The sequence below is a fragment of the Argentina silus genome (genome assembly GCF_951799395.1).
Source record: "Argentina silus genome assembly, chromosome: 2".
Lineage (NCBI taxonomy): Eukaryota > Metazoa > Chordata > Actinopteri > Argentiniformes > Argentinidae > Argentina > Argentina silus.
The window spans coordinates 7,541,133-7,612,332 of record NC_139656.1 but is presented as its reverse complement, the minus strand read 5'-3'; the positions used below and the strand labels follow the sequence as shown (position 1 = coordinate 7,612,332).

General features: G+C 43.3%; 6 protein-coding genes across 6 annotated transcripts; 1 reads left to right on the top strand and 5 right to left on the bottom strand.

Annotated features, from left to right (window-relative positions):
• Positions 1–9,360: 9,360 nt before the first annotated feature.
• On the bottom strand, positions 9,361–12,809 carry st6gal1 (ST6 beta-galactosamide alpha-2,6-sialyltranferase 1; the record flags this gene model as incomplete). The annotated part of the gene is made up of 7 exons (XM_083695073.1): positions 12,594–12,809; positions 12,011–12,340; positions 11,569–11,833; positions 10,976–11,073; positions 10,328–10,429; positions 9,804–9,978; positions 9,361–9,632 (listed from the first exon to the last, which is right to left on the bottom strand). Exons 1-7 carry the CDS (start codon positions 12,783–12,785, stop codon positions 9,361–9,363), a joined length of 1,434 nt encoding a protein of 477 aa, XP_083551199.1. The 5' UTR covers positions 12,786–12,809.
• Positions 12,810–31,330: 18,521 nt separating this feature from the next.
• Positions 31,331–36,882, bottom strand: tpst1l (tyrosylprotein sulfotransferase 1, like). The gene is made up of 6 exons (XM_083691435.1): positions 36,690–36,882; positions 34,139–34,920; positions 33,815–33,973; positions 33,329–33,582; positions 32,213–32,414; positions 31,331–31,920 (listed from the first exon to the last, which is right to left on the bottom strand). The coding sequence occupies exons 2-6, from the start codon at positions 34,550–34,552 to the stop codon at positions 31,885–31,887; spliced, it is 1,065 nt and encodes a 354-aa protein (XP_083547561.1). The 5' UTR covers positions 34,553–34,920; positions 36,690–36,882; the 3' UTR covers positions 31,331–31,884.
• A 1,056-nt stretch (positions 36,883–37,938) lies between these two features.
• crcp (calcitonin gene-related peptide-receptor component protein) lies at positions 37,939–40,169 on the bottom strand. Its single transcript, XM_083696322.1, has 6 exons — positions 40,099–40,169; positions 39,677–39,713; positions 39,445–39,546; positions 39,140–39,234; positions 38,764–38,821; positions 37,939–38,535 (listed from the first exon to the last, which is right to left on the bottom strand). The coding sequence occupies exons 1-6, from the start codon at positions 40,104–40,106 to the stop codon at positions 38,389–38,391; spliced, it is 447 nt and encodes a 148-aa protein (XP_083552448.1). The 5' UTR covers positions 40,107–40,169; the 3' UTR covers positions 37,939–38,388.
• A 22-nt stretch (positions 40,170–40,191) lies between these two features.
• On the top strand, positions 40,192–45,478 carry asl (argininosuccinate lyase). The gene is made up of 16 exons (XM_083696313.1): positions 40,192–40,322; positions 40,660–40,854; positions 41,662–41,745; positions 42,119–42,175; positions 42,426–42,523; positions 42,624–42,701; positions 42,791–42,868; positions 42,999–43,051; positions 43,201–43,263; positions 43,441–43,555; positions 43,757–43,841; positions 43,966–44,025; positions 44,136–44,219; positions 44,348–44,428; positions 44,738–44,844; positions 45,002–45,478. The coding sequence occupies exons 1-16, from the start codon at positions 40,308–40,310 to the stop codon at positions 45,144–45,146; spliced, it is 1,398 nt and encodes a 465-aa protein (XP_083552439.1). The 5' UTR covers positions 40,192–40,307; the 3' UTR covers positions 45,147–45,478.
• Positions 45,479–45,904: 426 nt separating this feature from the next.
• Positions 45,905–48,569, bottom strand: ca4c (carbonic anhydrase IV c; the record flags this gene model as incomplete). The annotated part of the gene is made up of 8 exons (XM_083695056.1): positions 45,905–46,090; positions 46,198–46,361; positions 46,531–46,597; positions 46,757–46,849; positions 47,380–47,510; positions 47,862–48,026; positions 48,368–48,415; positions 48,566–48,569. 8 exons carry the CDS (start codon positions 48,567–48,569, stop codon positions 45,905–45,907), a joined length of 858 nt encoding a protein of 285 aa, XP_083551182.1.
• Positions 48,570–51,333: 2,764 nt separating this feature from the next.
• aldh3a2b (aldehyde dehydrogenase 3 family, member A2b) lies at positions 51,334–58,634 on the bottom strand. Its single transcript, XM_083690775.1, has 11 exons — positions 58,427–58,634; positions 57,679–57,841; positions 57,179–57,410; positions 55,642–55,727; positions 55,188–55,396; positions 54,866–54,983; positions 54,143–54,284; positions 53,767–53,933; positions 53,492–53,591; positions 53,136–53,374; positions 51,334–52,696 (listed from the first exon to the last, which is right to left on the bottom strand). The coding sequence occupies exons 2-11, from the start codon at positions 57,838–57,840 to the stop codon at positions 52,682–52,684; spliced, it is 1,470 nt and encodes a 489-aa protein (XP_083546901.1). The 5' UTR covers position 57,841; positions 58,427–58,634; the 3' UTR covers positions 51,334–52,681.
• Positions 58,635–71,200: the final 12,566 nt, after the last annotated feature.

The window sequence follows — 71,200 nt, the reverse complement described above, 5'->3', positions numbered from 1 at the left end:
CATTGTTTTAGCATATGTGAGGAGACAAGGGTGGGATCCCACTCCCCTTTCACTTGTGAGTTAGAAGTCCATCCCTCTCTCTCTCTCTCTCCCCCCATCCTCCTGTCAATGGAAAATAGAGTCAAGTACAGTATGAATCAAAACTGCAATATTCTTGCTCAAAGGCCAAGGCCATTTGCCACAGACCATTTCTTAGGAAGAATGATTAACTATTTTCTCCTCAAAATGGTTCTAAAGCCCTCTGCTCCTAAGAGATTGAATGCCTCTCATTTGAGATATGAACTCATTAAGATGCAGATATAAGTAAAAGGGACTGCAATTTCAAATTAACACTTTCTAATCAGCCATGCATTGAGTGTGTGCATGGCAAGATAAGTCATTAAAACCACCATGACACATTAGGGACTGAAACAGAGTGCATGAAAATACTCTCTTTAATTCAAGTTGCTGCTGCTAAATTAATTAATTCCCCCAGCTGCTGCCTTGGACCAGTTCTCTCTTGAAAACAAGTTAAATAAAGTTGTATATTTCATGTTGGCCTAGACTAGAATTGTTCTGTAACAACAGTAAAATCCCATATATAAGTGGTCAAAACAAATCCATCCAAAAAGTCCATAAATCACTTAGTGGCACTGGCCTGCACAAGTGACCCTCCCAAAGCAGACTTTACAGAGTCCTGAGGCAGGTGTGAGAGACTGTCCAGCAGAGGGCCTGTCAGCACTGTAGTTAAAGATGGTCTATCTGTGTGATTGGTCTTTGGCCCAGAGTATATGTTTGCTGCCCGGGAGACCATCTCTCTCTCTCCCCCCCCCCCCCCTCTCTCTCTCTCTCACTCTTTCTCTCTCTATCTCTCTCTATCTCTTTCTCTCTCTATCTCTCTCGATCTCTTTCTCTCTCTCTCTATCTCTCTCTATCTCTTTCTCTCTCTATCTCTCTATCTCTCTATCTCTTTCTCTCTCTCTCTATCTCTTTCTCTCTCTATCTCTCTATCTCTCTATCTCTTTCTCTCTCTATCTCTCTCTATCTCTTTCTCTCTCTATCTCTCTCTATCTCTTTCTCTCTATCTCTCTCGATCTCTTTCTCTCTCTCTCTATCTCTCTCTATCTCTTTCTCTCTCTATCTCTCTATCTCTCTATCTCTTTCTCTCTCTCTCTATCTCTTTCTCTCTCTATCTCTCTATCTCTCTATCTCTTTCTCTCTCTATCTCTCTCTATCTCTTTCTCTCTCTATCTCTCTCGATCTCTTTCTCTCTCTCTCTATCTCTCTCTATCTCTCTATCTCTCTATCTCTTTCTCTCTCTATCTCTCTCTATCTCTTTCTCTCTCTCTCTCTCTCTCTCGCTCTCTCTAATATGTTATACGTTGCCCTTAGAATGCATGAAATTCACCATGAACAAAGCTGTAGACAATAATGGGATATAATGTTCTTATTCTATAATGACCCCAATGCTAACTGATGATAAGCAGCTTGTAATTGTATAGAGAGAGATGTAAGGGGATGAGAAAAAAACATTATTATACGTAATATAGCCCTTCATTTGCTTAATGTTGAATTTTAGAGTTTACCATCATCTAAGAAATCAGTTAGGTAGGTTCCACGGGTAGCCCCCTCCAGGGAACAAACAGTCCTCTGGTTCTAGTTGAGACACAAGCTTCTATTATTATGGTTGCAAGCTGCTTCTGAGGGCTTTTCTGTCTTTCTCCTGAAGCAAAACCTCACCCACAGCTACAGCGGGCTGTCAACTCTTGTTGTTTGTGCCTTAGTAGTACACAGACACATGTGGTGATTTATTGTTTACACTTCATCTTGGTGCTGCTATAGGAGAGTCCAGGGACGGACTGGGACCACAACAAAGTCCAGGGACATTTTGTGATGGGTTAGGGTAGCCAGTCCGCTAATGGGAACCACAGGAATTAAGAGTCACAGAATATGGTATAGGTGGATATTCTGGGAACAGGGGAGTCTGACTTTGACAACATTTTTCTCAATCTTATTTTAGGTATGTAGTGATACTACACAATAAATACAACATTTGAAAATATGCAGATATATTTGATCCATTTTTCATTACTTTTGCATTTCATCATATGCAGGTTTGGGTGTCTGTGGTTTCCCAATGAGATTCTTTCTGCCCTTAGAACAAAGTTGACTACATTTTAGCCGCATCAATGATGATGACTAGGCTAATTGAATCCGTTGGGAAATGATTTCGTTTCTCCATTGGTGATATTTTATTACAATAGTCAATGGCTATTACCATAACTTTATGATCCTGAATACAGTAGACTTATTGCCTATTCTCCCTTTGAAAATTACTCCCTGCACAGAACGAACCTCCTAATAGGCTGTAAATTTCGCGCCTACCCCTGTCAAAATATCGCTAAATATCTTCCCCTGCATTTTTTCTACGCGATCGCGTCTAAGTTGCTATCTCGTGCTGTCGCGTGTCGTTGAATTTGACTTATTTTAGGTTGTAACCAGAGACGTTGTTGTAACTAAAAAAGCTCATAGACTCGGGTGTGTGTGTGAGTGTCTCCTTTTTCCAATATTGAAATCACAACATTACTTCCCCTTTTCAAGTGTGTGTGTCTGTGTGTGACTGCACAGTCACTTCCTCTTCTCCAGCATCTATCTCTGCTTTTCAGTCTCATAGAAGGCACTGTTGGATCTCCATCAAGGTCATCTCTCTCACCATGCCCTGTGCCTGGTACAGAGAAAACACTTTGGCAGGGCAGTAGATATATTTTCCTGATTAGATAGTGATATAGTACAAATAGATAAAAACATAATAGGCAATGTAATAAAACAGATACACATGATACACATGTACTGTACACATAGAGAGTGGCTTTACACTTTAATTGTCCTATTATGGAAATTAAATATGTTGGGGGTTTATTGAATGACAACATTGTGGGCACTGCTAGGCAGCAGTCATTGGACATATATTGTAAAGAATTCTCCAGCAGTGCCTACTGGAACGTGATGTGTAGCTGTCACATATGATGATGTACACGACTGTGTAGTAGGGCCAGGCTAGCATAATCCAGAACTTTGTAGACTATCATTACAGTAGTATCTAAAACACTATGAACACTATGAATAGCTTGCAACAGCTAGGTACATGTATAGCCACATGTCCCTAGTTGTAGGAAATCAATGTCAAATGTGCTTGTCTATGTATTTGTCTATAGCTGTAGAATCTTTTGTCTCCAGGATTGGTTGAGTAGGGTTAAGGTTACTTCACTACACACTGTACTACCCTGTTGATGTAGTATCAACTCTAGATAGATGATTACATATACAGCATTAGATACATTTGTGAAATTGACTTACATTCATTGACGCTGCCGGTGAATTGAATGTTGGAACAGCGCCACAAAACCAACCAGCCCAAAATATATTACACTATAGGTTTACCATAGTTAAAAAAAAGTTACGCTTAAGAATAACCTTTCACGGAGACCGGGGTTCAATTCTCCAACAGAGAGACAGATTTTTACCCTTGTCAAAATGAATGTTGTTTTGTCAATTTTGCCTCAGACATCCCTTATAAATCGAAGTACTTGGCTATGCTTCATAAACTGCAGTTGGCACAGCCATTTGAATGTGTTCTGATTGAACCCGCTTCTGATATGTAAATCCTCGTTAGTATAGTGGTCAGTATCCCCGCCTGTCACGCGGGAGACCGGGGTTCAATTCCCCGACGGGGAGGACATCACTTTTCTTTGTACTAATCTTTCCCTTCTGTTCCCACCTAATAATAATAATAATATGTGTACAACAAAAAAGTTAGGAAGTAGTAACTTGTAATAACTGCTCTAATGAGCTACATTTACGCACGCACTATATGACTGTTCATCATGATGTTCCCTCCAACATGCTTAATCATTTCATTAAGTATTATGTTGTGATCAGCTGCATTCAGCCATACAAGAGTGAATGACCAGGACACAGATCTTCGCCCATTTATTCTGCATAGATTGATAACACTTTGATATGTCAAACGACAGGTGTGAAACAGCGACAACTAGCGGCTGCAACTGAGGCTGAGAGTAAAAAAATAATAATAACTCTGTAGTTCAGAATCGGAAGTGGCTGTCATACAGTAAAGAAAGTCAGGCTTTGTATTGTTCAGTTTGTATGGCATTTGGGAAGCCCACAGGCAGCAGTATTTTCATCACTGGTGTGAAAAATGGGAAGCATGTCCACCAACATGTCGAGGAGCACCAAAAGAGTATTGTGCACAGAAATTGTGCTGAAGCATAGTTTTTGAGGGCCTCAAAAGCAGACATACAGTTTACTGAGTGGCAGTCAGATGTCTGCTCACAGAGAGCAGGTCCACAAGAGATGTCAGGTGCTGTAGCGTGTAGTAGTTAAAATCATTGGCAAGGGGGGACTTAGCTACAGGGGGATGCAGTCAGCATCTACTTTAGAGGACACCTGTCTTGATCATGGTAACTTTTTGGAGCTCATCATTCTACTTGGAAAGTATAATGTCCGCTTGAAAGAGCATCTCACTGATTGCATTGAAAAAAGCAAGAAACTTCCATCAGTCTGGGGGAAGAGGAGGCAGAGGTTCTCTCATCACTTTGGAGCATCTGCTGTGCTTTTTTCACTTACTTTCATTTGTCTCTAGTGAGAACCTTGTCTCCTTGTATATGACAATGCACTCTGATATTAGGCCTTAAAAACACTACACCTAAATGATCGACTCCGTGATGTGTCATTCCTCGTTAGTATAGTGGTCAGTATCCCCGCCTGTCACGCGGGAGACCGGGGTTCAATTCCCCGACGGGGAGGCAACTTTTTCTCTTGCCCTCTCATCTTTCTTTCTATTTCCATGACTGTTTGCCTTTGGGGAAATGAAACCGTAATAAATTAATGAAATCTATTGTATCAAAAGAGATTTAACTGTTACACACTATCCTTATCTGTGACGTTGATTGTATATCACAGTATATCAGTTTCCCCTTCGAGGGAAACCCATGGTGTTTTGAAGTCGACTTTGACTGTAAGCTTCATCATATGTTTTGCTTGGTGGACTTATAATAAATGTTCTTATATTTACATGAGGTGAGAATAAATACACACAGTCTGTTGTTTGATAATAATTTGCATTTTCTCTTCAGCAATGCATAAGATCCTTGTAGAATTTACCGTCTATGCGGAGGACTGGTAACTCTTTCAAGCCTACTGATCTTCTCTCTGATAGGTCATTCCTCGTTAGTATAGTGGTCAGTATCCCCGCCTGTCACGCGGGAGACCGGGGTTCAATTCCCCGACGGGGAGGCAATGTTTTTCTCTATGACTGCTTGCCCTTGAGAAAAATGAAACCGTGATAAATTAATGAAATCTATTGTATCAAATCCAATTTTACAGTTACACACTGTCTCTCTGTGTGGTAGATTTTATCAATGTTCAAGAGCTGAAATTGTTGCCAGTATAAATTTGATGTTATTAAGTTTATTTTCTCTGTTTCTGTCCTCAGTTTCGCCTGCAAGTGAAACTCGGGTAGTGTTTTGAAGTCGACTTTGACTGTAAGCTTCATAACATGTTTTGCATGGTGGACATTAAAAATATATGGTATTCTATTCACATTATGTGAGAACACACACACTTTCTGATGTTTGATACGTTTTTTCTCTTTATGAGTATTGAAGAATCCTGTATCTTTAGCTTCAATTGTTATTCCTCGTTAGTATAGTGGTCAGTATCCCCGCCTGTCACGCGGGAGACCGGGGTTCAATTCCCCGACGGGGAGGCATCTTTTTGCTCATGAATTATTCAGTTTTTGTTTTTATTTGTATTACCAAATGAAAATTACAATACTGTATATAGTAGTGGCAAGCCATCCAGTGATACTGTTTAGACACGACTATCGTAGGTTTTGGAATTTGACACTACAAAAGTATGTTAATGTAATGAAGCTGAGTATCCACATTTCTGCAGTAATAGCATTTTACTGTGTACTTTTTACTGCAGTTTGTTATGAGATCTTTCATTAAACAGTGAAGTATATCCAGTTTGGTAGAAATTGAAGAACAATGTAGTTAACCTATGCCTTATATAACAGAAGAATTTGGCGTTGTGTGTAAATTATGCTATTTCAAGATCACTATTAAATCCCGGTACAAAACCGTATGCATAAAGTTTTTTGTTCTGACTTTCCACAAAACAATATAATTGGTTGGATGGTATGGCTTTCATTGCTTTTTTGTGCTTGTTAATTCAGTTAGTATAGGGGTGAGTATCCCTGGGAGACTGGGGTTCGATTTCCAGAGAGGCGTCTCCTTCCCACTGGTAAAAAGGTTGAGGTGTTCTTTGGGCTCTGTTTGGTGTTATGGTACTGGAAAGCCTTCCAGAATCATACATTAATAATGGATGTTTTAATCAGTATATCGGTGAAAAGAGCAGACACCATATCACGCCAGCTATTAATGCTCTTAGCATACGGAAAGACTGCCTGTTTAGCAGTTAAATATAGATATATAGAGTAATATTGAGTTCAACAGTCAACTGCTGTTCAACAGTATATTAGTGTTCATATATTTTTGTTACAGAGGATTATGATAAGCATTGAATGGGTAACCCACAATGTAGTTATTTTATTTACCAATCCCCTTAATTCTCTAAATGCATGTATTTTGTACCAACATCTATAAATGTTTTATTCCAGTTATTCAACACATCCTGCATTTCACTAAGAGTGCTCCAAAAGAAACAATAAAACAAATATTCCATAAATATAATAACACAAATACAAATAAAACAGCCATTTAAGCTTAATGTTACTTTCTGAATGATGTGGCAACATTTAAAGAACGTTTTGTGCTTTTTGGGAAAGTTTTGAATGTGGTGGATAGGGATAGTGTACACAACCACCTGGGTAGAATGACATTATTTCAGTTTGTCTTAACTGCACATCTCTTCTAAACATAACTGCAAAGTCAATAAACTTGTTGAATTCATACTTTTTCTGAAGAAACTACTCCCTACTCCCAGCTTTTACTCCCAAATGAGTAAAAGCTGCACTACAGTACATGATGCAGTGATGCTAAAGTTATGCGGACAACGTTAAGCAACATGCTGCATGGGTAGCATTACATAAAGCAGGGGCAGTGTTACAGAGGTGAGCAGTGGTATGTATGAACTGGAAGTGGAGTCAAGATTCTGATGTGTAATTATTTGGCACAGTAGAGGCAGGGTCACTGACTGAAGGGGTGCCCCAATCCAATTCCTTATGGATAATTATGGATATTTGCTTGCTTTGGTTTAGTGCATGCTATCAGGAGTCGAACCAACACAACTGTTTATCAAAGACCAGATGGGTGATGTAGACTGCATATATTATAGGAGGTCGTATTGACCATGGAAAGGCAAGTCAAAGCAAAGGAAATGAAACATGATTGATACACATAGAGTGATAGAGTACTGCCAGTAGTATTGAGAGTAGTGCTGTGAATGTACCAGTGTGAATCATGCTTTTTAGTTTATGGCCTGATTCCATCCCAAAATCTCCCTCCCTTCCCTTTGCTCTTGCTGTTGAGAAATAAAGTAAAGAGTAGCAAAAAAGGCCATGAGTTACTAGTTTGGAAAACGTAGGCTTACATTCTTTTTTTCTCAGGTTTCCTATACAAACAAGTAACATTACACCAAAAAGACAACACATTTGTTGATTGATATGACACTAACACATTAAACAGGCAGGAGGGGGCAGCAGTGCAACAATAACAGTTCAGGGTCAAATCGCTTTGACATTCTAACTTTTTTAAATAGAATGATTTTGAATCTAGTCTCCCGAGAGGAGTAAATTATTATTTATCTCAGTAAAAATGCAATCTAACAATAATAAAAAATAGAGCATCATTTAGTTGTTTTACAGTAGGTAAATAATTGTGCAAAGTTCCAGATATCCATTCTTCATGTTTGACCAGGTTGTTTATGTGCTTTTTATGTGCCAAAAATGAACTTCTCTTCATCCTCCTTGCAGGAAAAAAAACAATATTTCAGTTCCATCTTTCATTGTTAAGGAGAACATGATTAGATTAGATGCCCACAGAATCCTGGTGAACTGTCACTCATCATCCTCTGTCCACAGTAGGCTGGTTCATGCATGTGTGCTTAGAGGACTATTAAACTGGTTATTGAGTATGAGTTCTATGTGTAACGCTGGAGACACACCAAATCCGGTAAGCTGTCTGCTTGTCCGTTGGTGGTTACTAATTTCAAATGGAAGTAGTCTGCACTCTTGCTTGATTTGCATTCCGATGTTCAGAATGATTCGGTTGAATGAGGAAGTGCAGAGCACCCCAGCCACACCACTCTTGCCTGTAGGGGGCACTCAGTCCTCTGTTTTGTGGGACCACAGACAGTTAACTGTATTCATTGTGTCCCAGACATAATACAGATAGCTGTGGGGGTTAAGATGTATGTATGTATATATAGTACTGTTATGGATAACTGTTGAAGCCTAAGCTAAACATAGAGTTCCTCAACTGATTTTATCCTTGATTCTCTTCGTGTCTATGGCATGGTCTACATTTTCTCTCAGAGTAGGTTAGGGGTGTGTATAGTGTATTCTTCTTTACAGAAGGTTAGGAGTGTGTATGTGTGTTGTTTTGTGTGTGTTTATGTTTGTACAGCTGAAGGCAGGCATGCAGACACAATTTTCATAAGGAGAGTGGAGCTGCTTCTGTCCACTGCTCTGTCACAGGCTCTTAGTGGGTGGGGAGAGAGAGAGTAGGACAGCAGCACCTCACAGTGGAATGACTAGGCTATATCAATACATTACAATATATACAGAAAGACAGACTGACTTAGTGCAGGCCAGGGTGTTTGTTTGGTGGTGTGTTGTTCCAGCCACATCTGTCAGCTGTATATGTGTGATTCCTTTGCCATCACAAGGAATATGTGCATGTTGGCACGAGAGTCAGTATTTCTGTCATTGGTCGTGTTTGACTTCACCTCCAGTATTAACATTAGGTGGCATAGCTTCCCATTTGGTTTGGCTGTGTCAAACATGTTCACATGACTTGTACGTACGTATGTCTGTCTGTCTGTCTGTCTGTCTGTCTGTCTGTCTGTCTGTCTGTCTGTCTATCTATATTTTTTAGATTGTCTGGAAGGAGTGGACATGAAATACACATTGATTCAGTTATTTTTCGTTCCGTGCATCTATGTAAATGTGTGTGTGTGTGTGTGTGTGTGTGTGTGTGTGTGTGTGTGTGTGTGTGTGTGTGTGTGTGTGTGTGTGTGTGTGTGTGTGTGTGTGTGTGCGTGCGTGCGTGCCTGTCTGTCTGATTTTGTGCATATGTGTGCCTGTGCTATTTACTGTGTTGTAGCTGCCCCCAATCTCAGTCAATGCCTGGTGGTACTGCTGGCTCCCCGGGTGCAGTTCAGGGTGCTGAACCCAGGCAGGATGACCCGTCCGTGGGTGTAGATGTCCCGGTCAAGCCCCTGGTTCATCCTCTTGACCAGGTTCTTCTCATAGAGCAGGGGGTGGTAAGCTCCGAAGGTGCACGCTGCGTCGTAGAACCGCTGGTAGTAGTGACACAGCTCCGTCTTCCTACGGGACGGCAGGAACTCATACACATGCACAACCTCACACAGGGACATCATAAGAACTGTGCCTAGGACAGAAAGGAGGAGGGAGAGAAAGAGGGGTGGAGGAGATGGAGGGGGAATTATGTTGATGTCCACCATATTGATGTCAGCTATCCTAAGCTAAGTCCTCCCATTGAAACCATTTAGATACATGGTCTCTAGTAAACAGGAGGGGAGTCATTGAATGTTCTACATACCCAGCAGGCCAGAGGAGGGTGGGTTCTTCTGGATGGGCTCAGCCATGTTGTCCTGGATTCGCTGCCAAAGCTGCCACTCAAAGCGGGGATGCAGGATGTAGAAGGGCTGGAGGGGGTGGAGCCTTCTGTAGCGCTGGTACTGGGCAAAGATGGGGTAATCTGTCCTGTTATACCACTGAAAGAGGGATGGGGGAGTGTAGACAGAGAGAGGAGGAGAGATGATGGGGGTTGATAAAGAAAGACGGGGAAGGAGAAAGAGAGGGAGGGAGACAGGGTAAAGAATGGAAGTGAAAGAGGGAAAGAGAAGGTGTTTATGTGAGTGCCTGTTGTCTATGCCTATGTATTTATATTGATGCTGAAGATCTGATTTTGAAGATGCTGACTATAACACACATACTGTCCTGATTAAATATGCACTATACTTTCACTGTGTCACACATTTTGTTAGACATGATGATGAGTGTGAGTTCGTGTTACTCAGGGGTGAGTTTTACAGTTTCTAACTGCTTTGTTCTCAGTCTCACCTGGTTGAGGTCAGCAGAGAAGGGGGCAGGGTCCCAGGCCACCAGAACACCTGTGCTGTACAGAGAGCTGGACAGGAACCGGTGGTCATCTGACGCCATCACCTACAAGACAGGTATCAACATCACCCGCAGCACAGGTAACAACAAGCAATCAAGTTAACTGAATATTGTGTTCAGCACATTTAAAACAATACAATGAACAGTACATCACAGATATTCCAGATACCAGCTTCAAAGTCAAGTGTCAATGAAGGGCTGGGCTCACTTAAAAGCTTTACATTACCAAAATAGTTTAAATATCAGTGGAGTTTGATTTTTACCATCCACAACACACTCAAAGCAAACAGATTATACAAAATGTATAGCAAATGTTGTAAAACCACTGAAGCTGCGAAAACATCAGTATGTTATACAGAAATGTGAATAATATCCAAAACATTACTGAGAGTCATTGGGGCTTCATCATTCAGTGACCCGGAAGTGTGTAATTATTGTAATAGAAACTAGAGCAGTAAAGAAAGGTTGAATAAATAAAAGAGCGGGAGCATGAAACGTGTCAGCAAATATGACACGTTTCCATTTTAAACGTCTAAATGCTGATCCAAGTGTTTTTGGTTACTGGGGAGGTCAGGTCAGGTATGTGGTTACCTGTGAGTTGATGAGGCGGATGGTGGTCTTGGAACCAACATCCTTCTCATAGCCCACCGTGGGTGCAGCGTTGAACCGGAGCACCGCATCATGAGAGTCTGGGATTCAGCAAGGAGGGGAAAAAAACATTTCAAAACTTGTATTGACTTTGAAAAAAACATTGCGTTGTGGTAGACATAGCATCAATAGTGTTACCATTATCTTCACTATAATGGTTCTTTTTGTCATCATCCAGTATGACTGAATGTTCAGATCAACATGGTAATGTAATGTCATGTTGTGCTGATGAGTTTCTGAGATGCCTCTCTATGGGGTGCCTTTTTTAAAGTTGATTCCTCCTTTTTTACTTTTTTTACTGTTCAACCCAAATGTAGATAAATCTGACTAGATTTCTAAATGTGGCCAAAATAAATATGTCCTTTTTTAGTAGATTTAATTCATAAATCTGAGCCTCAAGATAACATTAAATATTAAATGACATTGAAATATTTGATTCCAAAATAAAAACGTATATTTCATTTATGTCTTATATCTGTGTGTGAGTGTGCTCGCAATATATGTCTGTCTGTGTGTGTCTTCGGTCGTTCTCTCACCAATCTCCTTGCCCAGTCCAGAGTAGCGTAGCGACCCTGCTGATGACACCACGGCGCAGCTCTTGTAGGGGCCGAGTTCGGAGATGAGAGGTTTTGGGGGCAGCTGTGAGGCCCAGGTCAACGAGGAGAAGGGCTGGAGGTCAGAGGTCAGGGTAGCTACCTCTACCTTCGCCTTTAACTGACACAGCAGCTCTGGACCGCTCACCTTAGGCCGACTGGCCACGCCCCCAGGACCAGAGAACTCTACCCCATACTTGTTCATAGCCTGTGTGCGAGAGGGGTAGAGGTAGAGGAGGAATATAAAAGAACAGGAGGAAGAGGATTGAAGGAGAAAAGTAGGTTAACAATAGAAAATATTAATTATGTCTTGTAAGTCTCACTTATCCCTCCTATCCCCACCCTCCAGTCTCCCCTGGCCTCTCTTTCTCTGTCTCTCTCTCACCTGGTAGTTCTGTACCACCTTCCTCAGCCTGTTTCCCAGCATGCTGCTGGACATCTCATCATCCCACACGTCTCTATTCATCTCCCCATGATGGCGGCCTCCAAACAGGGTCTCCATGGCACGCCTGAAGGGGCGGGGCAGCAGCCAGGCAAGAAATCCTGATGGCTCACGCTCTCTTGCCCCCCATTTAGGGTGTTTCTCCTTAGCCATGGCCTCCTGGGTGTGGTTTTGGGAGGAGAGGACAGGGATTGGACGATTTGGGTTGCCAGGGACAATGCCTGGGAGCTTTTGGGGGTCAATGTACATGGGCTTGGCTCCACCTCGAAGCACCTGTTAGGGTTGGACATACAGTAGATAATGTTTTTTAAAAGCCTATCTACGATTTGGGGAAAAGATTTTTAGGACAAAGTCACAAAACGGAAAATGACATACATAAATAGCCCCTCCAGAATCAAACCACTGAGACTGAACACTGAGTAGCTTGACACTTAGACATACTCTTTACTAAGGTTATAAGTTAAACTTAATAATAAAAGAAAGTTGGCCATGTGGTGATGGTAACCCTTATGAGAGATACACAGACCTTGATGACAGAGTGTGCACGGGGCTGGGCGCGGGTGCGTGCCCGCACCCCGAAGATGGCGTCGGTGACAGGCACGCTGTTCTCAGCACATAGGGCATACAGCAACGCCATGGAGACGCAGAAGAGCCCCATGCACAGCGCCCCACGACGGGCCCGACGACGCAGACGCCACAACAGGCTGACGCGGTCCATAGCTGCCCCGGGGATCTGGAGAGGAGCAGAGGAGAGGGGGTTTAGAGATTAGAAGAGCATGTCAGAGATGGAAGAGGGTAGAGAGAGAAGGAAAGAGAGACAGGGTTAGAATAAATAAGAGACAGGTGAGGTGAAGTTGGGGTAGTTGGAAGGAGAGATAAGTGGGAGGGATCAGAGAGTCAGATATTTGGGAGAGGGGTTGGATATACAGTGCCTTCGGAAAGTATTCAGACCCTTTCACTTTTTCCACATTTTGTTGTGTTATAGACTCAATTTAAAATGGATTAAATTAAAATAATTTGCCATCAATCCAAACACAATACCCCAGAATGACAAAGCAAAAACTGGTTTTTAGAAATTTCAGTAAATTTATTAAAATTGAAATACAGAAATACCTCATGTACATAAGTATTCACCCTTTGCGATGACACTAAAATGAGCTAAAATGTAAAAATGTCATCAACAAATCACTCAATAAGTTGAATTGAGTCCATCTTAATGCAAGGATAATAGTGAATATCTTTGTTTTTATAGGGTCTCTGATTTGCATAGGAATCAATTACACACTGTGTGGATCAGGTTGATCAATATTAATTCCAAAATTACATTAATTCTTTTAATGTAATCCATTTTAAATTGAGTTTATAACACAACAAAATCTGGAAAAAGTGAAGGGGTCTGAATACTTTCCAAAGGCACTGTAGAGAGAATGGGGGAAAGGCAGAGACAAAGTGATGAGAGTTTTAGTTTTAACTACTCATAATGTCATCAGTGTCACAAGATCCCATGCTGGTTATAACAGCCTATGTAAACAACGCAATACCAAAGAACACATAGTGGCTGAACATCATTTGAAATCTGGCCCCCAGAAACATGCTTATTTATAGAGGGATGTTCAATGTTACAACCACAGGCATATTTTTCATAGAAATCAGCAAGTCTGGTTTGATAGTGGAAAGAGGAATTAGAGAGGAAAGGAGGGATGAGAACAATGAATACAGCAAAGAAAAAGAAGAAGGAATGAGAGGGGGAAGAAAAACATGCTTAGACTGCCTTGGGCCAAATGGGCCAATAGAGGGCTGGATGGGGGAAGGGAGGGGGAGAGATTGCTGATCTACAGTGAGAGAGGTTGATTTAGACTGACCGACGAAGGAAACGTCAACCAGAACAAGGAATGAAGAAAGGAAGGAAAATGATGGAATTAGGACAGAGAGAACTACAAAGAGAGGGAGAGATGGGGGAAGGGATCTATGAGTTGGCGTTTAAACAAGTAAAGATTCTGAGAGTATAAACAAGCGAGAAGACAAGAGGGAGAAAATCTCTTACAATGCAATCTCTGTCCAACACCACCCTGAGAGAGGAGCTAGAAAGAGAGCGGGTCAGCATTAAAATGTAACAGAGGTCACATACGTCTATGGATTTAGGGGATTTAGACCAATGTTTTAATCCATTTTCCTAGTAGAGGACAGTCTTTAGATCTGAACATCAACAAGGAAAAACTGTTTATCCTACACACCCATCTCTGACCATGACATACTTCCAGTTCTATGTCCATTTGCGTATATTGTACTGTTGACTTAGCTGGGTGAATACGTTTTTCTCAGAATCACCAATCTTGTTACTGCAACCCCATCCCCTCATTGAGTTTACCTTCAGCAGGACCTGTTCCTGCAGTCAGATCTTGTTTAATCGGACTGCTTCTTTTTCGTGTTCTGAAGAGGAGGTAGAGTGCCCTTGTCTATACTTTCAGAGGCAGTTCTTGGTTTCTTTTCATGCAAAGCTGTTCTTTCAGCACTGTGAGAGGGAGAATGGATGTTTTCTACTGGGGCAGAGCTGGACTGGACTGTAGTGAAAGAAGGGGATACTCACAAAAAGACACACACACACACACACACACACACACACACTCACACAGGCTGAATAGCATCATCCTAGAGGCTGAACCATACACACACACACACACACACACACACACATTGAATAGCAGCAGAGAAGTGGAGACACTGAATTGAGTAGCATTAAAGGGAGGTTGTAAAGACTGTATGGGAATCAGGTTTGGTATGGACACAAGCACCTCAGAGACAGGGAGTGTGTGTTTCTGTATCAGACTGCGGATGCACAAATCCAGTCCTGTGTGTTTGTGTGTCAGAGAATAGTTTTTAACTTTAGTTCTGGGTAGCATAATGCATCACTGCAGTTCTGCTGTCAGAAACACAAAATCAATCATGAGTTGTATGTATGTGTGAGAGTGTGAGAGTGTTTGTACTACGATTGAACCCCCTGTTTATTTGTGCACACAGAATCAAGCTGTAGCTGCATAGAACTGCAGGGAACCTTTTGAAATCAATATGGCCATGTTGCATTATTTATTTGCCATAGCAAGCAAGCACCCTTGCCCAGAGCTACAACCCACAGGCATTGCTCGCACTGCTCCCCACCCTAACCTTGCTATGCACTCCAACCCAAGAGAGGATTCTCTGAATGTTAACAGAACTGAGCAAGCAAGAGTCTACTCTAAATCACAGCACGGAACAAAGAGTGTACTGTAAACTGTAAGTTACGAATTTAAATCCTCAAACCCTTTGTTCACTGCTCTGATCATTTCAGTAGTGATTTTAGTAACTTTGATATAAGATTCTAAAATCTGTATTTTAACAGTGAGGCAATTGACTCAGTTAAAGGATGATACGGGAGGAATGATACTCAACTGCATTGCTAGATTAAAGATATGGGAAATGGATAAATATAGAAGATGAAGCGATAAGAGGGATGACAGTATGAATCGATAGATTACTGGTATGAGTGTAACAGATAGAGATGAGGTTATATGAATAATAATAATAATAATAATAATAATAATAATAATAATAATAATAATAATAATAATATATTACATTTGAATAGTGCTTTCTAATGGACTCAAAGCACATTATATGTAAAAAGTATGAAAATAAAAATATAGGAGGACAGTCACAGAACATACATAACATACAGCCCTATACTGTACATTAAAAGCCTGCCTGAACAGGTGGGCTTTTAGCAAGGTCTTAAAAGAGTCAGCAGCTCTGACATTGTGGGGGAGAGCATTCCACAGGCGAGGAGCAGCAGATGAGAAAGCTTTGTCACGAGTGGCGTTTTGTCATTCAGGCCCTGGCCTCACCAGCAGCGCTGTTGTGCGAATTAAGCATCCCCCTGACATATAATTGTGTCTTCATATCCTACCGTTAACAATTCGAATATATTAATCTTTGGTTAATTAAACATTCACGGCTGGGGTTTAGTGTATTTTCCTTGAGCTCTGAAATGTGTGAAATTTGCTGTTTTTCGCAGCTAGCTGGCTGGCTCTATGCTACTGTTAAACTCCAGGCATTTTGTCTTTCTCTGGCTGCAACACCTTTTTTAACCACTAGGGGGGCCTTTGGAACTCGGGAGATTGGGTGTGAGGAGACGGGCAGCAGAGTTTTGTACATGTTGTACATGTTTGTTGAGCAGGTGGGAGGGGAGGCCGAGGAGCAGGGCAGTGCAATAGTCCAAACGTGATGAGATGAAGGCATGTATGAGTCATTCAGCATCAGAAAAGGAGAGAAATGGGCGGATCTGGGCAATGTTCCTGAGGTGAAAGAAGGACAGCTGCTGTTTTATTGATGTGGGTCTCAAATGAGAGGGTTGTGTCAAAGAGGACTCCTATGTTTTTGGCATGTGTGGAGGCTGTGACCTTCACATCCTCAGTGATAAGGCAGAGGTTATTGACGTTGTTGATGTGTGATTTTGAACATATTTTAAAAAGCTGCTGTGGATCCAGGTTTTTATAATTTGTAGGCAGCAGTTGAGTGTGTTCAGTGCAGGTGAGGTGTCAGGCTTGGTGCGCATGTAGATTTGGGTGTTGTCTGCATAGAAGTGGTAGCTGAGACCATGGCTACGGAATATGTGGCCAAGAGGGAGCATGTAGATACAGAACAGAAGGGGACCGAAGACAGAGCCTTGTGGGACACCATGGAGACCAAACTGTTGTCAGTTGGTGAGGTATCATTTGAACCAAGATAGGGCCAAGCCGGAAAGACCAGCAAGGCTCTCAAGCCATTTCAGCAGGATGGTATGATTGACTGTGTCGAAGGCTGCACTGAGGTCCAGGATACTCTTGAAGCCAGAGTCAGCACTCATCAGGAGGTAATTAGTCACACTAACAAGGGCTGTTTTAGTGCTATGTTGCTTCCTGAACCCAGATTGGAATGGGTCAAATAGCTTGTTGGAGGCATGGTGTTCTGGAGTTGGGTGTACCCAGCAAGCTCCAGCACTTTGGAGAGGAAGGATGTTGGTTATGGGCCTGTAGTTGGTCAGAGCGTGTCCAGGCCTGTTTTTTTTTAGGTCTGGAGTGATGGAGCTTGTTTTCAGGACAAAGGAAACATGATTTCCACCAGATTCAAGGGATGACTTTGATGACAGTAGGTTTGTTAACCTGGTTGAATGCTGTCAGTAGGTAATCCGGTGACACAGGTGGTGGTCCTCTGTGGCTCAGTTGGTAGAGCATGGTGTTAACAATGCTAAGGTTGTGGGTTTGATTCCTGCTGGGACCATATACAGTATACTGATAAATGTATGCACTCACTGCAATGTAAGTTGCTTTGGATAAAAGTGTCAGCTAAATTACCTATATATTATTATATTAGGTGGGAGGGGGGGTCGGGTGCCGAGCATGATAATGACAGGAGCAGGGCATTGATGTTGTGAAATTGTTTTTGTCAATAGATAGTTTAGGGACAACTGGATGCACTGGACCCTTGTGATCTGAGCAGATGTCCTATCACACACTCTTCCTCCCTGCTTCTCTCATACAACCACACACACACACACACACACACACACACACACACACACACACATCCTTGCACCTACACACAGTCAAGGTTCCAATAAAAGCCACACACACAGACACGCTACCATTTGAATTAATCTTCCACTACTGTATAAGTAGCTGTGTGAGAGAGAGCAGGGAGAATGTGGAATGATACAACGTCAGCTGTAATTCAACTCCATGCAATAGAGTGGGTGGAAAACAGGGGAAAAGGAGTTTGGCTCTCTGTTGCAATACAATAGCCTTGGAGATCTATCCAGATTTGCAGCAAGTATTCAGCTCAATGGAGTGTGACACACACACACACACACACACACACACACACACACACACTACAGGCAAATGAGCTCACACTAACAATGAATAGACACAGGCTACACCATTAGGCGAGACAGCATAGACACAAACTATTTATACAGACTATGAACACACTCAATCTGAAGGGCAAAATAGCATTACAGTAACACAGTCACTGGCGCAGTGTGGAGCAAAGTAAAACACTAGCCTGAAGATGAAGAGTAATTACAATACAAAGCTGTAGGAGATAAGAGAGTAGGCTAAGAGACAGATGGTTATGTCACAGATCTGCTTAAAAGATATTACCGTAAATCCCCCTCCCCTCTCTCACACACGTGCACACACACCTTCTAACTCTGCATCTTAATTATGACTTTGCAAGTGAGTTAAGCGCACTACCACACAGCTCTGTGCCCAGAGACAGACAGCTGTGTGTGAGAGAGATGGTTTATGTGAGGTTATGGCTGAGGTAGCTAGTGGGAACAGAGAGAGATAGGCAGCCACACTAACAAATTATCCAGTAAATTTACAGTAACTTTAAGGTACTGTGTTCTAACCCTAATTTTCAGTACTGTACTGTAATGTGTCTACAGTATGCAAAACAGGTACTGTAATCTACAGTACCGTACATTACTGTATTCTTATATGTTGTTGGGAATACTACTGTAATTCTAGTTTCTTTACTGTAATTTCAAAAACAATATAACCTTGTATTTTAACAGCAGTTTTTGAACACTACTGTTGTGATTGCAAATTGCAAACAGAATTCTTTCATTTAAAGTTCTCTGAAATGATGAAAACACAGCATATGCAGTATTTCTAGAAAACATTTATTTATTACTCACATGAAACAACAAAATATTACAAAAGATTACATTTTCAAATGATAAAAAAAATAAAATTAAAGCAGAGTTGCACACCCCTGAGTTACAGTAAGGCAGTAGAGTGTGAAGCAATCGTTTTCTCAGGGAAGCATCAGGTCAGGTAAAACGAGAGAAGAAGGGAGAAAGAGAGGAGACATAAATCAACATGTCAATGCTGTGCTATCTCTTTCACCCACTCACACACACACCCACACCCACACACACACACACACACACACACACACACACACACACACACACACACACACACACACACACACACACACACAAACACACAATTTGCAGTTTTCCACTCAAATTCTTCTAATGGAGATGGCTCTCCCCTCAATGGACACCATCCACTTGGATGAGGCCAACCGAGAATGCCCTAAAATATACAGAAACAATGGTTGGATAGACATATCTATGCTACAAGTGTGCAGTAAGATGTTTTTCTTACTCAACACAATGACAAAAACACAGAGAATTCATCTGTTTCATGTTATATTCTTCTTTGCAGTGAAGCATAATGTTATTAACTATTTCAGGGAGTACCTCTAGCCCCACAATGGAAATTGCTGATACTCTGGGCCACAAATGATTGTATTGGTTTATGAATCAGATATACTTACCAAGTATGATGAGCAGGGTCATATGTGCCTCAACGTCCATCTTGATTGTAGATTGTGGAGTAGCTGACGACTAATTATAGACGTATAGCCTACATTAGTCAATTTAATGGATATTTTCAGCAAATGTTTGTCTGTCAGTGCCATTGCATTGGTAGCTTTAGCTGCGATGAAAACAGTAGGCTAATCAGGCGTACAGCGAGTTCCACTGAACTACTTTATCGAGCTATACTCATCATTTGGGATTGAGTGAGTGGTGAAGCCTGTTCTCCAGTCTAAGTTAGTTTAATCTTGTTAAGTCAGTATGCTGTTGGTAGCTTGAGTATTTTGCTGTGGCTATCCTGCCTTAAGATCAGGAACCTAGTTTCTATTGGAAGCCAGCTGTTTGAAGTCAATTGCTGTGAAGTGCTGTCAATCTCCAGTGGGACGGCCTGACACTATCCTGCAAGGTATTTAACCCCTGCTCACCTTGGACCAGGACTAATACATTTGGGATTGAGTGAGTGGTGAAACCTGTCTGGTCGTTAACTGATCGACCTGCATTTATATCGTGACATATATCACAGAGCAACAGCCTCTGCGACAGCCTCCTGACACAAAGACGCTTGACACAAAGATGAAGGAGTCAATCTGTGGAGTCCATCGAGGAAGGCCAAAGTATTTTTATTTATTTTATTCTACTACTTAGTTTTTTCACTACTCTGAGTGTACTGAGTGTTACCTACATCTTGTATTTCCCACAAACCCTCTCTCTCTATACCGGCAAATATCACAATGTGCTTCCTCCCCATTCTTGTTATTTCATCCATCAGGAGGACACATCGACACTACACCCCCACTCGCAACCCCAACTTCCAATCTAATCTACCCACCATGCTTAACTGACCACGACCTCACTGTCACGGGAGGACTTTGGAACTGCCAGTCAGCGGTCCGGAAAGCAGAGGCTATTTCAGCCTATGCCTGCTTCATGTTCCTCCACTTCCTTGCTCTTAGAGAGACCTGGATTACACCAGATAACACAGCTACTCTGGCAGCCCTCTCTGATGCCTACTCCTTTTCTCATTCCCCTAGACTCTCTGGTCCAGGAGGGGGAACAGGACTCCTCATCTCGCCTAAGTGGTCACATAATGTCCTTCCCCTGTCACACCTGTCCATATCCACCTTCGAATTCCATGCTGTTTCTGTCACCTCCCCTGTCAAACTTCACATTGTTGTCATCTATCGTCCACCAGGTCAGCTTGGCCACTTCTTAGATGAGATGGATGCCCTTCTCAGCTTCTTCCCTGAGGACGGCACACCGCTCACACTACTAGGTGACTTCAACATCCAGTCGGAGAAGCTTCACTCGTCTGGAGCACTTGATCTTCTCCAAAATTCAATCCTCTGCCTCTGACCCAAGGAAAATGTTTTCCACATTTTCCTCACTCCTCACTCCTCAACCCTCCTCCTCCCCCTCCTCCCTCCTCCCTGTCTGCGGATGACTTTGTCACCTACTTTGAAAAAAAGGTTGATGACATTAGCAGCTCTTTCCCTCTACCTCTCACCAACACTGCTATCTTTCCTCCCAAACCCACTGTGCTACACCTGGTCTCTGGTTTATCAGATTTTTCCCCTCTCTCCCCTGATGATAAAACTGGTGACATCCAAGCGGGCAAGCACCTGCCCCCTTGATCCTATCCCCTCCCCCTTTCTCCAATCCATCTCTAAAGACCTCCATCCATTCCTTACCACCTTAATCAATTCCTCTCTATCCACAGGATCTGTCCCAGCTGCCTTCAAGACAGCCAGAGTCAAGCCTCTTCTCAAGAAACCAACTCTTGACCCGTCTGCTGTCCATAACTACAGACCAGTATCCCTTCTCTCCATTCCTCACCAGAGAAGCAGCACAACTTTTGGTCCAAATACTTGTGATCTCTCACCTTAACTACTGCAACGCACTCTTGGCCAGTCTCCCCGCCTCCACCATCAGGCCTCTGCAGCTCATCCAGATCGCGTGTTCAATCTCCCCAAATTCTCCCATGTCACTCCCCTCCTCTGCACCCTTCACTGGCTCCCGGTAGCAGCTCGCATCAGATTCAAGACCCTGGTGCTCGCCTACTGGGCGGCAAAGGGAACAGCCCCTCCCTACTTGCAAGCAATGGTCAGACCCCAAACCCCTGCCCGATCACTCCGCTCTTCCACCTCAGCTGGCCGCCTGGCATCGCCGCCTCTATGTGGATGCAGCAGCCGCACTACTCCGTCATGGCTTTTCACTGTCCTGGCCCCCGCTGGTGGAATGAGCTTCCCACTGCTGTCATGACTGCAGAGTCACTACCAATCTTCCTCCGTAGATTGAAGACCCATCTCTTCAGGCTACATCTTAACGGTCCCTCCTAAAGACCTCTTCACCCCCACTACCCCCCTATACAAGTTTCTCTCCTGTTAATAAAAACAAATCCTTCTTCTAGCATTGTGACTGCCTATGGCCCCTGGTCTGAGCATTGATTACTTTATCTTATGATGACTGATGGATAGATGACTGATGGTTACTTAAACAAATGTATTTTTTGTAAGTCACTTTGAATAAAGGCGGCTGCTAAATGCCATAAATGTAAATGTAATGTTAATGCTGAACAGTACCCCACTGGTATAGCTAATGCAGTCGGTCTAACATTGTTGTACAGTTTAAAAAAAAAAAAAAAATTATGGCTTAATTATTCATTTCAAATTTACAAAATCAAAGGCAATGAATGGCTAGTACTTTCCTCGGTCTCAGTTGTCCTTCACTGAGTAACCTTGTTGAGACCAGGCTTAACTAGGAACGCCTGGGAAAGTAGCTAGAAAGGGGTGGAAACCCGTTTGAAGTGAGTGACACGTTAAACCAATCAAATACCTTGCTTGGGAGGAGCTCCAAAATAATAAAATGCATTTTTTCCTTCAGGTTTTCATAGATGTTCTTCATTGTTGCAAGGTTGTATAGGATTATAAATAGTCCTATTACACATAGTCTACAGTGCTGTAATGTCGAAATTACAATTAAAAGCCTGTTCTCCACAATTACAAGTAGATCTTTGTTTTCCTGGTGGGCCATTTGGTTTGTAGCAAGAGCACATTGATATAGATAGGAACAGTCACTTTCCAATAATACACGTCACTGCTGTGCAGAAACCATCATCAGTGATGATGATTTAAGAAATGTTCTAATAATCCGCTCAAATAGTAATGGAAAGGTGCAGGTGCTGATTAACCCAGCAGCAGGTTCAGAGGAGCCTTAAGCTTCAAACTGCGACCTAAAATCACATCTACCAGTGTGATCCCTGAGACGGAGACATCTCAATCAAAATACTTTAAACATTCATTAACATTGCAACAAAATAATCGACGATTCCAAGGCAGGCGTCAAGGTTCCAAATCAAAATCATCCAACCCGTTGATGTGCATGCAGATCGCACATGGACAGGTGGACCTTATCGGATGCATTGATGTTATCAGGTGCAGTGGGGTTGCGTGCTTACCTTGTAGCCCATTGTCCCGCGTTAGCGCTGTTTCTGTTGTTGCTTAGTTACTTGCCTCCTCCTGCAGTTCTCTCATCTCTCCTTGTGCCTGAGCGGCCTCTGGATATAAGACAGACAGATCTGAATGAAATAACAAAAGTCGGACAGAGTGAGGGACGGATGGATGAAAGACGATACATACAAACATACATGGACAGGCAGACATATGGGATAGATGGATAGACCTGGGAGGAAAGAAAGGGGTTTGCATTTGTGAGCAGCTACTGACCTGTCGAAGTGATGCTCCTCCGTTGAGCTACTACAGAGACTTTACCGGGGCAAGAACAGTCGCTGTTTACGGTACCGTTGGCCTACTTATAGCGGCCATATTCATTTGCCGTGCTCCCGCTTTGCAGTCCGCTCGAATAGGCGTAGATGTCTACGCACAGCGGCATTTGGTTAGAGGTGTGGTCTGACTGGACCGGACGGCGAAGCCTGGACCTCTACTCCCGTCTGCGCCGCCGTGATGGTTCTGCAGCAGTTGCGCGCTTAACCAAGGCACGCAATCTATCCCTCTGCAGGGGGGAAGACAGAGAGAAGGAATTAATCAGAGATGGAGGGGGCGAGAGAGCATCAATACTGCTCCTTATGAGTCAAAGATAAACCAAATATCCTAGAGAATTAATGTAATCCTACTACTGCCCTCTACATTTACACGCAGCCTATATAGCCTATTTATTATACAGCCTATTATAAACAACGCACAGAGCGACAGCGTTGACCTATTTTTAGCTCGTTTTCTGAAAATTAAATAAATTATCCTACGACTGGACTGAAGGCCATGCACAACTACTCGTTCGGGCATTGCCTGATCAGCTACAGTAAGCTCGTTTTATAATTATTGTCCAAGAAAATGTGCATATAAATTCTCCTGGCCTAAAACTCTTGGTTGTTTCGGTGATTTGCCAATTTGTAACACAATATCACAAGGAAGATTTTCAGTAATTGGACACGATAAAAGAGCAGTTCCCTGACCGGGAATCGAACCCGGGCCGCGGCGGTGAGAGCGCCGAATCCTAACCACTAGACCACCAGGGAGTGATAAGGTTGTTGGTCAGGAAGAGCCATGATATTATTGATATTGTTACCTTCAGGCTGATTTTTCAATCGGAATAATGTTTTTGTAACAGCAGTTGCTTTTCATTAGCTATATAATCATATAGCTATAGCAGGGGCGAACATACATCCTAATCTCTGACTGTTGTTACTGTACTACTGCTTCTGCCAGTGGCAACGAGGACTCGCTTTTTGAGATCTGTATATAATTAATGTAGTATGATGGTATTACAATCCCTACATAGAATACTGACGCGAAAAATAAACAGCAACATCGTTCATTTTGTATATATATTATAGTTTATAAATAAAAACGTTTCTAAATTATCTCAGACCTCGTGGCGCAACGGTAGCGCGTCTGACTCCAGATCAGAAGGTTGCGTGTTCAAATCACGTCGGGGTCAAACCTTTTTGCTGTGTATTTTATGACTAGAGAAGAGGAGATTACTTGAGATACTACCTTTCACTGACTGAGTAATCGTCTTTTCAGTTTGGAAACAATTTGGTATCCAGCCATAGTCATGGGGTAGGCCACTCCAGGATTAGGTAGACAGGCCTAATACATTCGGGATTGAGTGGTGAAGCCTGTTCTCCAGTCTAAGTAAATTAATTTAATCTTGTTTAAAGTCAGTGTGTTGCTGGTAGTTGTGCTGTATTTTGCTGTGGCTATCCTGCCTTAAGCTCTCGGACCTAGTTTCTGTTGAAAGCTATCTGTTTGAAGCCAATTGTTGTCAATCTCCAGTGGGAGGGCCTGAAACGATTCTGCAAGGTATTTTAACTCCTGCTCACCTTGGACCAGGACCAATACATTTGGGATTGAGTGGTGAAACCTGTCTGGTTGTTAACTGATCATTAGGTCATGCTGTTTCTGTCACCTCCCATGTCAAACTTCACATTGTCGTTATCTATCATCCACCAGGTCAGCTTGGCCATCTCTTAGATGAGATGGATGTCCTTCTCAGCTTCTTCCCTGAGGACGGTACACCGCTCTCACTCTCTGAACCAAGGAAACTGTTTTCCTCACTCCTCAACCCACCTCCTTCAATTCCTCCCTCCTCCCTGTCTGCGGATGACTTTGTCACCTACTTTGAAAAGAAGGTTAATGACATTAGCAGCTCTTTCTCTCTACCTCTCGCCAACACTGCTACCTCTCCTCCCAAACCCACTGCGCTACACTCGGTCACTGGTTTATCAGCTTTTTCCCCCCTCTCCCCTGATGATATTCTAAAACTGGTCACATCCAAGCAGGCAACCACTCGATCCTCTCCCCTCCACCTTTCTCCAATCCATCTCCAAATACCTCCTTCCATTCCATACCACCATAATCAATTCCTATCTATTCACAGGATCTGTCCCAGCTGCCTTTAAGAAAGAAAAGAGTCAAACCTCTTCTCAAGAAACCAACTCTTGACCCGTCTGCTGTCCATAACTACAGACCGGTATCCCTTCTCTCCTTCTTATCTAAAACCCTTGACCGTGTTGTCTTTAACCAACTGTCTCACTACCTCCTTCAGAACAACCTCCTTGACCCTCACCAATCCGGCTTTAAGGCTGGGTACTCTACTGAGACTGCTCTCCTTGCTGTCACGGAGGCCCTCCACTCTGCTCGAGCTTCCTCCCTCTCCTCTGTTCTCATTCTTCTGGACCTGTCTGCTGCAATCGACACAGTAAACCACCCAATCCTTCTCTCCACTCTCTCAGGACTGGGCATCTCTGGCTCTGCACTCTCCTAGTTTGCATCCTACCTGGCCAATCGCTCTTACCAGGTGACCACTGGGGTCCCCAAGGGCTCTGTCCTAGGGACTTTACTGTTCTCCCTCTATACCAAATCTCTTGGCTCGGTAATTTCCTCACATGGTTTACCAGAGAAGCAGCACAACTCTTGGTCCAAACACTTGTGATCTCTCGCCTTGACTATTGCAACACACTCTTGACCGGGCTCCCCGACTCTGCAGCTCATCCAGAATGCTGCCGCAAAACAGCCTCTCCCTACTTAGCAAGCAATGGTCAGCCCCCAAACCCCTGCCCAATCACTCCGCTCTTCCACCTCGGCTGGCCACCTGGCACCGCCGCCTCTAAATGGATGCAGCAGCCATGCTACTCGGTCACAGCTTTTCACTGTCCTGGCACCCCGCTGGTGGAACGAGCTTCCCACTGCTGTCATGCCTGCAGAGTCACTACCTATCTTCCGCCGTAGATTGAAGACCCATCTCTTCAGGCTACATCTTAACTGTCCCTCCTAAAGACCTCTTTATCCCCACTACCCCCTGTACAAGTTTATCTCCTGCAAATAAATGAATAATAAATAATAATAATTCTTCCTTCTTCTAGCATTGTGACTGCCAATAGCCCATGGTCCTAGCATACATTACTTTTTCTTATGATGACTGATGGATAGATGATTCACTTACTTAGGCAAATGTATTTGTTGTAAGTTGCTTTGGATAAAGGCGTCTGCTAAATGCCATAAATGTAAATGTAAAATAATGTATTTATTTATTTATTAGGGTTAGGGTTATGTACTTTTTTTCTCTCTAAAACAAAATAACTGAATATGATTTTATAATTGACATAAAAAGTATGCAATAAGTCCAACATCTTTATTGTGCTTTGAGGACAGAGATTCCTTCACTTTTTTCATTGTGATTCCGTCTCTAGTCAGCTCCAGTATGGCTCTAGCTGCCTCTGCTCTGAACAAACATCTACTGTATATAAGCTAGGCCCCAGTGTTGCACAATGTATTTTTATGTTGAGTGCATTTATCTCCTTGTGCCTTACATTAAGGCTCAGTTCCAAAATCCACACTAGTATACAATAGAATGCATGAATACATTGCTTCGTTCTATGTGGTATTGTATGCTACAGGAGTACAGACTTTGGGACACTGCCTTAGTTTCAGCGCTGATTACAGATTCTGATCATGTTTAATCTCACATTACCAGCATATTGCAGTTAAAGCATTTTACCCCACCACATTACCTCTCCCTCTAAATAGGACAACAAAACAATACACTGGTAAAGTGGAATGTCACTGGAGACACCCAAACAAATGTTCAGAGCTGCAAAACAATTGTAATATTTGGCTGCTAAATGTACTCCCACCATAATATAATTGAATATTCTTCATTATTCCACTTTCCCCTTCATCCCAGAAATGGAGACAGTGTGTCAAACTGCACAGGTTAGAACATTTACTTTTAAAAATAGGTTTTCAGCTATATTAGTGACTGGTCTCATTAGCCACGTTACTTGTACTAGCACACACGTCTCAAATATCATATTCAAATATTTTATCACGCTCAACAATCTAGCTTAAATAGCTATATTACAGTAATCTATGGAGCTTTCTATATAAGCTTGCTATGTTTGTCTCCAGATATTTTCATTGCCATGGTATCCTTTGATTGTGATGCAATCACTTTACCAGCATATTAGAGTCATATAAGCCGTGGTTTGTCATTGAGCAAAGTCCAAAAGTTATCTTCATTGTGCTTTGAGGACAGAGATTCCTTCCCTCTCTCTCTAACTGTGATCGTGTCTACAATCAGCCCCAGTATGGTTCTAGCTGCCTCTTCTCTGACCAAACTGTTTCATCTGCATTGAGATCTACACTGAGCCTGTGTCTCTCAAATGCAAACACACTTTCTGTGTTTGGAATGCAAGAAAGCCTGAAAACACTGAAGACGCGCTCACAGACACAAATTTGAAGATCAACAAGATTCTCAGAAACATGACTGACAAGCCGAGAGAGGAGGGACAGACAGAACAAAGCAGCTTTGGATTAGATGAATGCAGAGGAGAGAGACCCACGGCAGACGGAGGAAGAGGAAAGCGACAAATCAAAAGACACAGAATCACAACAGGTAAAACAGAAGATATGTGCTCTGATCACAGAGAGATTCTGAAGCTGTTCTGTGAGACAGACAGTAAACTGATATGTGTGATCTGCAGAGATGGGAGACACCACAGAGGTCACATATTCAAACCTGTGAAAGAGGCGCAGGACGATATTAAAGAGGACATAAACTCAGCTTTATTCTACCTGCAAGAGGATACTTATGAGGTGTTAAACTTAAAGGAGAGCGAACGCGGCATCGCTGCAAGCACGCAACAAAGAAATGACTGGCTCACAGACCAGATTAGGGCCAAGTTTGAGGAGCTCCGTGAGCAGATGAGACTGAGAGAGGAGCGAGCCATACGGGAGATAGAGGAGATAAATGCGGACTTCGCCACAAAGCTCGGCGAGATAGACAGTGTTCTGGTGGAGGGCAGTAAGAGACAAGCAGAGCTGCAGGCTGGAATGGACATTGCTGACCCTAGGGCATTCTTACGGTGGTGGACAGAGACAGGTCAGACTGAGGTGAAGGCAGTAAGGGATGAAGAAGAAGAATTTGATGTTGGACCATTGATGAGGAAATGCCCTACTCCAAGCCCACTGAAACCCTGGATCCAAGACACAAATGCCACACGCTTCAAACCTGCCTTAATGCAGCGTGGCCGAGCCTTATCACACCCCTTCCCAGCTGGCACACTGCCCAACCCAGTCACCACCACACATTCTGATCCAGCTTGTGTGGAACTGGAGAATCTGCTTGACTTCCTCGATCTGGAGAGCCTTGAGAGGAAGCTTTCCAGGATCATATTCCCACCTGGCACATCTGTATCTCCTTCATACACCCCTGAAACGCCTCGTCTGACTTTCTTGAGGTCCCCCTCTATGCCAGTTGTAAGTGCCAAGGAAAAGGCTAGAGGCAAAAAGATGTTTGCATTCTTAAAAAAGGATAAAACATTTTAGTAGATATATAAAATTTAGTAGATATTTGATGAATGTTACTTTGAGTAGCTGACATTCTTACTGATATGGTGTTGACAATAATGGTTTGTTGTCATAGTAAACTGCACCTCAGCCCGTTCTTGAATTACATTGACTAATTGTAGTAACATTGTTGTTGCAGTTCATAGTCATGAGGTAATTTCATAGCATGATATGGAGTTCAGCGGTTTGTGTTATTACATAATTGTAATAAGGAACAGTACTTATAGATGTGCATGTATCTCCACACTAGCATACCATAGAATGCATGATCAATACATTGCTTCATTCTATGTGGTATGCTACAGTAGTATGGACATTGGAACACTGCCTTAGTTTCAGATGACAGATTCTGATAATGTTTAATCCCACATTTACAGCATGTTGCTGGTAAAGCACCACACCCCACATTCCACTCTCTCTAAATAGGACAACAAAGCAATTAGAGCCATATAAGTCCTGGTTTTTACATTTACATTTATGGCATTTAGCAGACGCCTTTATCCAAAGAGACTTACAAAAAATACATTTGTTTAAGTAACCATCAGTCATCATAAGATAAAGTAATCAATGCTCAGACCAGGGGCCATAGGCAGTCACAATACTAGAAGAAGGATTTTTTTTATTAACAGGAGAGAAACTTGTATAGGGGGGAAGTGGGGGTGAAGAGGTCTTTAGGAGGGACCGTTAAGATGTAGCCTTACAACAAATACATTTGTTTAGGTAAGTGAATCAAGACCCTGGTACTTGCCTACCGGGCGGCAAAGGGAACAGCCCCTCCCTACTTGCAAACAATGGTTAGCCCCCAAACCCCTGCAAAATCACTCCACTCGTCCACCCGCCTGGCAGCTTCCCACAACGGTCAGGACTGCAGAGTCACTTCCGATCTTCTGCCGTAGATTGAAAACCCATCTCTTCAAGCTACGTCTTAACAGTCCCTCCTAAAGACCGCTTCACCCTCACTACCCCCCCTATACTAACCCTAAACCCGAGACCTCTTCTCCCCTGCTACCCCCCTGTACAAGTTATCTCCTGCTAATAAAATATATTTAAAAAAAAAAAAATATGTTTTAGCCTACTGGCATTACGACTGCCAATGGCCCCGGTGTGAGCATTGATTACTTTGTCTTATGATGACTGTTGGATAGATGATTCACTTACTTAAACAAATGTATTGTTGTACGTCGCTTTGGATAAAGGCGTCTGCTAAATGCCATAAATGTAAATATAAATCTATCCAACAGTCATCATAAGACAAAGTAATCAATGCTCACACCAGGGGCCATTGGCAGTCACAATGCCAGAAGCCAATTTTTCTTTTATTTTGTATTATTTATTAACAGGAGAGAACTTGTACAGGGGGGAAGTAGGGGTGAAGAGGCCTCAAGGGTTGGGGTTAGGGTTAGTACAGGGAGGGTAGTGGGGGTGAAGAGGTCTTAGGAAGGACTGTTAAGATGTAGCCTGAAGAGATGGGTTTTCAATCTACGGCGGAAGGTTATGTGATAAAAGTCCAATACTTCTTTCTTCTTAATTTATGCTTTGATAAGAGACTCCTTCATTCTCTTTCACTGTGAATACATCTCTAGTCAGCTCCAGTATTGCTGTAGTCTCCTCTTCTGTGACAGATTACCTCAGATGTTCCATCTGCACTGAGCCCGTGTCTCTCAGATGCCACTGTCTGTAAGGAGTGCATCTAAGAAAGCCTAAAGCCTTAGTGCTCACTGTCCAGTGTGCAGAGCTAGTTATTTCATAGTTAGTTAGATCAACAGCACCCTCAGGAGCATGGCAGAAGACCTGAAAAAGGAGGGAAGGAGAGGACAGAGAAAAAAAGCTGGAGTAGGTCAAGGCAGAAGAGACAGAATCATAGCAGCAGATGAAGAAGATCTGGGCCCTGAGCACAGAGAGACCCTGAAGTTGTTATGTGAGAGACAGAAAGCTGTTCTGTGTGATTTGTAGAGATGGGAGAGACCACAGAGGTCATGAGTTCAAATCTGTGAAAGAGACGCAGGACGACATCAAATACCTGGCCTCAGCCTTTTCCCACCTGCAAGAGGACATCAGTGAGTTGGAGAAGTTCCTAGAGATCGAGTGTAGTGCTGCTGTGAGCACGCAACAGAGAAACAGTCTCAAAGCCCAGATCAAAGCCCAGTTTGAAGAGCAGCTGAGAAAAACTCATTGGATATGCAGCGATTTGACTCAGAAGGTGAATAATAAACATCTTAAATGTTTCCAGACTGCCGCTTCTTATCTTGACCACATGATGCTGCTTAACACTGCCTACTGTAATGTGAGGAGAATGCCTGTTCAGAGATACACCGTATATCCACTTGTGGTTTTGCATAATGACAGACGGTATGTTGTATGAATGTGAAGTGAACGAGTAAATGTTATAGAGGAATGTTCCAGCGTTACAGTTTTCAGGCAGATGATTGGTTCCCTTATCCAGTATGTAAATATGTTTGTTTATAAGAGATCACTTTTCTTCATAATGAATGACCAACAAAATAATTTATTAAGAAAATAAACATTACATTTTGAAAAATATACGGCTCTGCCTCCATAAATATGTATTATCAGTATGTCATTGATCTTTCTAAAAACACATTCACAGATCTGTGATGAGTAACATCAAGTAAACAAAATACATATGGAAATTCTATCAGCTTCAACAATTTTGGTACAAAGTCACATCACTCACTGTAACACTATTGGTCCAAGTAGTCTCTGTGAAGGGAGAGGAGGCCAAGTCTCAGACAGGGGACTTTCCTGAGTCCAGGAAGGAGGCACCAGGATTCCCACACAATGTCCCCCATTGTCCCCAGGAATTATGGAGCAACTAAGTGTCCATTTGTTGGCTTCATTCCAACCAGATAACACAAACATAGGTATTACAAACAGTAACTGTAGTCTAAAAAGACATCAATGGCACTTGATCCTCTTATTACAATCTGTTGGTTTGCAAGAGGGCTAGGAACTAATGCTGATGGTGCTTGACGAATGTGGAACAGTAGAGGGTATTCAAGAATAAGTGCCTTCAATCTTCAATTCTCCTCCTAACTGGGGTGTGGGGTCTCGGTTGTTCTCTGAAACTGAGGAGACGAAGGACATCGTCATCATCATCATCATCATCAGGCTGTAAGAAGGAACTACTCAAAAGGTGACAGAACGTTGAGAAAATCTATCAATACTATAAAATTTAATGAGGAAAATTATTTAACTGTATGTTGTATTGGGCTACATATCTTGTTTTTTTTATTATTTCACCATAAATGTAAAAAGTTCTTCTTCGTCAAATCAAATCTAACTTCTGAACACTATCACACATCAATGTCCTTTTGGTCCTCTCTGTCCTTGGTATTGTTCAATGCAGCACTCTCTCACCTGTGTATAGTTGTTGGGAGGGAGGAGGGGGTCCGGGCGTGAGTAGTTAGGGGGGTTGGCCAGGGGGTCGTAGCCGAGACTGGCCAGCATGGGGGCGATGTTGGCCATGTCATGCACCACATCTGAGGGGATGTGTCCAACCCACTTAGAGAGGGCGTCAGTGTTCACCGGGTTCACCACCTGGTCCGTCGACCTCTCCACCCTGCAGGAGAAATCATATTATATAGTATTACATAGTATATATACACACTCATCGGCCACCTTATTAGGTACACTTGTTCAACTGCTCGGTAACGCAAATATCTAATCAGCCAATCACATGGCAGCAACTCAATGCATTTAGGCATGTAGACCTGGTCAAGACGACCTGCTGAAGTTCAAACCAAGCATCAGAATGGGGAAGAAAGGTGATTTAAGTGACTTTGAACATGGCATGGTTGTTGGTGCCAGACGGGCTGGTCTGAGTATTTCAGGAATTGCTGATCTACTGGGATTTCCACGCATAACCATCTCTAGGGTTTACAGAGAATGGTCAGAAAAAGAGAAGGTGTGTGCGAAAGATTGACAGAGAGAGAGATGTGAGCTGTGAACATGTCTCTTTCACTGTGTCGGCTGCTCAAGACAAGGATGCTTTTGAGCTATGTGCCAAATTACACTTCTCATCCAAAAATACCTGCCCTCTTCTACCCAGCAGCTGAGGGGGGAGGGAGGTATGGAGAGAAGGAGGAAGATGAGGACAGAGAGAGGAGGAGGAGAGACATGAACAGAGAAAGATGGGAGAGGGGGCAGAGGCAGATAGTCTGTGAACCATACATAGGTGAATTTGTCTATAGGTAAGGAAAGATTCATGTTTCTGAAGGGATATTTCATGCATTCAAAGTCCAGAAAAAGAGGCACTGGTTGTATTCTGATTCTCTACCCTTCACCCAGAACCGTGAACTGGTGCACTTTCCCTCATGCGCCTAAAGGCGTTGGACTGGAGCAAGATGGCTAGAGAGTTTCCACCATTTTGCTTACACCAGCCCATTCCTTTAAAATCCATGAGGAGAGGGTACGAGTGCACACTTCTGGGAATGGGTTGAGAATAGGACCACTGCTCCAGAAATACACACTCACTTGGACAGTGACACTCCCCCAACCTTGCCGATCAGCTCTTCGTGGTGCAGCACAGCCGGGTCCCACGGCAACTCCAGGAAGTGCAGCAGCTTCTTCATTTCTACCTCTGGGTGCAGTACTAGCTGCTCGTAGCGCACAGGCAGACAGCTGCCCTCTAGCGCCCCCTGGCACTGCCCGTACATGGCTTCCACTGCACGACTCCACTTGGTCAGACAGTCCCTGTAACTAGTCAGGTCAAAGCCAGAGATGGTCACCTGCAGAGAGAGAGAGGTGGAGAGAGCAAGAGGTAACCCATACAATCTAGAGTGAAGTGTGTGTCTAGACCACAAACTTGCCAATGAGGAAGTGCATCAGTCAGACCTCTCCAACAAGAGAGAACCCACACACACACACACACACACACACACACACACACACACACACACACACACACACACACACACACACACACACACACACACACACACACACACACACACACAGTACCTTGCGTGAGATCATGGAGTGGACGGTGGCCCGTCCGTCTCGTAGCATGAGTACAAACTTGGCCTTGGGGAAGATGCGGGCCAGATAGGACAGAGACTTCAGGGCAAATGGGTCCTTATTACACAGGCGGGCCGCAGGCTCCCCGTGCCCAACTATCACCTGGAGGATGTATTTGTATAGATAAATAGATAGTTACAATTAAGATTCAATGTGTAAGTACATTATACTTGGCCGACACTGTACCTGCCTAAGCAATTATTTCTATGTAAATACATGGTTTTAGCTTGAAATAATGATAGTTAACACCCCTCCCTCATGACTCACCTCCAGTAGAAATGCTCGAACCGCAGAGTCCAGCACCTGGTCAGTGACCCCGGCTTCGTCCAATCGGACTCTCTCTCTGGCGGAGCGGCTCCAGGTGGCGCGCATGGACAGGAGGCGTGGAATCACACGTGTCTCCTCCCCACACCGCACAGCATTGTGGGCATCCAGCATGGCACGCATCAGTGTGGTGCCACTCCGAGGGAATCCACCAATGAAAATGAGGGGTGTGTCTTCGCCGTAGTAAATAGGAGGGGATTGGCTCTGATTGACAGATCCCAGGAAGGAGTCTGCCCAGGTGTGTCGATGGCCTTTTTGTTTGGGTGGGCAGTCGATGCTACTCAGCCCCAAGTAGAGAAGGGAGGCGGAGCAGAAGAGAACACAGCCCAGCAACATGCTCACCCTTGGATTCCTCATGTTTATAATTAGGCTGGAGTCTATCAGGGCTTCAGCCAGTCCAATGCAATCCACACCCTGGAGATCTTTAGGGTTGTATTGGGGGTAAAGTGAGGGACAGGGCTAGAAAAGTAGGGCTTGGGGTTAAGGTGTAGAGGCTTTAAGAGACAGGGGGAGTGAAAGTCAGGGGGATTCAGGTGTGAGAGAGGGTGAAGAGAGGGGCAGTGCCGCTTAAGGCTTGAATACAGAGGCTGGGGGATATGGACAGTGACTGGGGATATTCCTGGCTAACGTAGAACCCCCTCCTCACTCTAGAGCCCCCCATAGTGGTCGAGAGAGGGGTCCTCTCCTTTTGTTCCAGCCCCATCCATGACTCTGACCCATTATACCTACAAAACATACAGAAGAAAACAACCTGCGTCAACACCAATACACCATGAGAAATAAGATACTTCATTTTTTTAAAAGGTTAGTATGAATGTAATTATAATGGTAAATTGTAAATAAAATAATTTTAAAATAACACAATTTGAATGACGGAACTCTTCAATGAAAACTGCACAGGAGTTGAGCTTAGTCCAGATAGACTTCTGACACATTCATATTCCACATCCTTCATTTGGAGAGCCACTAACTTCGACATTGCTACACTCTCCTTCATGCTGTCCAAACCCTCTCTCTCCCTGACACCAACACACACACACACTGCATGCAAAGCCACTAATTGCTACTTTCCTATGTTTTCATATTCAGTGACAGCTTCCTCAACCACACTAGAACACAAAGCAATTTGTTTGGATCTTATGAGTCACACTACATTACACTGAAACTCCATAGCTGCTGCACGAGTGACCCTATAGTTCCTTGTGTATTTCAACAGCCAAATCCAGTATGGTGTTTGGCCTACTTCACCAGATTTACTAGGCTTGCACTGATCCAAACACATTAAAACCATTAGCACATTATTATCCTGCTTTTTTTAATCTCCTTTGAAAAATACAAGTGCCATAATTCCTCTCACAAAACGCTTAGGCCTAGTAAATATGGCCTTGGCCTCTTGCAAATACTTAGGACTGCATCTCTCTCGCAGTTTTTCCTCAAGCAGATTATTTACTCAATGCCCTGGAATCAAAGAGTAGACTAAAGAGGATTCTCTTATAAGCTCTCCCAGTGTCCTACTCTCATCTATTTAGGGATATGGAGGAAACTGGGCATCTGGATGGGGAAAGACTAAAGGGACCTTCCTTACCAGCACCCTATTATAAAAGCCCAATTAGGGCAAAACCTAAAACTGACCCTAACATTAACTGGACCCTTAACCTGAACCCTAACCAAATGTAAACCAATTCGGAATTTCAACATCGGTTTGCTGGTCAGGCGTCCCCTTAGTTTTTCCACATCTGGTTGCCACATGTGAGAGAAGTGTGGAGAGAAGTGGGCAACACCCTACTTCCTGGAGTACTTGTAAAGTTCTAACACATAACTGTACAGAAATGGTTGAAGCCTGATGATAGATTGCACCATAAAAGAGCACTAGGCCAGGAATGCATGAATCATTGTATCGGGCTGCTCTACAAGTCTTTTTTCAGATTTATAAAAGTAATGTTTCATATGTAATTTTCTACGCTTTTTTATAGCTTTTTAGTAGATGTGTGCACACACGTGACCTGAGAATAAAGCATGGAATGAATGCATCGTTAGTAGATCATCAGGCTAGGCTATGAATACAGATGTAATCTTTTCTGGGGTTAGGGCTGTGAGATAACATTCAATTGCAAACACTGACCAGGTGTATGAAGGTCTGGCATCTACAGAAGGCTGACAGTGAGCAGGAAATAGTAAAGAGGTGACAGATTGAGGCGCAGTCGTGTGTGTGTGTGTGTGTGTGTGATTATTCCACGACTCAGTAAACCTCAGATCGTTTACGAAGGCTAAACCAAAGAGGCTTCCGATCATTATCTGTTTCTGCAGGCTAGCGGTTCGCAAAAATGCACCTCGATCAGGCAACCAGGTGAGACTTACAGTGGTGGGAAGCGCTGAGTAGGAACATGAAATGGTCATAATACACGTACTAAATAACACAAGAGAAAATCCTAAATGTTTCCGAATATGCAAGTAAACAGCAATCGAAATATGAATAGACGATCGGATCACTCACCAAGACAAGAATTCGTCTGAGGAAAATGCTAATGTGTGAAACAAACTGCAGCTATGAATCGGTCAACTTTCCTCAACTCAAGTCGAACTGCATTCCTGAATTCCTCCAATATACCAGTATAACAGCAAGTAGGCCTATATTCCTCTGGGATTTGACCTCAAACTCGCATACATTTCACAACCTGTACAGAGTGTCACCAGTGAAGTTCAGATCGTCTGTTGTCGTGCAACATTAAGTGGAGAGGTGAAGAAATCTGGCTGCTGATTGGTCAATAACAGGTCTAAATTCCGAGGCACGACATGTATCGACAAAACCCATTGGTGGACAGTGTTGAAAACGTAGCATTGGTTTAAAGGTACAGGCATAAGAAGTGATGAAAACGTTATTTTGTTCTGAAAATGTAACCCGGTAACATGTATATTTATAATTGTCTAGTAAATTGTCTGCAATTCAACCTGAGGCTGCTAAATGTACAAGTGCTCCATGAACAATATAAAACAATATATTGTTGTCTAAAACAAAACAATACAATCTTTAATGTCAATTATACAACAGATATTATATTTTTGCTGTCTCAAGACCTCAGCCTAAGACACATATTGCATATACACACGTCAATTTCAGGCTGGGAGCAGCACAGCGTCAGCCACAGTGCAGTGCAGGGTTAACCTCCATGCTACCACCACCCCTACACTTGCAGTCTCTCTTTTTCCCCTATTATTTTCTTTCACTTAATTTGTCCTATATTCTACATCTGCTCTTACCATCCTGAGCATTTCTCTTTCCTTTAATTCACTAAATTATGTTTCCTTCTACAGTTCTCGATTCTATAACCCTCTATCTTTGTCTTTGTCTCTCCCTCTCCCTACATCCAAGTGTTTTAGAACTTGGGGTTATTTTTGGGTTGGCAAATCGATAGCAGGAAACTGGTGTGATAGTAACAGGAAGCACAGAAAAAGAAGAACCCAGAGGCCTAATTCTAACATCCTTCCTTCTTTCTCTCTCCTAGAGCTGGTGCAATGACTACTCAGTGTGATTAATTTTGCGTAGCTCAAAGACCAGAGTTGTGTTAGGAAGAGGTATTTTCAGTTGTGCCTGTCTCTGTGGCTTCAGTAATACAGAATAGAGGAAATAACTTCACTGTAACAGTTACTTAGTAGGTATACACACAAAGGTGCCAAATAAGCATCAATACATTCAACACTACCCTTGGATTCGCCACATGATGTGACATGATATCAACAGTGGATGCTGGTGATATATTCATTTATTATGTATTTTCATGTCATTCCACAAATGTGGCCCATCCCATTAAGGATTATATAACACGCAAATGAAAAACAAAACAGAATACAATATTTTGTACACATACAGAATTCAACAATACAAATACAGAATTAATTGATAGAATACATATTTCATACAAAACTGCATTGAGAGGGCAACACAATTATTTCATTCAGACAAAATAAAGGTTCTCAACTCAAAGTATCCAATCCATGAAGAGAGAGAAAGTCTGAGTAATCAATGGGAAGGTGGGGGTAGGTCCACATCAGAGAACTTCTTCTGCACACATCTTAACACCAAAGGATCCAGTCCAATGCAATCCTACAGACAGGGCTGTGTGTGTACTTTCTCTCAGTAAAGTAGATACAGACTTTAGATCAGTGGTGGGAGACCCTCGTTAATTTCTGCTTTATCATTGACCGTCGCCCTCCTCCATCTCTGCTTCGTTGCCAGGGGCAGAGCCTTCTTGCTCTGGATCGCCGGGGAGGACACCTGTGACCTTCTGAATGAGCTCTTCGATCTGCTCCTCTGACAACCGCTCCTCACTCTCCTCTACCATCTATATATACACACACACACACACACACACACACACACACACACACACACACACACACACACAATGAGTTATACACACATCCTCAATCTCTCCCTCTGACAACTAATCTAATCACCCGGATAGATACATCTTAGCGGTGCCAGTGTGCACCAAGGCTAACTAGCAGCCAGATGGTGCTCAAAGCCCTGTACCTCTAATGTAGTGATAAGAGTAACAGTGGACTCTCACCAGCTGGATCTCCACAGCAGTCTCTGGTCTGTGGTTTAGCAACTGCAGCTTCTCGGCCCTGGCGACAAAACAGACAAATCTGTGTCTGTGAGGGTGCACCACATGTGAACACATGCATATATGAGATGTATAATGAACATAAACAAGTGCAAAAAGGGTAGTAGTCAGGTATAATAGTGAGTATATGTTCCTTAGGTGTGTATAGTATTTGTATTTGGAATTCATGCAAGGTGAACATTTCCATCCTTGGATAGACAATCAAGTTATATTCTATTCTGTTTTATTCTTCCCACTTGGTGATTTTGCAAGACTGTGTGTGTGTGTGTGTGTGTGTGTGTGTGTGTGTGTGTGTGTGTGTGTTATCTAACTCACTCACTTGGTGAGTTTGTGAGGCAGCATGGTGGTGAGGAACTCCTTCACTATCTCTGGGTTCTGTCTGCTGCAGGGCGTCTTGGAAAGGTACTTCAGCGTCTGTAAAAAGAGAACAGGAGTATGTGTATGTATGTATGTGTTTACGTATGTAAATGTGTGAATGTGACACCAACCTTTCTCAGGAGGTGCCTCGGATCAGGCTATAAACAAGTGTGTGAGAATACGAGTGCACATACTGTTGTTTTTTTTATTGAATTGTGTGCTGATTTATTGTGTTCTCTAAATGTGCAAAATAAATGAATTGCGAACCTCGTACATGATGGTGTTGAGGTTCTGTTGCCCAGTGCTGTGTTTGTTCTTCCCGCCTTCAGTCTTCCTCTTTTCCTTCAGATCTGTGAGAAGCTGGTACACCTGAATGAGACAGTGAGAGAGAGATCAGATCCCTATTGTGACCTAGGCTATGTGATAGTTTAACTGTCTGTTAATGGAATCTATGCACAAGAATAGAGGTTTAATGTAATTGACAGATTGAACATTTTACCTCATAGTTGCTGAGCATTGCAGAGTTGGCATCTTTCCTGAAAAGTGACAAAACATGATTGATCAGGTTGTCTGTGAGAGCGTGCAAGACTGCCCCTATTGGTAATGAAGGCACACGTTTATGTCCCGGAATCAAAGCTATTGTTGCAAAGCAAAAACATGTTTATCACAGGGCAGTGGATAGCTAATTAATCCTATGGTGTAGCATATGCTTCAGGCAATCATATGCGGTGATGCCATGGTTGATGCAGCAGGCATGTGAGAGGGTGCAGTCTACACTGTTAATAGCCTTTACGGAAACGCCAGCTATTTTAGTTAGTCACAGAGAAATAATCTACAACAGTGTAACCATCTCAATACAACTATGTATATATGCTGATGATATTAATTCAATACATTACAAAATAAGGACGAAATTCTTACACTTCCATTTCGATAGCAACTCTTGTCAAATCCGACACCAGATTAGTCCGGGTAGAAACAAGGACTGGGAAATGTTCCTGGCCAGCCGGCCCAGCCCACACGGTCACTTTTGATTCACTCGTCACCGCCGTTGTTGGCCTAAGGCTTTGTGTGAAGCTCTACTGTTATCTTTGTGATCCTACATTGTTACAACATCTTTGAGGGAAGTGATGGCGAGTGCGGAGGTAGATAAAATCACACCCTAATTTCTCTGCTGATGTAACTATTGTTTAGCTTGCTAAAATCGTTCACGTGGCTTTGTGTGTGTTTGTGTGTGTTTTCATTGCGCCCTGCTGTCAAATCAGCTGGCCAATGACTATGGCAGCTTGGGCAAGGGTCTTCACCCTTATGGTTATCTAGGGGTGTTCTCCACTCAATAAATAGTGGAGACAGGTTACCATTGTAATTGCTGTAGCTAGCTGATGTCTGAACTGAATACCTGTTGAGATCGGTGAAGTGTCATTTTTCTGTCTGCCTATCTTGTCTATCTGTCTGTTTGTCTATCTCTCTGTCTGTCCGTAGGGGAATAAATTATGGGGTGGCCGGTTCGTGGGTGACGTCGACCCTATCATGGAGAAGTTCAACGCGTCCATCTCGTACGACCAGCGAATGTGGGACGCAGACATCCGTGGCAGCAAGGCGTACGTGCGAGCGCTTGAGAAGGCAAAGCTGGTCAATGCTGAGGAGATGGAGCAGATCCTACACGGGATGGACCAGGTGAACACAAAACATCACAAAGGCACTCCCTGCGTCCCAATTCTCCCTTCAGTGTGCACGTAGTGTCCATGTGGGTTTTCAGGGACTTTTCAAGACTAGCAAGTAGCACTAGTCATGGCCAAATCAGGTGAAGAATCATTAAGACTACTGGTCCCCAAAAGTTGCACCATATCACCTTCACGATTTAGATTCAGAATGCTCAGCATAGGCAATTGAATTATCTTATATTTCAAGTCAAGTCTTGTTTATTTGTCATTACATTGAATAGTTATTAAAAGTATAGAATGCAATGAAATGCCTGAGGCAGAGGTGCTTACACTGAGCTCATATGCTAAAACAATAATTCACATATTGTGGAGGTGTGGGTATGAGTAAATGTGTCATAGTTGACCTTATTTGTGTCTCTAAGGTAATAGGTGACAGCTGAAAATCTGCCCCAGTGCAGAATTCCTCACTGCATTCTGCTGTGTGGGACAATAGAATCATGTGACAGTTCAAATGCCAATTGCCAAAAAAACACTTTCACTCACACCCTGGGTTTGATTGTTCAGGCGCCTGATCGCTGAGCGCTCCAAAAAGCATCAAATAAAACATTGAAAAAAAGGCGCCCCTGCGAGTGTAGCTCTATAAATGTCTGTCCAGCCCCCTATTTTTAGGTCAATGTGTAATTTGAAACCCTACTCATATTACAGGAGGCAGCAGCACAAGACTTATTTTGTGTTTTATTTCAAACTTTGTGTTTTTGTTTGTGTCTGTATAAAGTATTTTTCATCTAATATGTGTCTGGTTTACGTTGTTTTGTTACAGATATCTGATGAATGGTCCAAAGGGATTTTTCAGGTCAAACCAGGAGATGAGGACATCCACACAGCCAATGAGCGCAGGCTAAAGGTGAGATGGGGTGGCATCATTCCGCTTAAGCAAATCATTGCTGCAAACAGTAACAATGGGGAAATAAGACCCCTTGATTCATATAAATATCATACAAATTCATGTCCATATCTGTATCAGATTTAGGGGCTTTACACACTACAGGACTGACCCAAATCATAGAGTGCTGGCTTGGATATTTTCCTTTCACGTTGTCCTTTCAAGACCTTTTTTTAACAACTAAGGTGGATGCATAGCCAACCCAGTACAGTTCAGCTCAGTTTGGCTTTGTAGTGGTCGGGTATAGTTCTCTCTCAGTGTAAGAATCTCTGAGTCAATGGCTATGTTGTGTCTTGTATGTCTGTATCTTTTATCTTTTTTATGTTTTTGCCAGGAGCTGATTGGAGAGCCAGCTGGGAAGTTACACACTGGCAGGAGTAGGAACGACCAGGTTAGTTTGTGTGAGGTTGGTTAGGACTTGGTTAGGACTTGGTTAGGTCTTGGTTAGGACTTGGTTATATCAGCTGAATGCAGTAGGTATTCTATCATATATACTCTGTCTATTACATAGAAGAAAGTGACCGTTTTAAATTGTCCTGCTATTGTTTATGTTGATTGAGTTCAGATGAGTCCTGTCCTGTGTTTGTATTGGCTAATAGTTTGGTCTCTGACATAGTTGCTGTATTTGACTGGTTGAACAGGTGGTGACAGACATGAGGCTGTGGCTGAGGGATGCCATCTCCACTCTAAAGGGAAACGCCCTTCAACTGATCACTACTATGGTGGAGAGAGCAGCAGTGTAAGAACACACACACACACACACACACACACACACACACACACACACACACACACACCCTTTCATGTTCCTGTAAATATTGCCTCTTTTTGACCCCCAGAGAGATTGACGTCCTGTTTCCTGGGTACACCCACATGCAGAGGGCCCAGCCAATCAGGTGGAGCCACTGGATTCTGAGGTAGTTGCCTTTGTAATGTCATGTAATTTAAATATCTGAGAATCTCAATTCATGTTATGCTTTTACAAACTTATTGAGTGTCTCCCCAGCCATGCTGTGGCTGTGAGTAGAGACGTGGAGCAACTTCAGGTGATCAAAAGACGGGTCAACGTACTCCCACTGGGCAGGTACAGACACACACACACACACACACACACAGACACACACACACACACACACACACCACACTTTCACGAGTGCACAAATGATTTATGATCATGATATAATCTTGATTACTTTATTTACCATGTTATCTAGCGGAGCGATCGCTGGAACCCCATTTGATATTGACAGGGAGCTGCTGCGCAAAGGTGAGACTGAGTACATGCATGTGTGTCCACCGCTCATAAGGCATCTGCTAAGACATAATACAGTTCAGTCCTGAAGGTGAAGCATTTAGTCTCTGCCCTACATTGATCTTGTCTGAGCTTAAACTCTTCCTCTGTCTCTGCCCCTGTAGAGCTGGCTTTTGATGACATCAGCATAAACAGCATGGATGCCACTGGGCAGAGGGACTTTGTTGGTATGGAACCACAACTGTTACCATGAGAAGAATTGTTGAGGTGTATTGTCTTGATCATGCTGTGTGTATATGAGTGTATGTGTGCGTGCATGTGTGTGGACACGCATGTGTGTGTGGTGCCTGTTTCTAATGATATTCTCCCTATCTCTCTCTCTCTCTCTCCTCTCTTTTCCTCAGCTGAGTTCCTGTTCTGGGCCTCTCTGTGTCTCACACACCTTAGTAAGATGGCTGAGGACCTGATGCTCTACAGCACCAAGGAGTTTTCCTTCGTCACACTTTCTGATGCCTACAGGTGTGCGTGTGCGTGTGCGTGTGCATATGTGTGTGTGTTCTTTCTGTCTGATGACTGAACTCATCAGAAAAAATAATAAGTCTGCTGTTTTTCCTGTATTTAATATTCAAATAATCTCTTTTTTCTATATTTATATTTATATATTTCTATACACCATCTTACTCTTTGCATGTGTGTGGTGGTGTTGTGATATGCGTATAGCACAGGCAGCAGTCTGATGCCCCAGAAGAAGAATGCAGACAGTCTGGAGCTGATCCGGAGTAAAGCAGGTCGTGTCTTTGGCCGAGTAAGCCCCTAAACTCCATTGTTAAACCCCTTTTAGACAATAATATAGATAGATAATATTCCCCAATTGTTCCTTGTTGAATAAACATCTGACATACCTTTTTTTTGCCTTCTGTGTGTCTCAGTGTGCAGGATTTCTGATGACATTGAAGGGCCTGCCCAGCACCTACAACAAAGACCTGCAGGTACTATGTGTGCGTGTGCGTGTGTGTGTGTGTGTGTGTGCGTGTGTGCGTGTGCGTGTGTGTGCGTGTGTATTGTGTCTGTTTACACTCCCTCTCTCTATCTCTCTCAGGAGGATAAGGAGGCTATGTTTGACTGCTATGACACTGTGCATGCTGTGCTGCAGGTGACCACAGGTGTCATCTCCACTGTCAAGGTGAGAGAGACTTGTATACACTCAACCTTCACAGATGTTGACCACTCCAGCTCTTTGGCCTTTGCATACAGGGGAGCTACTCTGTGTATGTGTTATGACCAATTCCTGTTTTCTGTGAATGGTTTCAGATCAACCAGAGTGTAATGGAGGCGGCCCTCAGCCCAGACATGCTGGCTACAGACCTTGCCTACTACCTCGTCAGGAAGGGAGTGAGTACTAAACACTCTCAAACGTGTGCGTTTATGTGTGCGATTGCAGGCCTGCCCAAGAAAAAAGCTAGGCAGCTGGCAAGGTATTGCTCTGTATCAGCTGTTATAGGCAGCTTGGCAGTGTGGAGGAGACATTGTTTTTAGTACCCATAACAGTGTCCAAACATCTGTATGACCTCTTATATATTTTAGTCCTATGGAAATGTAATTTGTGGATTCAAATAATGCATTTAAAATGTGTGTATTTATCGGATTGTATTTTGTGGTTCTGTGTTTAACAGTGGTTGTGTTCTGTATCCTCTGTGTCAGATGCCGTTCAGAGAGGCTCATGGTGTCTCTGGTAAAGCTGTGTTTATGGCAGAATCCAAGAACATCCCCCTGAACCAACTCACTTTGGAGGATCTATCCACTGCCAGGTGACCCCCTCTCTTTTGTAATCTTTGTTAAAGGAAATGAACAGCATACAATTAGATGTTAACAGTCACTCTCTCGTCTCTCCCATTTGCTCCTTTTCTCCCTCCCTGTTCTTATTATCCCTCTCTTCCTCTTTTTCTCGACCCCTTCTCCATCCAGCCCCCTCTTTGACAGTGACATTTCCTCAGTGTGGGATTACAGGAGGAGTGTGGAGCAGTACAGCGCCCCTGGTGGTACAGCCAAGAGTAGCGTCGCTGCACAAGTGGAACACATGAGGACCTGGCTGAAGACACAGGCACAGTGACGTGTCCTCACCTCGCACCTTTCACTCAGCAACATATAAAACAGACACATCGAAACATTGAAAATAGGATGAATCCGTTACTACTACCGTAACTACTGTATCTCTATCTGGAAGCCAGACTTCTCTCTTGGATAGGTCAAATCGAACCTTGAGTTTAAAACCATGTTTGCCTTCTAGAACACTCTCCAGTGTTCCACACATTAACTACAACATTGAGCCAATTCCATGCCATGTTGGCTGTAATGTACTTTGTATTTGAAAAGGAGGATGTATTTGTTGAGCAGCACACACTTTTGGTTTGATGTGTTGATTTATTAAATGTTGCTTACAAAATATTTGAACTAAGTCTCATTGATTGAATTTACAGCATGCTGAAATAAAATGGAACAATGTGCCACTCAGACAGAGAATCACCTTGTCGTCATACAGTCACACACCTTTGTTTGGTTTGTTTTCCCAAATAGTCGCCAAAGGATGAGGAGGTCTAGGTTATATCTAATTTGTCTTAACTGAATAAATGGCTTCCATTTGTCTCTTCTTGTTCATCTGCACTTATCTGAAAACACAGGATAGGTTTATTTTCATCCATCCAGTTCTTTCAAGTGCAGATGAAGGAGTGAGACAAGGAGAGGGAAACACTTTTGACTATTGAAGTGCACCCCTGTCTGCTCTAGAGTATCTTTCTAGTAGTATGTAGAAGTTGCCCCTTAACACTGATATAAGATCAGTCCAAGAGGGAACAATCTTTGTGAGCTCCTTCAGTGCATAAAGTCCAGTGTTCCTAGCACAGACAGAACACACAGCCACACACTGATCAGACCAGACCACACTGGGCTTGCCTTCGACCGATACACGATTCTGCCATTCAGGCGCTGCACAGGTCGGAAGATCCCTGTCATGGGCTGACCTGTCCAGAACAGAGCCTGCTGGGCTACAGCCACTAGCTGGAGAGGAGGAGTGGGGATGAAAGGGAAATATAGGTTAGAAACCAAGGTTTGGAGATCATGAGAGACCTCGGATAACAGTGACCCCAGTAAGCTTTGCCCCCTACCTGTCTGTGGCTGATGGGGAGGGTCTTGTGGAACAGTGTCCAGATGACCGCCTGTTCACAGCCCGGCGTTGTCATGGAGCCCATGTAGCGATAGTAACTGTGGAGATCGTGTGAGGAGGGAATGATGTCACTGAGTCGGAAATCTGGAACTATGCTGCTGCTCCCTGAGACGTGGGGGGGGGGATTAGGATTAGGGTTAAAATGGGGGCGGGGGGGGGAATTACATTATACAAATATATATATCTGTATATCTATACAGTATACATTCAAATCCATTCCATTTTCATAACAGTATTCTAGAGCTTTCTCAAAATATAGCCACTTAGTTTCTACCGTTGGTCCGGACTCTTCCCAGAGCCTCTATCAGTGTGTTGAAGTGAGGATGGTCCTCAGGGTTCTCCTGTGAAGAAGATGACAGTGAGATTTGAAAAATGCTATTCAGATAAAACTAGCTGGATGATAGACTTCTGATAATGATTAGTGGGGACACAACATGAAACCACCCAGAAAACCCAATTACTAAGAGAACGAGAGAACCTAATCTTCAGGAGCTCAGTACCTCAAACAGGAAGGCAACCAACGCTATACCAGTTATGTCATGCTCTGCCTCCATCAGAGAATTGTATGGCTCCTTGATGTGGACAATGTGCAGCTATAGAGAGAGAGATAGATAGAGTGGGGAGAGAGAGAGAAGGGTGTGACATGGAATGAGACATGACCCAGGAGACAGAAAAGTGCAGAATTTACATGAATGGAAATATTGTACATAGATGTCATTCATTTCACTTCAATTATGGCTGTCATAATAAATAAATAAGATGGCATTCACAGGAAATGGCTAATAGGCCAATAGTTAAGAGGACTTCTCTGTTAGCCATCTGATGTATTTATTATGACAGCTACAACTGGGCATTGTAACATAAGGTTTTGTCTACCTGATATGAATAGCTAGTTCTAATATTCGTAAAGGGTATAGGTTTTGAATATGTATAGACCGCCTTATTTGGTGATGTTTGTCCTTCAATATGAATAAATATGGATGTGGTACACTTCCGGGGGAAATGACTTGATGAAGATCCTTGCAGGATCAAAATGTTGTCTAGTTTAAATAAAGTTGTAAATAAAGGAACGTGGTGGAGCATTTCAGTGTGCAGAGGAAGAAATCCCCTCCCCAGGGCGTACCTCCATGGGGTATCTCTCCCCGTCCACCGTGTGTTCTGACCCGGGGCCTCCGTCTATTCCCCAGTGCATGTGGAACTGGATCGCCCGGTACCGTCCTGGCAGACTCCCTCCACTCACCCCTGCCGACCGAGCTAGGGAAAAGTGGGCTTGGGGAGGGGAGAGACAGTCTCTACAGTCTTGTTTCTTTTACTTTCAAGTCTGAAGTCAAGGTCTTAATAGCAGACAGTGTGCAGGAGCCTATTTTTGTACTTCAAGGTCTTAATAGCACATTCATTGTGGGACAGTTTGAAAGATGTTTTAGGTTAAGAGTTCTGGAGTACCATGAGTGACTTGAAAGACATTCTAGTTCTGTCTGGAGTTAAGAGAACATTTGAGACTTTGATCAGGTTTGCTCTGCACACATCATGATATAGAACAGAACAGTATAGAGACAATTCTAGGTTTAGAGGGAGAGGTCTCAAGTGTTCCATGCTCGTTCTCACCAGAATGTCCCATGTTCTCCACAGTGACGTTGAGGGTGTGTTGGTGACCATAGAAGATTAAAGGTGGGAGAGTACGGTTGAGCTGCACTTGGTTGGTCACAATGTTTATGGGTGACTGGCGTTCCCCCCCACAGTAAGGAAACAGAGCGGACCAGCGACTGGGGTCTAAACAACAACAACAACAACAATACAGCTTCAGATTTCAGTTACAGTTCTCACATCAGAAATTACTGACAGTTCCAATGGTTGATGATTATTTAAGACCAGTGCTAATATGAATTAGTGAGTTAATATGATATTTAATGTGATCTCTAGTGTAAAGAAGAGAGAAGACTCTTCAGTAAGCACATTAGTGAGGGGGTTATGTGAGGGTGTGTGAGGGGGTTAGGTGAGGGTGTGTGAGGGGGTTAGGTGAGGGTGTGTGAGGGTTAGGGTTAGGTGAGGGTGTGTGAGGGGGTTAGGTGAGGGTGTGTGAGGGTTAGGGTTAGGGTGACGGGATGTTTTACCTCTGCATGTGTCGTCACAGGAGTACTGGCTTTGGTAGCACCACTGAGCTGGAGGCAAAGCACAGCATGCACACTCAGTTCAGCTCCAAAGGGCCCATATACATACAGATTTGTGTGACATCCTGTCACAAACACACCTTGACAAAACAACCTTGTTTAGTTTAGTTATTAACTGATACTATTATTCATTTCTCTGACTCATGCTCTAATAACCACAACTTTTTCCACAGTCAGCGAGCTGAACACCTGACCTGTGAAAACACACACACACACACACACACACACACACAGACACACACACACACACACATGTTGACCTTTAAGAGGCCTCCTGACCTCTGCTCTACCCTTAATTCAACCTGATTCTAATGAGGTTATTGGGAACTCAATAGCTTTGGCTGCATAATCTTCATACAGCCTATAAAACCAGACGGCAGGAAGACAGCATTTAGAGATACAGCTGGTGAGATGAGCAGTACTAGTGCTTGACTACAGTCTGGTTGATTGGACCGCAGAGCCTAACTTTATTTTATTATATTATCGATTTTCAGGGACAATGCAGTTAAATGTTGTTGGTGGAATAGGTTTATCTGTGACAAAATAATGATTGCTATTCCAGCCTTAATGAGAATCAGTGGAGTTCTGCATGAGTCAACACTCCATCTGGACCTTGCAAACATAAGCGCGCGCACACACACACACACACACACACACACACACACACACACACACACACACACACACACACAAACACACACACACACACACACACACACACACACACACACACACATACATACATACAAACTGAGAACACTGAAAGTAGGCAAGTCTCCAAGTACAGTTCTTGACCAACACAAGAGAATTACTGAGTAAGTATTGTTGTCAGTTAATTGCACATACATTGCATAATACAAGGAGGATATTGTGCATTTGTGCTCTTGTGCTCATGATAAATAACGTAATAAAATTGTATAGTATAGTAGCCTATAGTATAGTATAATATTGAATTGTACTGTACTGTACTGTACTGTTCCTATAACATACATTAAAGACTTTTCTATGATGCCTTTCATTCCCAGCATACAAATGAACACTGAGTGGCTCTAACAAAGCTCTCCTTTGAGAGAGAACATGCTTTCTCACCAGGTGGGAACAATACACAGGTAAACCACTCACTCCATCTGTCTCTACTTTCACACCAACCTACTAATACCCCTGACTCACTAAGACCAACGTAAAACTGACCAAAGTTTGACATTCTTCTCACTCCAAGCTGATTATGATGAAGACACATTTAGAAAACAGTATAGAGAGTTCAATAGATGGATTGGATATTTCCATTTCTGTTACACATGCAAAAAAGTTGATGCAGAGTGGCACTGGCTAGATTATCACTGTAGCAGTAGTGTAGACGGATTTTGGTGGCGCCAGCCTTGATTTGAATGTGTATAACTATTTACAGTTGAATGAGCCTGACGGACATCCTGAAGAAATCGCACCCTCACCATTTGTCAATTCCTTTGCATTTGTTATGTGTCTGAAGAAATCGCACCCTCGCCATTGCTTTGCGATTGTAATGTATCTCACACCTGTCCTTTGTTGGGAATGATATTTAAGGAGAGGGACAGCGAGATATTCGTTGAGTTTTGGGTTAGGCCCGTCACGGGCACCATTCTCCCGTGTTGTACTTGACGCACGTTAACGAATGGTTAAAACGTATGTTGCTTTAAAACTGTTAAATTAGTTATTTTGTTGATACTCTATTCTCATTCTTCCTATGTGCATTAATGTGATGCTGTGCGCTAGATAACGGTTCTGTTAATACAGCACGACATAATCGTGACAGGTTCTCCCATTTAATGACTAATGTTCACATGCATCGTTAACGACAGGTAGAGTGAGTCATATTGATTCCTCGCAATCCGATTAATAGTATTTTGGGTAAAAATAGCTTTTTTTTTTTTTTTTAAATAGCAAGTATTCTTAATGGATCTAGAATCCTATATGATCGATTGTCTGTCACACAGGGATGAGCAAAGCATTATCAATCATTATTAATCATGAAATATCTTTTGGAGTCAGATATAACGTAATGGTAACTTGTGTTAGTTGGTCATTGTGTTGAGTTCGTTCGATCATATCCATAACTGTTAGAAGTAATCATTGGGAATAAATGTATGTCTAGATGACGATTGACCAGTCATCTATTCTTCAGTGTTTTCATATTCTGTAGTAGTCTAGTTATCAAACCCCAATAACAGTCTACAACCAGACAGGTCATGAGTAGGGCCAGACAGAATCTGCAGTTGAGTTGTTCTTATTGACATTTTTACAACATTGTCCACATATCTATCAGTGTTTTTATTAGTTCATCAGAAAATGTCATTAATCAATTACCAAGGTATATTGTGTCTTCTGGTGACTTATCAAACGTCTGCCCCGTACAGAATCAATCCGTAGACACAGATCTTACGGTGTTTATTCTAACACATCATAGAATTTTAAAAAAAACATACAGAACTTCTGTCTGTCTGTCTTACCTGAGCAGTGAGAGAGAATGGAGAACAGAGCAGCGAGGTAGAGAGAGAAATCCATGACTACCACTCACACACCCAGAAAGATCCAAGACTCACCACTCACATACTGACCCTGCAGGTCAAGGAGGAGGGAAATGCAGAGCATGACAGAGAGAGAGAGAGAGAGAGAGAGATTGGGGGGGGGGGGGGGGGGGGGGCAGTTGGTGCTTCCCATCATGTCAGGTATTGAAGTAATGGTGGGGGCATCATTGCCACCTTGAGGCCAGATCATTTATTTCATGGTCTTGTTGGACCACTGGAGTTTGCTTAGAAAATACAGCTGATGGCAGGAAAATTAGAAATTACCTTCAAATCAAAGAATCATCATACTACCAGTTTGTCTTAATCAAAACGCAAAAAACAATGCAATAATAATTATGAAGGACATAAAACTTAATTTGTTAATTTATTGAAAATGTAATAACAACCTCAACAGAACTCTCAATAGATCAATGCCACTGGTATGACACTAACCAGTGGCAACCTAACCAACATTCAAATGAATGACACTTCATAAACCTTCATTGTTGTTCATACATAGTTCTTATATTCTGTAGACACAGAATTTACTTGTAGGCACAAATTAAATACAAAGGAAGCTACCTGACTGGTGGTTTTGCTTTGTTTCAGGCACATGGTATTATGACATTAAAATGAAATAATGATTTTCAACCAATCACCTTTGAAAGAATACTCAATGATTGACAGTTAAGTCAAAGGAATGTTGAAGAACTCTGATCTAATATCATCACTGCTTCTATGAAACTAGGAGTGACTAACCATCACCATCTCTAGTCATACTGATACATATTGAACAATGACACAGTGACTTATTAAGAAGAGCAAATCAATTGTAACTGATTGATTAATCAATTGCTTGATTAAAAGGGAATGTACTATAGCTGTACAGAAAAGGTTTAGGTGACTTGTCCGGTTTGGGAAATGGATCGTAGGCTTTCACTCATGATAAGGCCTTATGTGATAAGCATTCCAGCAGTAGGTTTGGTTATCCTTGCTTACATTCATCTGAGCTCCTATAGTGAACTATTACATACATGTTTCAACAAAGCAAAAGACATCTCCACTGTCTACTAGCAGTTGAAAAACAAAAATGGTCACAAACCTAAAATTGTGCTCCGCTAGTATATGGTACAAATACCATTAGAATCATTGTTAGTAATAGCATATATTTGCTATAATTATTCATTCATACATGAAAAGGATTGATAGAATCTTTAGGAGCATTCATTGAATATTAAGTAGTATTATACGAGAATGGCAGAAAATGGCATGGCTTCACAGCACAGTGAAATACAAGTAATTAAAAGCAAGTCACAGCATTTCTGCTTTGTATTTTGTTCCTTCATCTACAAAATCCATAAGAAGCAAAGTAGCAACAAAGTTCCTAGAATAAATGTTAAAAAGGCTTTTAAAAAAAGGCAACCTGAGCTAACAGGTTAAGACACAAGATTACACTGATTAAAGTGCTGTAAATATGTTAATCCTTTGGAAATGCAGAGTTGCTAGATTGCTATTAGGACTGTTTCCCATATTCCCTCTCTGTCACAGTAAGGGTAAGGGTGAGACTAGCATAACATTTTGCAGTATAATCGTAAAGCAGAAGTTTATCTGGGTCAAAGTAAATACAGCCCTATTAGGCCAGGCTCCATTCCTCAATCCAGCTGGTCACCATGGAAACAAGTGGCTTGTAGTATAGGGACATCTTTATGACTTCTCATTGCAGATATTGCTGAGAAAACACAAACACGTATCCACTTATCAGTGTCATGCATATAAATCCCAAAATAATCTCTTCATCACCTCATTCCTACCTCTCACCCTAACTTTCCCTCTAAATTTCTGTCCTCCCATCTTTCTTCCATCCAAATTATCCTCTATTTTCCATTTTATCTCCTTCATCACTATCACCATAGCTGCCACATCAGCATCAAAAATCTAAGCCAGTGAATGAATCCTTCTCTCTCTCTTTCATTCCCCTCTATCTCTTCCTCTCCTCTGCTCTGCTCCTTCCTCTATACCTTTAGCACCATGGCAGCCACCAGAGAGATGATAGCCAGTCACCATGCATCCCATCCAGCCTTCCTATCCATCCTCTCTCCTACCACTCTGTCCCTCTCTCTTGCTCTCTCTCCCCCTCCATCCATTCATCTTCCTCCCTCTCTCCTTACCTTTAGCATCACAGCTGCCACCACAGCGAAAAGAGCAAGTAGTGCCATCCGTCCCATCCAGCCCAGGTCTGGGTCCTTGAGGGTGAAGAAGCGGGCCCAGCCCAGTTTCTTGGCGGTGTGTGGGGGGTAGCGCATGTCGTTGACTCCCTCCATCTTCAGCTGCTTGATCAGACAGGGCCGCAGATGGCTCAGCTGGTCGAAGCTGTGCTTGCCGTGGTAGCTGCCCATACCGCTGTTACCTACAAGAGGCGACAGAGAGCAGGACAGTCAGTGTGTGCGTGCGTGCGTGCGTGTGTGTGTGTGTGTGTGTGTGTGCGTGTGTACGTGTGTGTGTTTGTTAGGGTGACCACACTCACCCACTCCACCAAAGGGTAGTGAACTAACAGAGAAGTGCACCAGACAGTCATTGGCCAATACTCCTCCACTTGAGGTCTCTGCAATCATTGTTTTTATCACCTACAGAGAGAGGGAAAGAGAGGGAGGGAAAGAGATCGGGAGGAGACAGGGAAAACGAAGAAACTATTCAAAACATGTTTTAAATGAACTCAGTTCTACCATATTAGTGCAATGAGCATGCGTGCATTAGTGTGTGTGTGTGTGTGTGTGTGTGTGTGTGTGTGTGTGTTGTTACCTTGTCGTCGGGTGAGAATACATAGAGGGCAAGAGGTTTCTCTCTCTGGTTGATGAATTTGATGGCCTCTTCTAGTCCGCCGATTGCCACGATGGGGAGCAGCGGCCCAAAAATCTCCTCTTGCATGACCTTTGACTCTGGCTTCACATCCCGCAGTACTGTTGGGGCTGTATTTAACATAGATATATATGTCAACTGAATACATCCAGTAACTAATGCACAGCCCTCTCCTCATTCCTCTGCTTGGTATCAAGTGGAAAGTCACTACGTTGTTTCAATGAATCACAAAGAAACCAGAGACTCCAACAAACACAATAATATGTCAATACCATTAAAAATAGTATCTATGTAGCACTGCAACTATCTTAAGTAGTACCAATGTAGCACTGTGACTCATCAGTATCCCCTCCCAGGGCAATGGTACTGTCCTCTGTCATCGCCATTATCCTCTTGAAGTGGCGCTGGTTGATGACACGGCCGTAGTCAGGGCAGGTCTTAGGGTCTTCTGTGTAGAAATCCTGAGAGAAAAAACACTTGGTAAGATTCGTAATGTTCATCCCTCCTCACTTCTCTACTGTGATCTTATACAATATGCACTCAACAGGAACATATAGCTCATATACAGACATATACAGGTCTGATGATATAGACACATCTGTCCATTCTAATGCTGGGCATACACTACACGATTTCACCACGTTTTTGCAGTCTCAGACGAATTTTCATGATCCCAGTAAAGTCCTATAAACTTGGGCTAGGTATGTCAGTCCTTGCGTAGTTTGTGCGGGTCAAGGACGCGCTGATGATGGCTGTGACTTTCTCCAGTCCCCTCTCGGACATCCGATAATGTCAGTAAAGTAAGTTTGCCAGTAAAAGCTCTCAATCCTCTATACCGCTTTTAAACCCCTCTTTCTGTCTCTCATCTCTCGCTACTGTAAAAGCATTTACAAGTGATGATGACCGATCGTGTAATGTGAGAACCCTTGTCTTGGAGAGAGTGACAGCAAGACTCAGAATTTGGCTACAGTGACCGCATAATGTGTTATATGTTGTATAGTGTATGACTAGCACAAAACATAAGAATGCTCAGTAAGTGTACCTTGATGGACTTCTTGACCTCCTCCAGAACACGGTCCTGAATGCTGGGCTCACACAGGATGTAGTCAGGGGCGATGCAGGTCTGACCACAGTTAGTGTACTTCCCCCAGGTCACACGCCTACAGCACACACACACAAATACAAGGTAGAGAAGGAAAAAGGGAGCAGAGTAAAAAGAGGGAGAGGAAAGGAGTGAAAGGAAGGGGGGGTTGGGGTTCAGATAGAAGGAGATGCATCAAAAATACTGTGTTGGAGACAGAGACACAGTACCTGTACATTAAAACAAAGCTATGGAGAGAAGTGAACAGTGTGTGTGTTCTCACCGGCAGGCCACGCTGAGGTTACAGTTCTTGTCGATGTAGCAGGGGCTCTTGCCCCCCAGCTCCAGGGTGACAGGAGTGAGGTGTTTGGCTGCGGCCTCCATGATCAGCCGGCCCACCATGCAGTTCCCCGTGTAGAAGATATGGTCAAACCGCTGACGCAGCAACTCCTGGGTCTCTGGTACACCGCCAGTCACCACTGGGTACAACTCCTGATACACAAATGACACAGTGTTTCAGCAGGCAAACCACACACATACTTATACCGTCTCTTGTTCCTTGTCAATGTAGAGGGGTGGAGGTGGCAGGGTTCGGATTACAATTCAAGCCCCCCCTCCCCCATCACAATTTAAATATGTGGGCCTCCTTAAAGTGTGAAAATCATCTGTGTTGGGCACCCCCAAGAGTCAATGTGTAGTTCGAACCCTGAGCAGTGGGGTTCTGTGAGTATTGTTACCTTGTCTATGTACAACGGTAGCAGGTCCTCCATGACTTTGGTGGTGTAAACACAGACCTCAGAGGGCTTCACCACAGCAGCATTGCCTGGAAACCAGAGAGAATGACAATCATGCAAATGAAGTAGGATGTAGAAACAATACAAGTTGTGTTCACCTAGGGCTGCAATGACACAGTGAATTTGGGAAAGCTAAGGGAGTTGGTGAGGTTAGAGTTCAGAATACCTAACTAAAGTAGCTGGATCTTCATTAGGACATCCAATGTTTTCTTTTTAACTGTTTTGCTCAATTTAGCATCTAGAAAAGATTAATTGGAATATGTGGACTTTATTGCAGGCGCTTCTGCAGGACAGACCTCTCACACACTGAACGCCCATAACCTGCCTCTGAGATATGATAACAAGGCCAGAGTCCAGCCCAACGCGTATACTCACAGTCCAAACTCAACAGCAATTCACAAAACACCTCCATTTATTCTATTCATTAACCTAATTCATTTTTTTTGAGACGTGTAAGTGTAAGGCAAGCTATCTGCCAAATGCTAAATGACTCACAAATGTAAGCTAAACCACAGCAGCAAATGAATGCATTCAATTTACAGCCATAGAGATAGAACATATATCATTTGTGAGACTATAGGCTTAGGCTAAATACAAAGGAATTGTAACAACATCAATGCAGATTGTTGAATTCTATTCTACACAAGACTATTCATACTGACTGACTGCTATACTGAAAGCTCTCTGCTCAAATGCTAATGATGCACAGTTATGCTCCACATGGGGTTGGGATTACAGGGTAAAGAGCCACAAAAAGATCAAGCATTTGATATAAGGGATGTATAGTATACAAACATAGAGTCAAGTTAAGAGGCTTTCCAAACAGACATGAATTATTCAGGCTGCCATTCACTGGCAGCCATCTTGGGGTGGGATATACACTCACCGAAATGTTTTCTTGGCACACTTTGGGCCCGTTAATACCAATCAATCATCACTTGAATGCCACAGCCTATTTGAGTATTGTTGCTGACCATGTACATCCCTTCATGGCCACAATTTACCCATCTTCTAATGGCTACTTCCAGCATGATAATGCACAAAGCAAAAGTCGTCTCAAACTGGTTTCATGAACATGACAATGAGAATCAATGGAATCAATGCCACAAAGAATTGAGGCTGTTTTGAGAGCAAAGGGAGGCCCTACCCAGTATTAGTATAGTGTTCCTAATAAGGTGCTCGGTGAGTGTATGTATGTGAGCTTCACTGATAGAGCTTCACTGATAGAGCTTTACTGATAGAGCTTCACTGATAGCAGTGGAGAGTTCAGCTTTTGACCCAGTGTTCTTGAGGCTGAGAGGGGATTATGCAATACTTTAGAATGGCCAATATGATAATTTGGATTGGGACATCTCTCTCTCTCACACACACACACACACACACACACACACACACACACACACACACACACACACACACACACACACACACACACACACACACACACACACACACACACACACACACACACAGGCCCTACCAGCAGCGATGGCTCCTATGAGTGGTTGTATGGTGACGGCCCAGGGGTAGTTCCAGGCCCCAATGATGAGTACCACTCCCAGGGGTTCAGGCTGGATGTACACTGTGTCTGAGATGGTCAGCAGGTTCTTCTCCACAGGCCGAGGGGCGGCCCACTTTGACAGCTTCTTAATAGCCAGAAGTATCTCCCCCTCCAGCCCGAGCGTCTCATACATCTGAGTCGACACCTCACTCTAGAGCAGGCAAGATATAGACAATGGAAAAAGTATAAACATAGCATAATAGCCTATACAAACACAAACACACAAAGGACTACAATCAATAAACAAATCGCAAAGTCAATAGGTCTCATAGGCTAAGGTGATAGGCACACACACACACACGAACGAACGCACGCACGCACGCACGCGCACACACGCACACACACACACACACACACACACACACACACACACACACACACACACACACACACACACACGGCATCCCTGTACTACTTACTTTATTGAGGTCTTTTTTGATTGCATCGGCTATCTCTGTCTGTCTCTCCACGATACACCGCTGGAGATTCTTGAGTTGACGGATCCGGTTTTCTAACGGCTTTGACCTGCCAGTAAGGAAGGCTTTCCTCGCGCGCTCCACAGCCACCTGCTCGCGGGACATTCTGCGGGAGAACGTTTTTTTGTCAAGATGGTCTTTCTGTAAACTGCACTGTACTGTTCCTTCTTAAGCCTATTGTTTCTGCCGCTGTGATGTTGTCAACAGCAACATGAACTGCTGTCTAAAGTATTAGTCAACTCCAAAAGGACAAGACCTAAGGCCTCTTCATTGCAGCGCCCCGTAGCTTATAACTGCGTAACTACAGGTAAAACTCCAAATGCAATAGCCTATTATTGACAGAATAGTGTAGACTACCGCACCTAAATTTACTCTAGGCTACAAAAATGTAGCCTATCTGATTTGTTGCATAAATGTAGCATAGCCTATCCGGCATCAAATGTGTAACATTACATTATGGGCATATGTTTTTTTGTTCTGAGTCGCTACACTTGCGTTGAGCCTTGCTGACAGTTATTCGCTTTAGAGCGAAAGAATCAGTTTTGCAGAGGATGTATTTCATAATTTATAGTAGCCCCTAAGTAAGTTCCCTTTAAACCAACTACGACCTTTAACACAGTGTTACTGCTACTACCGTTTCTACTGAATAAACCTGCAACTTGTAGGAACTCGATGATACTTTCATCCTTACCTGGTGGTACTTTATTCCTGATCTGATTATTTGCGATGTTTCACAAAATTGTCAACTGGACGAATCAACGATGTTGTAGGAATGATCAGCGCTGCGATAAACACGTATCTCCGTTAGCATACACCCAAGCTGCTATTGGAGAAGCCAAGTGTCACATTTCCATCTTGTTTGGAAGAGACGTCGGTTGGTCAGTTTGCTTGTCACTCAAGCGTCTTAAGGGTCTGACTGTAGGCTACCAAATCGTTGACTCGAATGCATTGTCGGCCTGTCCTGTTATGCCCGTACCTTCATAGTTATTACCCATGACAAACAAACACGGAAATCAACAGATCCAAATGGAGTGGGGACAATGACATGGTGATGTGAAAGTTCAGCACAAAGACTGTGTCCGCAGGGCAGATAAACCATACAATGATTAGCCTTTCTCATGCGTGCATCATCCCTCCCTTATTATAGTGTTTTAACTGCTCTTATATTAACACAAAAACCATAAATCATCACCAAATTTTGTTTAACACCTTTTTAGTAATGACTCAGCTCGAATTAATCTGAAACATGTCAGACGCAAATTTATATTCCAGAGCAACATCAACATCGACATAATCATGAGCAGTCAACCAAAGAAGAGGACTTCGTGTGTGTCCTGACTACAGTGAATATGCTTTACTAGTATCTGCATGGGTGGAATGAAACGGCTCCGGCCAATAAAAAGCACTGGATAAACTGTCATAAATATTACCAATGCCATACCACCATAGGTTTTCTATCACATCGTTGGTTTCACTTTTTTCTTTTTTCAAACATTCAATTTAGTTCATTTGCACTTACCTCTCGCACTGTTGCACTCACGTCTATCATAATGAATTGCTTTGAGACGTTGGTGAAGTCCCACATAAACTCCTCTCTACCTGCCACACTAGACCGACCCTCTTGCATATCATCCCAACAGTTCCACTGACGATACCATTGCCATTAGACACTGCTCTATCTGACCTTGACAGGAATGATACCTATGTGAGAATGTTGTTTATTGACTACAGTTCAACCTTCAACACCATAGTCCCCTCCAAGCTCATCACCAAGCTCAGGGACCTGGGTCGTAACACCTCCATGTATAACTGGATCCTGGACTTCCTGACAGGCAGACTCCATTCTGACTCTCAACAGCTCAGCACAGCTCCAACTCCATCATCAAGTTTTCTGATGACACCACTGTGGTTGGCCTTATCTCCAACAATGACAAGTCAGCCTATAGGGATGAGATAAATGTCCTGGCAGACAGGTGCGGGGAAAATAATCTCTCTCTTAATATCAGCAAAACCAAGGAGCTGATCGTGGACTTCAGGAAGAAATAGAGGGGGGGCATGCCTCCATCCACATCCGTGGGTCAGAAGTGGAGAGTGTTAACAGCTTCAAGTTCTTTGGTGTTCACATCACTAAAGACCTTACATAGTTACTTCACACCCACACAGTGATCAAATCGGCACGTCATCATCTGTTTTTCTGAAATTCAGCATGTCCCCCCCGATTCTCATAAGCTTTTACAGGTGCACCACTGCTAGCATCCTGTCCGGTTGCATCACTGCCTGGTATGGCAGCTGCACTGCCCACGACCGTAAAGCCCTGCAGAAAGTGGTGAAAACGGCCCGGCCTCATCACGGGCCATGAGCACCCAGCTGTCCATGCGATCTACTCCGAGAGATGTAAGAGGAAGGCGTCAAGGACAACAGCCACACCAGTCACGCCCTGTTCTCTTTACTTCCGTCTGTACTATACCTCCAACCACCCCCCCTCCTTCTCAGTGTCACTCACCAGTGTAATTGCACTCTGCACTTTACACTCACCGTTGACATTGCACTGTTGCTAATAAAAATCTTGCTGCTAGATACATCTATATTATTATTATTGGTTTTATTACTTGTTCTTGTAAAATTGTTGTATAATTGTTTTTATTAGCTTATTATCTTTATTACATTCTATTGTTGTTGTTGTTGATGTTGAGAGCTGCTCTGCCCAAGGCATTTCATTAGATTGTGTACTTGGATTCAATGTAATGACAAATAAACAAAACTTGAACTCAAACTTGGATTTGAACATTTATAAAGCCTATATATGGGACATTCTCCTTTGCATTCTACAGTGCAGTGTGTGGTTGGGTCTCAACCTTTCATCTGAAGCCATGGAGTCACACTCAGGCTCTGGATCTCAGGGCCGCGGAGGCCCTCTGAAGCCTGGGGAAAGGGCCAGGAGCCTCCCCCCTCGGCTCAAAATCTCTCAGGATGACAGGAAATGTGGTTGGAGTTTCCACATCAAATGCAACAGAGATGGGGGTGTTTGCGTATTGTGGAGGGGGGAAGAAGGGAGAGGAGAGAGGTAGAGAGGGCACCGCGTCATTCACACTTGGGTGTCGATCTTGACTTGTGGGAGCTGAGGACACAGAGGATCCACACATACATACAGTACACACAACCAGGCAGGCAGGCAGGCAGGCAGAACACACACACCTCACTCTAGAGCAGGGAGGATTTTTTCAACGAGAAAGTAGAAACATAGCCTATGTAACCAGGTTGAGATGGTAAACTCACTCCACAAGTTGAAATCCCCTCACCCGCGCCATCGAATTGCTAGCTTTTCAATGGCATAGCTGGTAAACATCGGGTATTTTGGTGAAGGTCACATGTTTTGGCAAGACAGGGTGCAGATTCGAGACTTGTGTGGGCTCCAAGTGCGAGGAAGCAATACCGTTTGCGGCAGTGTGACGCCTGTTGCATTGGTACCATGACCCCGGATCCGCAGTTGCTCAGCATGACGCCTGTTGCACCTACAGTGTACAAACACAAACACACAAAGGCCTCCAATCAATTTACAAATCTAAAAGGCACTAGGTCTCAGGTGACACACTCACACACAAACACAAACACAAACACACACACACACACACACACACACACACACACACACACACATACCCCTTCCTGTTTTGGTATGCTTGAGAGTTAAATGAACTATTCTTTCTGTGCCATCAGAGTAAATTGTAACAAATTGACTATATTATTTGTTTTTAGGTATACTGTTGCCCATGCAGTGGTTTTCCCAATTGGACAGCTACTGCATCCTTAGTAGCCCAGGTTGTTGTAATGCCCTTTGTTACAAATCAAATGGGATTGAATGGTTGATTGATCAACAGCTTCCACTATTGTGCTGCTGTTTGCCATGACATTTTTGCCTTGACAGGCAATGTGGTCATGATAAATGACCACATTTTGCACATCACTAGTCCAAGTTCTACAGTGGGTTTATGTCATTTAAATGGTGTATGAGGCCTATGACCCTTTACTGAGGTCTGCAATGGGAATGAGCACTCTGGGTTAGAGCTCTGAGCTGAGGTTAGATTTGATTCAGAAAAATGTTCACATACTCAAACACTATGTATCTTATCTGCTGGTTTAAAAAGAATGTGTCAGTAATTTGTCAATATTTAGTTTACAAATCACATGACTAGTTGTGTAGACCTATCACTAAGGCCTTTAGATTAAAGCCCCTAATCAGCACACTGAACTCAATATGGAATATGAATGATTTCACAAGAAGGAACATTGGCATACCACTAACCCTGGGTTTAGGATTAGGTCTATACACTGGACCAAAAATGATAACGAGTTATTTAAGTTTTGTAATTAATCATGTAATCCGTTTTTAATTGAAGTGTCATATGATATGACCGTGGCAGGCCTAATAGTATGCGTACCTACATTCGACGCAAGGTCTAGTCTTTGGTCTAGTCCATGTATGTGTGAAGTATTATTAGGCCGACAATAAACTACCTGGTGATTTAGTGTCAATCTCAATAATAGATTGACATTATATTAACCGCCAGAACTGAAGTCTTACCCATCTCTGTCGAGCATGGTAGACCTACGTAGACTGCGGATTTGGACCTGCCTGAACATGGTTCGTGAGTGGAAGAGTGTTTCAGATGCAAGTTTCGGGCGTATGATTGTGGTTTCGGTGCATTGCTCTTTCTTATGATTGCGCTATTGTATTGGAGTCATGTGAGTTATGATCGGATTAAGAGTGAATGGGTAGCAATTTGTTGCCACTTAGTGCCCACTCAGCTAAATTAATCTCCCAATTTTAGTAAGACCCACCTATGACTTTGATAGACCTCGGGGTACATGGCATTCTAAATTCGAAGTTGTCGTCACTCTTCAATGACTAGAATAATATTTTATGACCGATTTTTTCATGTAGCATATGGTTATGGTACTCTTGGTCTATAGTCTCCATCTAGTGGTTGCTTGAAAACGTACTGCACTGCGATCATATGTTTAGCTACTACCCTGTACCAATGATCTGCAACCACCAGGCCAACATGACCTTATCATAAACTGCACTTGGATGTGTTATGATGTGTTGAATGCAAACGAGATGTGAATGAAAACCAGGGTTGATCTTAGATCCTTCATCATTCAATTTGAACCCACTAACATTGAAGTGTGACTGTTAGCTGTCAAATTATTATTATTAATTTTTTTTTAAATTTTTTTTTTAAAGTAATACATCAGAATAGAATAATGTAGAGTATAATATATTAGTATTTACAATCTCCCAAACCAATGATAGGACACTATATTGTAACTCCATGGACGCACAAGCCAAGCCTATTGCAGTCATACTTGTATTACAAAGTAAATCCTGGGGAAACCATAATAAAAGGCTACAGTGGATTTGTTCTTGTTGTTGTTTAATATAGCCTACTTTATGTTCAGAGTGAATAAACTGTGATGGCCAAGATCGGGACATCCTAATATGCGTCTGGCACTGGGCCAGGAATTTGTGAGAGTCTATTTCACTAACAGTCTGCGTTAACCGGCGGTTTGATGTCTCAATCGAAGGAAACGAATCAGGAAGGAAGGAGAGAAGGTAGCCCGATGTGCCACCTCTACACATTAGACCTGACACTACTAGGACCCCTCAATATACACTTAAACCCAAGTATTAGCCCGCGTTCCTCAGCACACCGGGTGGTGAACTTGCGGTCTGGAAGAAAGGATATGGTGCAGATAGACTGTCGTGGCTCTAACCCCCCAACCATATACCCCTCTACCTCTATCACGTCTGACGTGTCAGGGGGTGATTACCGCTTTACCTGGTCGTGTAAAGAAGGCCGTAATGCCCGTCTAGCGTAAACGGGCCCATTACTAGCTCGTTGGGGATCAAACAGACACCTTATTAGCCGGCCGGCGGTTAATGGTTTTCAGGAGCTCACTTCAAAGACACGTCGGCGCGTAGGTGTGGTTTGACGTAACTGCTGCTACCATTGAGGGGTGACGAGGGGAGGGGTGACTGTCACACAGACTCCCAGGGTTTCTTATAAAAGCTGTAAGTGCGCTATTATCGTCAGTGTCCTTGGATACCGAGGTGTGTGTCTTTGGTATTGTCATCTCCCGTCTGTAGAGGAATCATTGTGGAGATGGCATTTGGTGTGGATTATGCGAGTTATGCCAGAGAGATGAACGCGTTTTATTCGGGCCATAACTGGTCAACTCCATACCCGGATACTAACAACGATTACGCACACGACTCCGGCAGAGGTAAGAACTTTAAATTATTAAATATCAATTTATGTCTGTTAAATAGAAATTGTAGTTTCAGAAAATTGCAGGGAAAGTAATAGCGCGTGTAATAGGCCTGTGTATTTCTCCAAAAGGCTCAATTGAAAATGTCTCTACATTCCTGTGCGTAAATGTACATTTAGGCTATATTCTGTTTACGAGGTTACTCTGCCTTTCTTAAAAAATGTTTCTAAAGTGATTACGCATAGACTATATAGCCATATAGACTGAACTGTTTTTCCTCATCTCTCTAGTGCGCCAAGATGCTCTCCGCGGAGTGCACGCGGACACTCGATGTCGCCGTAAACGCACAACCTTCAGCAAAGGGCAGCTGAGCGAACTGGAGAGAGCATTCTCCCTCACGCGTTACCCAGACGTCACAATGAAGGAGTCCCTTGCTTCCCTCACGGGGCTTCCCGAGTCCAAAATTCAGGTAAGGCCTATGGCACTATTTTAGCGAGATGAGGCGTTTAGCGCGTAAAGGCTTTCATTTGAATGTTATAGGGCCATGCGTTATGGCTATGTGCGCTTAAACTAACCAGTGTCCATGTCATATTTTTGCAGGTATGGTTCCAAAATCGCCGTGCGCGCTATTTCAAGAGCAAGAAGCCACACGAATCCTCAACACCATCACCTGATCGTTCAGTTCCACAGTACCCCTCCACACCAACTCCGATCACCACGACCATGCCTCCCCCTTACCCCTCTCCGCCTCTCTACCATTCCCCTTCTCCCCGCTATCTTTCCCCAAGTCTACCCCAGTCCACCAAGCTTTCGTCTGACTACATGCCAGGGTGCCAACCACTGTACCGGAGCCAGCCTACCTCACCAACTCCCGCAGACCAGGCTATTGGCCCACTGGAACTATTGGGGCACCAGGACTTCCCAAGTGAAACGCATAGCGACCACTTTCAGGGCCTGGATGCAGTGTATTTTAACGGAGCAGTGCTGAATAAAACATCACACAGCACCTGGGATTTCTTAGAGGGACTCGTTGGCTGTGGCACCTTCGCCGGGGAAGCGCAGGAACTGCACGACGGGAGCCGCTGTGGCGAAGCCGAGCAATCAGTGCCTGTGATGAGCATGGTGCCGCAGTACAAGTGTCTCGCCAGCGGGGGGTGTCAGCACACTGAGGCTCTGGGAGTTCTTCCAGAACTGTACACACCAGACTTCGACGATTTCAACTTGTCAGAGTTGGACGTTTCTACGTCCTTGATCGATTACCTTCTTAGTTGAGTAGATATATTAAGGCAAATAATAGGCCTGTTTATAAACTGTTTTGTAAATACATTGTTGTTAATGATAGTATAAGAGTATAAGATCATGATTAATCAATAGCCTATAGCTATGGAACATCTAAAGTGAGTGGCCTATTTCACAGTTTCTTCACTGATATCCCAAATAAATTATTATTCAAAGGTTTTGATTCTGATTCTGATTCTACTGATGTTCACTGTTTAGCTATGAAAACTAGGATACAGACTTATGGAAACGGGCAAAATCAAATAGCATTATGTAGTAGAGCTGCAGTTTCAAGATAAAACCTTTCATTATACAGTACATTTATAGTAATAGTAGCTTGCCGTGTCACAGGGCGCCGTGGCTTAGTTGGTTAAAGCGCCTGTCTAGTAAACAGGAGATCCTGAGTTCGAATCTCAGCGGTGCCTTTTTGTTGGCATATGCCTTATAGGTATTGCGCTGACACACATTGATAAATCAGAGTTGTGTGTGAATGTATATATTCTTACAAAATAAAAGATTGCGCTGCTTTGTGAATAGTTTGTATGGTTTTAAATCAACCACCCCCACACAAGGCAAAGCTACAAGAAGGCCACGCCCCCAAGGCGGCTGATACTGAGCAAAATTTGCTTAAAATAGAGAACCCTCGCCGTTCTCTTAAACCTGATACAAATGCTGTCTTCTCGTTAGCCTGCTATGTTCTTTGGGTGTCTCTAAGAACATATTTTGATGAAATAATTGTATACAAGCGGAAGCTCAAAGTGAATATCCAGTGTTTTGACTAAAGATATTCCCTGGTGTGATTTTCCGCTTTTGGGAAAAGGAAGTAAATACATAGACTTTGATTAGAGATAATCCCGATTCCCTACACACTGCACAGGGTGAATTTTCCCAGGGAGTTATCTAGTGCAATGCATTCGTGGGCTGCAGCATCATAAAACGTTTAAATATTTATTTCAGCCACCCACACTCGCAAGGCATTTATGCTAAGTAACTGAAAGTATTTTAAGTTAGATGTTACACAGCTAGCTAGAACTACTGAGTTATGTTACATTTAGCCCTAAAATATTAAACATAGGAGCTTACAAAATATCTATATTGTTCGAACAATGCACACTGAAAATATGACAATTTATTTTACAATTGTCCAACAATCTTGCTCAGCTCTACCAATGACTGTCAAGAAGACTTGCTCCATTTCCTGTATAGTGTGTACACCTGTTGTTTCCTACGCCCAGGTTGCAGGTCACTTTTAACAGAACATTTCAATTCCCTATGGATTGGGATCTCCCTTAACATGGCTAAATACCCTGTGCAGTGCACTGCGCAGAGAATAATTGCTCGACTGGAACGCACCCCTAGTGATAGGAAATTCGGCTATTTTTACTGAATCGTATCTTTCTATGAATTTCGTTTGTTTGATTCATTAACGCTCGAGGGACTTCTCGATTTATTGTCATGGTATTGTAGTCGGCAAGTTAAAATAGTCACACTGAGTATGAGTCGTTCAAAAAGAACGTTTTGTTTGCGAAATCACTTTAGGTCTAGTCATAGAATTTCCCATCAGAATAAACTGATATAATTAGAGTTAATTGTAATTATACAGAGCTTGCTTAATTGTACACTACCAATGTTGTTGTTGTTGTTGTTGTTGTTGTGTGTGTGTGTGTGTGTGTGTGTGTGTGTGTGTGTGTGTGTGTGTGTGTGTGTGTTTGCACTGTACCAATATGCTTCAGTGTTCCATTAGACTGTGATGTCACATAGAGAACAAAGAGGAGGAAAGAGGAGGAGGAACAAATGGTTATGAGTGTGTGTTAGGCAGGTCGGTTCTGAGTGTGTGTTTTGCTCAGAGGGGCATGAGGGGCAGGAGAAGACCAGCAGGGCAGGACTGTGTCCAACCAAATGCCAACCCAAATCACCAACATGGAGCCAAATAGTAAGAACCAGTTAGGACTGGACAGGGCCAAGTCTTGTACTGCTTATCCCTTCCACCACTTGGCCAGTTAGGAAATTGAATTGAACACACTGTCAGAAGTAACTTGGGCATGTATTTTCCTATAGCTAAGGCCTTTTTCTAGAAATTGTATTAGTTGGTGGTTAATATTTTATTTTCACAATCATCAACTAGGCCTATCCAAAACACACTTCCCAACACATCTCCTATTGTCCTAGTCAATCTGCGCAAGAGCACACACAGATGGACGGGTATATTGAGCAGAGTTATTGAGAGCATTATGCTTCTCTCTTTTTCTTTAGCCAGGTGCCAGACAGAGAAAGGCAGAGGATGGATATGCAGGGGGAGTCAAATGTCGTTGTGGCGGTCAGGTATTTGATTTATATTTATTAATGTGTCAACATAAGTGTCAAGTTGGGGAACTGAACATTAGTGAACATTTGTCTTGTTGTGTGTGTCTGTGTGTGTGTTTGTGAGCAGGGTGAAGCCCCTGAATGAGGATGAGCATAATAGAGGAGAGGAGAGCATTGTGTACTGCCCGGACCAGCACAATCTACTGGTAAGACACGCGCGCGGGCGCGCACGCACGCACACACACACACACACACACACACACACACACACACACACACACACACACACACACACACACACACACACACACACACACACACACACACACACACACACACACACACACACACACACACACACTAGGCTGCTCCCTGCTCTCTCTTAAACGTAGTCATTGCTCCATTTCTTCTTCTCCTTTCCTTCTCTCCATGTCCTTCCCCCTTCCCCTTCCATCTCTCCAGGTGGGAGTGTCGGAGCAGGAGAGGGCATTTGCATTTGACGTAGTCCTGGGCCCTGAGAGCTCCCAGCATGCAGTTTTCCAGGAGTGTGGCATGACCAGACTCATCGACATGGCCATCCAGGGGTGAGATACAGGACTCATGAGTAGTGTAGTTGAACTGAAAAAAAATACTAATACAATACTAATTATAGTCATTATATTACTCCCAAAGCTGAATAACAGTTGAGCAGGAGTTCCTTGTGCAGTGTTGTTGTGGATGATCTGAGAGTGTGTTAATGTGATTGAATGTGTTGTTATTTTTGTTGGCAGGTTCTCTTGCACTGTGTTTGCTTTTGGACAGACAGGCTCAGGGAAAACATACACCATCACTGGACCCCACTCTCTGGTCAGTACTACTCGCTAGTAAACTTTCAAAATACATACAGTAGAGCCAAAGCAAGATTCTCATTCTTAGATGAAATAATTGGATGTGGATAATTCTTAAGAAATGCATGAACCCTTTCTTCCCTCCTTCCTTCCTTCCTGCCTTCCTTCCTTCCTTCCTTCCTTCCTTCCTTCCTTCCTTCCTACCTACCTTTCTTCCTTCCTTCTTTCATTCCCCTGCCCGTTGCCCCAGTTCCTGCAGGACTCTCATGATGCCATGCTGCCAGGTCTGATGCAGCGCTCTCTGTCGTACCTGCTAGAGCAGGTGAGCTGCTCAGGGGAGGAGTTTTACCTCTGTGCCTCTTACCTGGAGATATACAATGAACAGGTAGGCCAGCCTGTACAAACATGCATGCACATATTTACACATAACCACACTGAAACTACACCGCACATATTCACACACCTATCCACACTGAAACCCACACCACACATTAGGATGCATGCTCACACACAACACACACTGTAGTTCAGGTTTGTACTCTTCCCTGACAGGTGCGAGACCTGTTGAATCCCTGGCTGACATCCTCGTTGGCAGTCCGTGGGAGCAAAACACAGGGGTTCTACGTGGAGAACCTGTCTGTGGTGGAGTTCTACAACCTGGACGGCTTCATGAGACTACTGGAAGAAGGTAGGTGGGAACATAGTTACTTTGTTCTCTAGTGGTCTTCCTCTGTGTCTGTGCCATGCTCCCTCACTCTCAATTCTTCTGTCCTTTAAACCATACCTGTGTTTCTGTCTGTCTTTCTGCCTCTTACTCTCTCTCTGTCTGTCTGTCTCTGTCTGTCTGTCTCTGTCTCTGTCTCTGTCTCTGTCTCTGTCTCTGTCTCTCTCCCTCTCTATCTCTCACTCTCTCTGTCTCGCAGGAATGCAGAACAGACAGAGCTCATCTCACTCACAAAACGAACACTCCAGCCGCAGTCACTCCATCCTGACTGTGTACATCAAAGTAAGAAAGAAAGACTCAATTTTCCCCCTTTCCCTCTCTCTCTAACCCCCCTTCTCACTCTCTCACCCCTTCTCTCTCCCCCCTTTCAGGGTGTGTCCACCCAGGGTAAGCTATGTGTAGTTGACCTGGCTGGCAGTGAGAGGGTGAGGGAGGGAGATTCTACTGAAGAGCTGCTGGAGGAGACGGGCAACATCAACCGCAGCCTGCTCACTCTGGGTATGTTCATAGTTGGCCAACCACACAATGGCACCATGGCAAGAGCGGTCAGTCAATCTATACAATATATATCTGGGTGTATTCTCACAGGGAAGTGTATATCGTCCTTGGTGGATCCTAAGAAGAGGGCTGGCCACATTCCGTATCGGGACAGTAAACTCACCAAGCTGCTCTCTGATTCGCTGGGAGGGTCTGGCATCACTCTTATGGTATATATATATAAGTATTTTCAATAAAGTGTGTGTTTGTGTTGTCTATGTGTGTTTGAGTATGTCTTGTAATGAATCATTTTAATGGCAAATATACGTACCCTATATGTATCTATATACCATTGTGTGTGTGTATATGTGTGTGTGTTTCCCAGATTGCGTGTGTGTCTCCCACCATGGGTAATCTCCAGGAGACCCTGAACACACTCCGCTACTCCAGCAGAGCCAAGAAGATCAAAAACAGACCCATGGCTAAGCGGGTAAGAGAAAGAGAGATACATACATACAAACACACACACATACTCCTTCTCAATTGTTACTGCACACACACACACACACACACACACACACACACACACACACACACACACACACACACACACACACACACACACACACTCACATTTCACAACGAATCTACAATAATCATCTTCCAACTTTATTCTCTTTCCACTTAAAACAATGAGATGGATCCATACTATTTCTATGGTATCCATTCTACCCATTCTATTTATATGACCAGGACCTGCGAGAGAAGCTAGTAGTTAGTCTACAGAGAGAAATCTGTCGGCTGCGTCAAGAGAACTTGTTACTAAAGCAACACTACTCTCCTGATGAGGAGGGTGGCGGGCCTGGACTGGAGGCAAAGCATCCTGGGAGTATGAGTTCCCCACAGCAGGCAGAGGAGGTGGATGAGGCTTGTACAGACTCCTTCTGCTCAGAGACCAGCCTGAGGAGTCTGCTGCAGGAGCTCATGAGAGAGAACGACAAGCTGCAGTGAGTCTAGAACATAGAATGACAAGCTACAGTCAGTTTAGAACACAGAATGACAAGCTACAGTCAGTTTAGAACACAGAGCGACAAGCTAGTGAGTCAATAACTGAGAGTTTCTTAAAAGGTGTAGCCTGTTGTGACATGTAAGGCTCCATGCCAGTGAGATTAAACATGTGTTGTGTCTCTCTTCAGGCGAGATAAACTGGCTCTGCTGGACAGCCAGGAGTCTTTTAACCAGCAGAGGGTGCAACTCTCCCAGGAGAACAACCGCCTGCTGCGCAAACTAGAGGATCTGGAGAAGTAGGCCCAAGGCCAAGGTCACACCAGGAATGTTTTGGAAAGGGATTCATTCTACTGCTCACAACCATGTCTAATCGTTCTATCTTATATCTTTCCTCCTCTTCTTCTTGGCAGGGTGATCTCCCCCCACACTAACAGCAGTAACTCTGGTCTCTCCATGCAAGGTGCATGTGGGGGAGGTTACCACCACCCTGTACCTTTTCCCTGCAGACATCCTAACATTCCTGTGAGTACACACTTCATAACCAGCGTACATTGTTTTCCGAGGTCATATGCATATC

What these genes read in the sequence shown, in the direction of transcription:
- tpst1l (XM_083691435.1), bottom strand. Translation starts at nt 34,552, where the DNA reads ATGAGGAATCCAAGGGTGAGCATGTTGCTGGGCTGTGTTCTCTTCTGC. An exon ending in ACTCCATGATCTCACGCAAG is followed by an intron (nt 33,583 to 33,814) that starts GTACTGTGTGTG and finishes CTCTCTCTGCAG; the next exon opens with GTGACCATCTCTGGCTTTGA. An exon ending in GGGGGAGTGTCACTGTCCAA is followed by an intron (nt 32,415 to 33,328) that starts GTGAGTGTGTAT and finishes TTTCTCCTGCAG; the next exon opens with GGTGGAGAGGTCGACGGACC.
- crcp (XM_083696322.1), bottom strand. An exon ending in CAATGCTCAGCAACTATGAG is followed by an intron (nt 39,547 to 39,676) that starts GTAAAATGTTCA and finishes TGTCTCATTCAG; the next exon opens with GTGTACCAGCTTCTCACAGA. An exon ending in TCAACACCATCATGTACGAG is followed by an intron (nt 39,235 to 39,444) that starts GTTCGCAATTCA and finishes CTCTTTTTACAG; the next exon opens with ACGCTGAAGTACCTTTCCAA.
- asl (XM_083696313.1), top strand. An exon ending in CCAATGAGCGCAGGCTAAAG is followed by an intron (nt 41,746 to 42,118) that starts GTGAGATGGGGT and finishes TGTTTTTGCCAG; the next exon opens with GAGCTGATTGGAGAGCCAGC. An exon ending in AACGTACTCCCACTGGGCAG is followed by an intron (nt 42,869 to 42,998) that starts GTACAGACACAC and finishes CATGTTATCTAG; the next exon opens with CGGAGCGATCGCTGGAACCC.
- aldh3a2b (XM_083690775.1), bottom strand. Translation starts at nt 57,840, where the DNA reads ATGTCCCGCGAGCAGGTGGCTGTGGAGCGCGCGAGGAAAGCCTTCCTT. An exon ending in TGAGTCACAGTGCTACATTG is followed by an intron (nt 53,934 to 54,142) that starts GTACTACTTAAG and finishes TGTTAAATACAG; the next exon opens with CCCCAACAGTACTGCGGGAT. An exon ending in ACTACCCTTTGGTGGAGTGG is followed by an intron (nt 53,375 to 53,491) that starts GTGAGTGTGGTC and finishes CGCCTCTTGTAG; the next exon opens with GTAACAGCGGTATGGGCAGC.